This window comes from Mizuhopecten yessoensis, unplaced genomic scaffold, assembly GCF_002113885.1.
Source record: "Mizuhopecten yessoensis strain PY_sf001 unplaced genomic scaffold, ASM211388v2 scaffold179, whole genome shotgun sequence".
Classification (NCBI taxonomy): Eukaryota; Metazoa; Mollusca; class Bivalvia; order Pectinida; family Pectinidae; genus Mizuhopecten; species Mizuhopecten yessoensis.
In genome coordinates, this window is record NW_018403417.1 from 473,101 (window position 1) to 545,189 (window position 72,089).

The window sequence follows — 72,089 nt, forward strand, 5'->3', positions numbered from 1 at the left end:
TATCTATTATATAAAGAAAAATTCTTAACAACGAGTCTTTAGTACTTTCATCTCTTCTAGGAGATTTTTCAGACTGTTTATTTCTGGTAGCGCTACGATCAAGCCACCTTAAGTTAAAATATGGTATTATTGTTTATTTAAAAAATATGGTATTATTGTTTATATGAAAAATAAACAGTCTGAAGAATCTCCTAGAAGAGATGAAAGTACTAAAGACTCGTTGTTAAGAATTTTTCTTTATATAATATGTATTCGTCCGTAAGGATCATTTTTCTGATTTATTATATTTATATCTATATATATATATATAATATAAATATCTTCTATTCCTCACAAATTGTTGATATTCAGTAAAGTAGACATTATGTCTATATGTTATATTTAGCAGCATTAAAATATTACATGATATTATAAGTTATAAATTCCTTCATGATACTGTATATTTGTACCCAATATTAAAAGGTACATGCATAAGAATATTTTGGATATTATTTTGCCAGCAAAACATCGAAATATGGTTAAACTTTATATTTTGATATTAACAACAGGCTCCGACATCGATGTTTCTACCTCAGGTATGGAGAAAGACTATATCAGATTGAGTCAATACGGATATGTGTATCAACTGAAAACGGACTGTCTTGCTCATTTCACATTCCAGGTGAAAGCTTGTCGTGATGTGGATGTTGGACTTTTTAACGAAGATAGTGACGCACCATTTGTCTACCAACTTATTTTAGGGGGATGGGGAAACTCCCGATCAGTATTGAGAGCCGGACCAGCCAGTCATTATTATCAAAAGTACAATATATTGGATTGTAATTCTTACAGAAGGTTCTGGATATCATGGAGAAATGATGTCGTAGCCGTCGGGCGTGGTGTCTCATTCAACAACGACATGTTGTTGTCAATAACTGGTCAAAAACCTAACCAGGTGCGATACATTGGAATATCTTCAGGTCAGGTTCTGAGTGAATGGAAAATCCCACATAAACGTAAGTACCTTACACATGAAAACCTGTATGTTTAATTTATAATCTTATTTCAATTGGTGTAAAATTAACTTTACGATGATTAAGCCTGAGTTGTGAAATAACTCTTGCAGTGATCAATTTCAAATTTACAGAATTTATGCTGCTGTTAAAATATCAACCGTGTTCTTTAAGGTGCTCTTGTCGATATTAATTCCTTTTCGATTCGGTTTACACATTGCACTTATAGTTCGTTAAATAGGATTTGTTCGTAAATTTGTGCAATAAATTTTGCATAATGAAAACTAACTGTTCGATATGTTAAGGATGTACTCTTCTGAGGTTTCAGTCACGTACAAGTCTCGTTTTGATCTGGTGTAACGGGTTCTTGTAATATTTAACAAATTGTGATAGGTTTAATAGCAAACACATATCTGAAAAACATGTCAAAAAACTAGATGTCTGTTGTGTGTAGAACATTTTTTACAACAATTTGAAAAATAATGACCAATTTGGCGGCCATTTTGAAAAAGTGTATTTATATGAATTTCTTGCGCTTCACCAAGGGCAAAATTTCACCCTTTTTTTACACTAGATTGATCACTTAAATTGTCATTGTGTCACCATTTTTAAATGTAGCAGGTTCAATTTTGCTGTACAACTTTATAATGTTCAATATGATTAAAATAATATGCAAAAAATAGAAAGTAATATATTATTGGTATTTTTTTTGACACATTAGGGTAACTGAAGCACTTTTGTTTTGTGCCCGAAAAAGGTGAAAAATAAAACAAATAACAATGGGACAAAAAAAAAGAACACCGACCCCCCATTTTTGGGGCTGTCTCTGAAAGAGAAACACATTTTCTTTTGATTCATTGAATACTAAAAATAGGATAATACAGGATTTTTTTTATATCAAGCGTTTAATCTGCAAGAAATTTTACTTCCATAATTTAAAAGAAAATAATATTTTTATCATTTATACAAACTTTCATACTTATCTGATAACACAATTGTTTGAATTTGTTCTGCAAATGGTCAAAACCCGAAAATTCACCTAAAATCACCTATTGTGTTAAATTGGTATCTTTGACCGATCATAGCACAAAAACGAAAACACGGACATATATTTTTTATCGCATTTTCTACTATGCCATTATCTCTTTTTTCCAAAAATCAATATAAGAAAAAAAGTTTAATACAGGAAATTTTTGACTTCGCAGAGGTGTACATCCTTAAATCAAACTTTTTAGAGTTCCTGCAAGTCAAGGGTTATTCTGTGATTATTATCTTGCAGAGCCACCGTTACACTGCTTTCAACAATCAGGATGGAAATTGTCCTCAGGACTTCAGGACACAAACATGACGGTCAACATCACGTGGTCAGTGACCGCTGATAACCTCGGACAATGCGCCTTGACTTGCACACGGAGAAGTTCATGCATGTCGTTTGTCTATAACAACATGAAGAAGACGTGTCAAGGTCACGGTCTAAACTTTAGTGACATCGCAGAAGGTCAAGGCCACCGGCATAGCGGAAGTCACTATTACATTAAACCGTAATAATAAGTTTCCCTTGGAATTGATCATCAGAAAACGCAGCAGTTTTATCAGCCCTGTTTATGATAATGGTCGTCTAAATAATAAATATATTCAGATATCATGTGTACTACCGAACTGTCCTCCAGTTGTCAGACAACTGTGCAGTGCCTTGCGATTGTTTATCGAAGTCTATACGTTGGTTTAGGTGAATAAAACTCATAACCTACAAACACTACGATGTCTAGCTTTAAAGGCGGAACATCAGTCATTGGATGTTGTCATGGTAACACTTGAGATAAAAGAATCATAAAAAGGTTAAAAACACTCCGAAATAAAACAAAATTAAATAATGCATATGAACTGATTTGTTCTTAAAACCGGATTCTATCCGACTTATTTAAAATTATTATTTCAATTATACGTTTACAATGTGTTGGAGAGTCCTATACAGGAAGTATATACAGCACTGATTTATTTTTACAAAATATCGAAGCATGTGACTGTCTTTAAAATCAATTCATGTTGGACTGTTATTGTAACATTTATGTGAAGATCTGCTACAGATATCCATACGAAAGTTTTAGCTCACAACTCAAACTAGATGAGGGATTAGTCATTCTCCCTATGTTATTATTTATCTAGTACACTGTCTGAGGGTGTGACCTAAGTAAGAGTTGCAGCACCCTTGTAAGAAAAATGATAAAATTTTGATAAAAATGTGCAATTTTTACTTTTTTATTGCGTTTGTGAATCGTTTCTTTATTGAGTGACTAAGACCTTATTCATGCTAAATTATAATTTATTTCGATGTATTAACAAGTGTCATTGAAACAGTGTAGGGTTTAGGGGCAATCTATGTGACATATTTATCAGATTTGTCTTTGACAACAAAATTGCCTGTCTCTTTGTTTATGCATTTCGTTATCCTTACACTAGGTTAAACACATCGTCAAACATATGAAAAGGTAAGAATATCTTCAACCAATCATTATTTGGATGAGTATGTCTTTAACAGATTTTTAATTTGGTGCATAGATATTTTACCAATTATCATCTGGGTGTGAATATCTTTAACCAATTAATTATTTGGGTAAGAATATCTACATGTAACAAATAAATAATTTGGGTGAGGATATCTTAAACCAATTATTATTTGTCACTGCACATTCAGCTAATATGGACCCGTTTTTTTTATCGTTTAGAGATAATATAAGGTTTGATTATAAGTTCATCTCACTTACAACATGTCCCGTATCATAGAAACAACACGTTTCGTTTTGACTGTGTAAAATGCCCGTCCGATACTTTCTTCAAGATTGTATGCATAGTCACATTTTTTAAGATCAACTTTGAGATTACAAAACAATGTCATAGAGGCATCTGATGATCAGGTTCAGATCGTTTAAGGACCCTCTTCCTCATCAGAGCAAAACACTAAAGAATTCCACTGTCGTTTTGCAGTGTTAGAGTCACCTGCCCCTGATTACCATTTCGACAATGTTGTTATCTTCCCTTGAATATATTTTGTTTGAATAACGTTTCGACTACAGAATTTTGTCCCTTGTGTTGAAAACCTCCAATCGCGAAAGTGTGGGGAAAAAGCTGTCGTAACGATATAAACAACGTCGTCCTGGCAGTCATGGCCTACACGCAAGCCCGACGTAAATATGGCCGTTTTAAATATAAACTAAACGCATTAACTGACAATAATAACAACAACGATATCCAATATCAACTGCTAGACCACGACTATGCGACGAAACAAAGTGATACTCGTTCAGACGTTGGAGACGCTGACTACTGAGGTCCCCCCTACTACTGACAATTGGATTGATGAGCCGACACCGACTTCCGATGAGGATCCATCCAGTACTGGTGATCACGAATACACCAATAACTTTTTTACCTGGTCGCAGGGTAGACGAGTGGTTGAACTCGCGGTGTTATCTGAATACCTGGACCAGAAAGGTTGTAAGGAATGCGGTGCTAGGCTATGGTTGTGCAATACCCAACAGGAGGGACATTTTGGCCTGGGAAATATTTTATACATACAAGTAAGTATATCACACGACATCACAATAGTCAGGAATACTTTTTACATTTTTTATATGCCCAATAGGCCTACATTTCAAGTTCAATTTTTTATATTACATACAACATTGTTATTTTTACAATGTGATATTTTTATACCACAATGTCGTATGTTGTTATTGGTACATAATGTAAAAGCTTATTATTGTTGTATAGTGTGATATTTGTTATATCACAATATGGTACGCTGTACATAATGTGAAGAGTTATTCTTGTTTTGGTCAGAATGTAAAAGTTTATTATTGTTGTATAGTGTGTTTTTTTTATATCACAACATAGTATGTTATTTGTACAGTATGTAGAAATGTATTATTGCTGTGTAAATTATGTGGAACTTTGTTATTTTTGATCATTGTGACATTCTTGCTATGACACAGTAAAGTACATTGTTTGTTATAATGATATTCATACACAATGTGCAATTTGTTTTATATTGGTTATTGCATTTTAAGTAATTTTATTGGTTGGTAATGCCTACTGTATTATATTTGTATACAAAAAGTGTTCGATTGTGTGTTGTAAATTGTATATTATTGGTACAAATGTAAGAGTTGTCTCTTTTTTTTTTGTATCTTCATATTTTTTTCATAGAAAAAGTCCGCAAGAATTTTTTTTGTCACCTATATTTTTCTTTCCGTTGCCCTTAATGTTTTTCATTTTATTGATTCATGTAATGGGCATTATTGTTTGTTTTAGTATTATTATAAGAAAATTACTTAGTTTTGTTGTGTATTGTTCATCAATATTGACTTTATTATTATGATTTTATGTGTTATAATTCTAATAAACCATTGTTACATCAAATAATATATATTTTGTTTTATTTTTTCCAATTGGAAATAAAAATTCAAAAAAAATCGAAATTTCAAAAATTCGCAAATCTTAAGAAACTCCCGCAAGGTATGGGTTATTGTACAGAAATGATTTGCTTATGTAAAAGCAATGCTGTAGAAAAACAAGAGGCCCAGAGGGCCTGTATCTCTCACCTGAAATGTTAGCAAAGTTGAAGTTATAACAGCCAGATGTTACTGGAAGTGTACATGTATTACATGGTTAGTCAGGGGTTATATTTATATGCAATTGGACAAAATCCTGTCATTCCTAAATTAAATGGAGGACTTCGAAGAATTTGCTAGAGGGCCCCTCTGCCCCAGGAGGGACAGACCCATCGTTGATACAAAAGTATGTCACCTTCACTCAAGGATGCTTTAGACCAAATATGGACGTACTCCTGTCATTCTTACAAAAGAAGGGTATTAAAACGATTCATCTATATCCCAAGGGGAGTAAAGAAGGATTTTAAAGGTTATGCCCCTATTTCCCCTATTGGGCCCCGCCCCTCTAACCCCAGGCGGGCCACATCAACCATTTATACAATATGTAGTCCCCTTGGCCCAATGATGCTCCAGTCTAAATATAAAACATATCCCTTAATCCCTTCTGTAGAAGAAGGATTTTAAAGGTTTTACTTCTATTTCCCCTATTCGGCTCCATCCATCTGCCCCCTGGAGGGCCATACCCACCGTTTATGCAAAATCGAGTTTACTTGGCCAAAGGATGCTCCAGTCTGAATAAGAATAAAATCCCTTTATCCCTTCCGTAGAAGACGGAAATAAAAGATTTTACCTCTATTTCCCCTACTCGACTCCGCCCCTCTGCCCCCCAGAAGAGCCACACCCACCGTTTATGCAAAATCGAGTCTACTTGGCCAAAGGATGCTCCAGTCTAAATAGGAATAAAATCCCTGAATCCCTTTTGTAGAAGACGGGTTTAAAATATTTTACCTCTATTTCCCCTATTGGGCCCTGCCCCTCTGCCCCCAGGAAGGCCAAACCCACCGTTTTTACAAGATTGAGTCCGCCTGGCATAAGGATGCTTCAGTCTAAATTAGGATAAACTCCCTTTATCCCTACGGTAGAAGAAGGATTTTTAGGGTTCGCCTCTATTTCTCCTATTGTGCCCTGCCCCTCTGGCCCCAGGGGGGCCCCAGCCACAATTTCTTCAAAATTTAGTTCCCTCGGCCGAAGGATGCTCCAGTCTAAATTAGAATACAAGAGGCCCAGGAGCCTTTATGGCTCAACTGGTATTTTATTTTCAATCTAAAACCTGCCGAGTACCATACAGGTTTATCAAACGAGTACAAGAAACACAGTTGCAAGGAGAACTACATGTAAATCTGTTTTGGTGGTAAGACACCAGGGATATTTTTTCTCTATTTCCCCTATTGGGCCTCACATTTACATTTTTTTTACAAATTAAACAAATTTAGTTTTTCCCCTAAGCATGCTTCAGACGACATTTGGTTTAAATCCCTTCATTTGTACAGAAGGATTTTTTTCTCTATTTCCCCTATTGGGCCCCGCTCCTCTACATCCTCCATTGATAGATATTAAATTCCCTTTGCCCAAAGATGCTATAGCACAAGTTTGGTTAAAATCCCATTCATCGGTACAGAAGTAGAAGGATCTTTAATGTTTTCCTCTATTTCCCCTAATGGGCATCACCTATCATCCCCAAAGAGGGAGGCCCACACACCTCAGTTTATACAAAATTGATTATTTTGTCCTTTAGCATCCCTTCACTTGTTTAGTCGGAGAAAAAATATCCTCTATTTCTCCTACTAGGCACCGCCCCTCTGTTCCCAGAGGGGCCACACACTCCGTTTATAAAGACTTGAGTCTCATTTGCCCAAAGATGCTCTAGAACAAATTCTGTCAAAATCCTTCTTTTGGGTGCGAAGAAGAAGATTTTTAAAACTTTAAAACTATTTTCCCCCTATTTGGCCCACTCCCCTGCCTCCTTCGCGCCAGGTGAGCTAAACACCAAATGCCTCATTACATTTTTAGGCGAGGGAACGGGGATCCTTAACCGTTCTTTTTAGCTGTGATTTAAGCATATTGCTTGGGGGGGGGGGGNTGTTGTTGATGGGTTTTGTTTTTTGTTGTTTTTCCTATTAAAGGGAGGGGGGTGCATTTATTTCGCTGTGATGAAATTTGATGTGGAGAAAGCCATTATAAATTTACTAAAAATACGCTTCTATTTCGCCTTCGACACTGCTATCGGTGGGAAAGAGAGTTTCGAAAATGCTGTGTTCTTATGCAAGTAAGTTACATGTACTATAACTTTCAATGTATATACCTACCATCGTTGATGTTTCTGCTGTGTAAACAGACAAGAACTGTATTAATATTATACCCAAGGCTGTGTCTTGCTTCTGTGTCTGTGTCACGGAATGATCGGTCGATTGACATGGTAACATTATTGACATCAGCTGGTATATTTATTTATTTTTTATGATAACACATCGATGATATATCTGAAAATTACGTATCTTGAATTCAGCTTTATAACAAAAAGAAATCGGTCAAAAGAGGGGCACAGTTGGTTGATTTCCATAAAAATGCATATAGTATGCTAGGAAATATTGCCACCAAGTAAACAAAGATATTGTCAACATTTGAATTATTCATTTCATCATCAGTATATTTCATTTTCACATTGGTCGTGCTTTTCACAAAAATGTCGCCGTTTGTTTTTCTTACAAATTCGTTCCGCGTCTTCGTTTTAATAAAGTCTGATTCAGATCTCCTGTAGGTTTACGATAGCGTTGCTGTGACGTTTCGGCGTGTTCTCTTCTCATCCTGATACACACATGAGTTGAGTTTTCATCCATCGTTCACCTTTTTATCGTAGGAGCTTGGAGCTGGTATCGAACCCCACGTGGAGACAGTGCGAGTCACTACACACCTATATTGTATATTCTCAGCATTTCAATGCGGTTCTTGTATTACTGAATGCAGCTTTGTCTGAACCCTATATCTAAATAATCTTATTGATCAAGCGCAATTATTTTGTTTGCGTGAAGGTACGTTATTTTGATCAATATGTCGAAAAAGTTTCGATGCGCTCATAGATTGTACGAGTTATGTTCTGTATTTAAAACGATAGTGTTTCAATATTAACATAGATTACAAAGAGTGTGTTATTCAGAAATATACATCGATGTTTATGTCACCAGTGGAACTCTTCTGTGTTCTTAAACATGCGTCTATGAAAACGTCAACGGCAACGCGCAAAGCCAAACAATTATAATTGAGATCTTCAGCGATTTGTTTCTTAGTGCAAGAAAAAAAACACTATTTGACATACAAAGGATATACAAACATGTGATAAGAATGCATGAATTGAAGCATTCACTACGGAGATCTGTTATTTTAGATATATTCCTCCGTTGCCAACTCTGGAGGAACTCTCCAGATAGATTAATAACGGGAGAGTGCACGGGCTTAGTGTCAAGCTGCTCATTTAGGGACGAGACATCATCTGGGATAGCATTGTGGCGCTACATCGCATACTGGGGCCATATTGACGATAGACAACAACATCTCAGATAGCATTCTGACGCCACCTTGGTTATTGGAACCATATTGACGAGAGACGAGACATTGCCTGGGATAACATTCTGACGCCACCTTGGTTACTGTGGCCATATTGACGAGAGAGGAGACATCATCTGGGATAGCATTCTGACGGCACCTCAGTTACCGGGGCCATATTGACGATAGACGAGACATCATCAGGGATAACATTCTGACGGCACCTCAGTTACCGGGGCCATATTGACGAGAGAGGAGACATCATCTGTGATAGCATTCTGACGGCACCTCAGTTACTGGGGCCATATTGACGAGAGACGAGACATCATCTGGGATAGCATTCTAACGCCACCTTGGTTACTGGGGCCATATTGACGAAAGACGAGACATTGTATTTCCTTTGGAATAGCATTATGGCCTCACATCGGTTACTTGGACCAAGACCAGCTTATTGCATTTTATATCAAGTTTGTTTTGTTTATTCCGGCGAATAATTAGTGGTCGGGGTTTTCTTTATACCGGCTTAAAACACATGCATGCATGGCGTTGGGTTGATTTTCTGCTCTGTCTCGAGACAGATTTTTGGACGTTATCGGCTGTAACGTCACAAGTTCATCGACTGTAGCAGCCAGTATGGAAGGAATAGACGAGATCGAGAACAACCATGGCCAAATAGCGCTAGATTGGGAATTACTATGAGTTTTGAGAAATCAAACTATGCTGAAAATGACATTATGTATATAATATATATCTTCTGACAGTGATTTTAATTGAAACCAAACTGAGGACTCTGAAAAGGGTAACACAGACTGGTAGCAATGATTGTCAAGTTTGAGCAATGATGAGAAACTTGTGGAATACACGAATTATAGGGAAATTAAACAGCAATACTGATTACTTTATATGTAACTGATCAAAAAATATCTTTAATTTTAGCTGGAAAGCCAGTTTGTAATCATTTTCTTTGCCCTACAGTTAGAACTTATTTCATCATGTCGTCGTTGAATATCACTGTATTTATTCACCAGTTTCCGTGCCGAACGAATTATTCAAATTGCAAAGTGATATACTGTGGAACAGCTACAGTCCAAAAATACGGAAATTTATCAGTAATTTTGTTTTTCAAAATTGCTTCAAAGTTGGTGTCTGCTTTGTTTATAAATGGCAATAAAATGTTTGGCATATTTTATATATTACCGTATAATCACAATTAGGCGGCATTGTGACTTCCTTGTGTAAGGTCGACCATTCAAATCATCAGCAACATTCAGACAAACAGTTAAACTGTATACAATACTTAAGTATGCGATGCTGAGTTATGTTTATATCGAATATATATTATTTGAAATATGATATTCAAAATGAAAAATATTACTCCATATGTTAGTATACGCAATTTGTTCATCTCGATCCACTCCCTTAATCACTAAATAACACTTAACACATCTGTGTCCAGTGCTGACGGCAGGAGGCCCAAAACACACCTTTACACCTGTGTCCAGGTATGACATCAAAGGGATGTCAGTAGGTGGGCAAAGGGGTACCTAAAGTTAGTACGTAGATTGTGTCTTCCAATTTTCTATTTAACAACAATGTCCTTAGGCTATATAACGGGGAAATTAATATAGATGAATTTCAAGGAAAATATGCATCAATAAAATGCGTAAGCATTGTAAAAGTTATATGCAAACCTAAAAAGTACAACTGCATTCCCCCAGAAATAAAAGTCAGGAACACAGCAAATAATGCTGGACCAGGTTAGGCACTTTATTTATGATAAGGTGGTTCAATAAAAAAAATACTTTTATAAATTACAACATAAAATAAATTATAATTGTGAGACTTGAACGGATAGGTCCTCCCTCTGCAAGATTCTTAAAATCGGTGTGTATATTTATGTGTTACAAATAAAAGATGTGTACTTGTAAACGTTCTTTTATTGTCCGGATTGCATAAAGAATAAAAACATGGAAATTATCAGCTTTCCGATACCTCTATATTTAAGACAACTATATAAGAAAACTTATGTCAAAAACGGTACATAATCATTCACAATATTTCAAGTTCAAATGGGGTCAAAATATTCCAGTTGCTGCTCATTTTGAGTTGAAATTGTTGCTACTTTTTATGTCAATTTCAATCATTTTTATCACCGCATATTATAAAGAAAGGAGTGGGATGTGCTTACGTTAATTTGACTCACTGTTTAATCAATTCCTTTGTGTTGTATTTAGGAGTTCGTCATATTTTCAGAGATGAATTGAATAATAAAATGTATAATATTTATAGTCTCCAGATTTACGAAATGTGTACAAACACGGATTCATTAGATAGCATCCGCATGTGTGTTTAGACATCCGCATATAACACATCGTTTTCCTGATGAATTTTAATTGTAACAAAATCGCAATATGTATGTAGCTCTTTAAATAATACCTACACAAGAAAGTGACAACGAAAAAAATCCTATAAATAGCTAAAAAGCTCGCATGTCGAACTCACGATCGAACCCTCCCGGTTTATTCCTATAGGGCTGTTTTAACAGCGTTGAACTTGTTACGTCACTGATGTGGGCTACCCATATCGCGGCGATCGCCACTGAACCAAAAGTGTTTGTTTAGGTAAGTTGCATTATCTCGGAAACGGGGTCAACCAAGACGTTCGCACTTTCTTTGTCTTTTATTGTGTAATATGAAGTATTTTCATAGCTTGCTATAGCATAACGTTAAGGATACACTTTAAAAACAAATAAAGCGATGACGTTCTTGTGTTAAACAATACTATGCCATAGTCGTTAAAATGAAAACCATTAACATCTACAGTTTTCAACATTTCTGTAACATAATGTTGACGAGTCTGTGATAAGTCGTTGCGGAAAACCGACGCAAACACTTTAACTAGACCAAATTGCCATTTCGTCAATCAAGGTCTTATCATTGGTACTAAATGTCAAAAGAATAAATGTCCTTGTCTTAATTAACACGAAAGTTATACAGAAATACAGCTAAAACAACATTAAAAATTTATATATAAACTTTATTTATTTTACAACAATTATGAAACAAGTTATTTCAACTTATATTAGTCACTCTTGTTGGCCCGAATGTTAGCGCGCGGGGGGTCTTAGTGTGGGAGGAAACCGGAGTACCGAAAAAAAACACGTCGTCGGGCATTGACCCTAACATTTTTACGTCCGATCGGGAAAGGCAAGTGCGCTATCCACTGTACGACCCGACCACCCTTCACCGTAAATCATTTATGACGTAACAATTTACAGCTTAAGTCTGCAAGAGATTATTTTCACTTGAATATTTCATGCAAACTGTGCGAGAATTAAATACATCTACAGGATTAAGACTGATCTCTAGGAATGATAGTCCATCATTGCGGTAAGCTCCTTTTGGCGTTAAAAGAAATCGTTAGAAACGCAAGTTAATGAAGCGGCTATCTAAATAAAGACAATTAAAAATTATCAATCATGCTGTAGAAGCTAGGCTCATGGTAAAAAGGAACAGTTCCTTGTTATATTCAATAAACAAATTACTTAAGTATTTTAGTGATATATGTAGGATGCAACAGACTGTAGAACCAATGTAAGTGTTTTTTTAAAGATTTACTTACGCTGGCAATCTCATACATTAATGACATAATTTACACCATAAACTTAACTGGTATTCTATATATATTGATCACTGCTATTATACAGGAAATAGTAATTTTTAAAAAGGTTTCTAGATGCAGCAGCTGAAGAGTGAAATTTATTCCGTTATATTATTCACTGTTATTCTGCTAAATCATGTTTCAACTGGAGTACGAGAAACCAATCCTAAGATAGGGATTTAAGCACATTATCAATTAAAATCTGTATTTATATAAATATATACATGTCAAGTCCTAACCGTCTTTTACCTTATGATGATGCTTTCAGCACTCGGTGTATTTGCCGGAATGAAAAATGTCTTGTTCCTGGATGCAATGCGCTAAAAAGTCAAGAATGTGGTCGAGGTCAAATTCCGAAAAGGCTCTTTTCAAAACCTCAAGAGTACGATTTGTCAGTGCTTTACGCTGTGGAAAACGCATGTGATCATGATCAGGTTATCGGAAAATAAGTAATGCCCCAGAAAACAGGTAAAGCAGCCAGAATGATTAAGAAGAAAATAAATAAACAGTGATTGGATTACTAGCTTACATGTGGTTTGCTACTTTCTCCTTATAGTCTCATTATGACATATGACTTCAATCTTCATTGGTGGTATCGGATATTGAGGCAAATATTATAAACAATGCCCCAAATTTTGGGGGCAAAATTGTCCAAAAAAGTGGAAAGCAACCACCACCTTGGGAAGTCAAACTCTTGTAAATGGTTGTACCGGAGATTGACGGGGAGAAATACTAGACCTGCTGTATACCCTGCATGACGTAGGAGGTGACAAGTGTGAGCCCCTGATGAATCTTGGGTTTTCGTTTTATGTCTTTTTCTTTTTCTTAGGGGTCATTGAAGAAAGTAAAATGATCTGCTGACCTATTGTAACAGTTGGGATTTACATATTTTCCTTTCTCCCTTCTGTCCTTTCTTTCTATTCAGCTCCCCAGGCACATATCGTTTTATGACCCTAGCTGTTGCGAGGACGCTGAATCCAAAACAAACCAACTTCGGCATTTATAGAAGAGAGTTTATACACTGGAAAACAGATAAACCTAGGTTAACGTAGTTGCGGCGTCATCAAGTATATCAAGTGCAACAAAACACGCCGACGCTAAATGAACCGTAAGTAGTGTAGCTTCGGAAGCCGCTGTCATGTGGACACCGGTCAGCTGCGTTGGTATATCGGGTGTTGCTTTCTATTTTAAATTTATGAGCACGTGTTACAGGGGAGCTTTGATCATCCAGCCACCTTTGTTTCCATCAAAAGATTAATATATTTTCCCTTGGTAGGCAGAACATTGGATTTGTAGCTGCAAGATGAACGAGTAATTACTTATCATGTTATACTATTTTATTACATCCTTATCGGTATTTACAAAACGAAGTTTCTCTTATATCGAAGGTATCGCCATTTTTGGTACATAATTAAGTATTGCTAAAAAAGACTGAAGCATTTGGTCGTTAAGAATGATAGAAGACTCACCCTTTTGAACGATTTTACAAATCAATGAAACATTAGTATCAGTCTTGTAGCTACATCAAGATAGTGTGTTATCGTAAAATCTGGCAGCTTATCTTAATGTTTGATCTATACACCATATCAACACTCTCCACTAGTTTCGTTACATGCCATGTTCAATTTATTAATGTTTTATATCAGTTTTGATAAATAATATATTGCATGTCTCGTGTTAAGGATGTTTTATGACAGTATGGTAGGGGGTACTTCCGCAATCGTGCGTTAAGGTAACCATAGCTATATCTGAAGGACTATGATAAAAAAATTACACAACCAATCAAATTGTATTGACGTTTCGATGACTAGTACGATATGTACCCTGTCACCTTCATCAGACAAATGACCAATGAAGCGTATGCACACAAAGGTGTAAAATGTGTACGAGTTGTCTATAAAATCGATGTCGATTTCGGCTACGCTGGAAACATATGTACAAAAGTTGTTATATATGTACCGAAATGACTCAATTCAGCTACGCTTTGTTAACACTTGGTATAGATGTTCAAGAGTCTTTGAGCCCCCTCGTCTCGAGGGAATTTTCTTTTCGAAAAAAATATGTTTATTTATGATTTCAAAGTAAGATGTAAACAGTATAGTTTGTTTATATATCGAGACATTACAATGTGTTTTTTGCACTTTTAAATACTACTTTAAAGACGACAATGTATAAGCATCATGTCGATAAATGTGTCATTAAACAACAGAAGCAGATAAGACTTGATGAAAATACATCGTAGAAGCATTTCGCTGTTTCAGAAGAATGTCTTTATAAGCGGCAGGTAAAATACATTACGAAAGAATAGATGTATATAATTTATCATCCCAATGGAATTAGAATATCCAGGAAGTCACGTATTTGTCTCTCGACAAACGCACCGCTCTAATAAGACAAGCCATTCGGATTGATATGTATCGCCTGTGCCCCGCTTTGACCATCAATGCACATATCAGATTTACTAGGTTAAAAGCAAAAACTTAATGTTTATGAAAATGCTGACAAAGTCAATGGACCATGAAAGGTAGGCCGCATCCAGCATTTGATGCATGGGCTGAGAAGTACTACCTAAGATGCATGTATGGTGCAAGTTTGGATTTCTAGCACTAACACTTTCATTGTAATTAACTTAAACGCAAAAACTTAATGTTGATTGAGATGCTGATAACGTCAATGGACCATTGAAGGTAGGTCACATCCAGCATTTGATGCATAGGTTGAGATGTACTACCTGAGATGCATGTATGGGCCAAGGTTGGTTGGCGTAGCACTTATACTTTCAGAGAAACTAACTTGAACACAAAAACTTAATGTTGACGCCATTGTGTACATTAATGTTTTAAAATTATTAAAGATATCATTTAAAAAAGATGATACAAAACAATTTCGAGTTCTCTATCTAAAATAGGTGTAAAACGCAAATGCTAAACGGTCCTTCTTTTTTCTTATTAAAAAAAATCAATTTCAACGCGATATTCCCGAGGCTTTCATTAACCGATTCTTGCGCACGCGCAGTTGGTCTAATCTGAAAGCATTTGGTACATGTAGCACCGCCATTTTAAACAACGTAAACAACAAATATATTTTCAGTTTGAAAAACATTTTCTAATGCTATTTGTTCATCTCTAGACTTAAAAAGATGCATAACTATGTATTTTAAGGATACATTCTATCATTACAATTGATACAGTTATTGACTATAAGAATTTTGATGATTTGGTCCTGCCTCCTTACAGTATTTTAGAACACAACTTGTTCTCTAATATACACTACTAATTCAAATTAATCGTTTTTAATATTGTCAGAATAAATGTATGCACTATTTGTTGCATGTGGATAGTATTTTTAAATAATGGTGGTGTGCAACCATAAACGAAAGTAATGACCGAGTTGTCGCCCTTGGGAGGTGGACGAAGAAGGATAGAGGCCCGAAGGAAGAGGATAGCTTGGGGTGAAAAAGCACGGGCGCGAAGGAGAAAACGATGATCTGGACTGGTGGTAAGCGCGAAAAGAGACTAAGTGGACGTTGTCCGGGATGGACATCGACACGTGTATGGTCATGCCAAAGAATCGCGAGTGAACTGTTCGTGTTGGCCAATATTCACGTGAAATAATCCCCCCCCCCCCATCTTGTGGGGTGTGGAGACATGTGTCGCGTACGCGTGTGCAAGTGACATTTGGGAGGCAACACCGGTGCTGGGTTACATATCGTGTGATACGATACATTGTTGTATTTGAAACGATATACCGTTGTATATATAAATGTTTTACTTGTTTCAACGCCTCTGTTATATTTCACAGCTCCAACAAACAAATAATTTTAATTATACCTAACGAAAGATCCCAAACAAATTATCCAAAGATCCGTTCTTTTGACAAATATTTTTTCAACATTGAAAACGCGTATCACAAAAGTTATATTGTTTTCACATTGTGATCTCAAAACATTTTGTATAGTTTCCACAATGTTTGAGCTCCGCAATTTGTGTAGAACAAATCTACAGGATTGATCATAGACCTGATAAGGCTATGACCAATATTTACCTGTGTGCTAGGGTCGAATTGATTGTTCTGTTATAATGATATATCATGTATCATTGTGCATATAGTATATGTTATTGCCGTTCAAATGATCGTTCTCGAAATTTGTACTGTTTTATTTGGATACACTAATGGATCAAGAGCTTAACATGTTAGATTTTCCCAATTATGTATTACCAAATAAATGTGAACTTGTTACAAACAATCTCAGGGAAGTTTATGTGAATCACAGCGCGTGTCCCTTATTGTTGTTGGCAAAGAACACACAGGTAATTGTTTACATTTTGTATTGACCAATATAGAAAAGTGGGTCAATTATTTGTGCTTTATATATTGTACAACACCCAAATTTTCATTTATTCCACTTATGAACATACTTTGTCAACATAAATGAAGTCAAGTAAACACTCTCTTTTCTAGGTGTATACAAATTGACCCCTCTTTTTGCTTTTTTAATTCCAAATGTGGCTTAACTTATAGCAGAGCATATCATGACAAATATCACGCGCCTTCCATTTAGATTTCACCCAGTTGTACCTAGACACTACCAGTGAGAAAGGTATTTTCATCATCACAATTTATACATTTTGCTTCCAGATATTTCGAAACACAAGAGTAAAATAATTCTGTGAAAACAATTTTTCTTTTCAAAATACTATGATAAATATCTATGCAAAGTGTTCATATCGTACTATTAATACGATGGAGCTACATCTTGTTTACTGATCTGATCGTTGGTCTGATGGTTGTTGTGCCTACCCACAACGTCATATGGTTTTCTTTATGTGTGTAAGTAATATACATACATGTTTAAATCAGAAAGAGCTACCAGGTTTTTAATTAAACAACAAACCTAGAAGAGGGGCACCTATGGTGCACTTCACATTTATGGAATGAGAGAAATGTAATGCCAAAATATCAATAAGAAAAGTAACATATCATTTTTGCCATTTATTTACTATTATCAAAGTATCGATCAAACAATAGTACAAGGTTTGCATGTCACAACATCATTAATAAACGTATTTATGTAGGATTTCAACTCAAAGTAAAAGGAAATAAATAAGAAATACAAAAGATTACTTGACTACTGGAATTGTGTTCAGATTTTATTGTCAAATATCTCCTATTCTTTATCATGAACATTGAGATATTGCCAGAATCTAAAATGTGTATGTTATTAAGGCTTCACTGTGGAAGTGTCGGTACTGTCAATATCTTTTTACCCGAGCAGATATACTCGTTTTGTTACCTTTAGTAAGTTTCTGCACTTATTTGATTTTCGGAGCTTTACTGGAAAAGAATCTCAAAGTTACGGGTTATGGATGATAAACAGAAATAAGGAGTTCACGGGAATAACAATATATTTAATATATATTGCATTTTTAATAAGTGTGGCACGTGCAATTTCATATATTTACTTTTTGTTTTATAACTGTAAGATATGAATCTGACAATAAATAGAATAATATAAACATATTTTTGCAAGCATTATTATTCAAAATAGAGGGAAGAATGTTATGAAATATCGAACGTATATGGTCATCCTGGTGATGAGAAATAAAAGCATTTACAATGTAATCTTTGCAGTTAACTACAGCTGTTTTACTCCATTATTGAATAAGTGTACTTCTGTCAGAGGGCGAACGAAAAACACATTCTTACTCTTTCACCGTTCTCTCTAGCCGTTCACCAATTCGTGTTGAAAAGTTAGATGACAGTATTACAAATCACAAGATGCAGATTTTCTGATCACATGCTGATAAGGGACTTCAGAAAAAAAAATATGTTTTGGTACATTTTTGCTACATTCATCAATATGTTCAGTTATTTACACGATTTGATAACTACATGAAAGAAAGTAGTAAATACTAGGTATAAGCAAAACTAAGTAAAAAAGTCTTTTCAATATGGCGTCAGCTTGATGTCATTATAATATGACGCAGCATATGCCTATTACTTCTTCCACTTGTTTGACACGGTAACACGTTCTCTGTTGTAGTGTTCATCGTTTTCACTTTGTACACCATTTCCGTGTAACACGATGTACTGCCGTTCTTATTGGAGTATATACCGCCGCACTCGTAAAAGTCATTCGTACTTTGTCATTGTAGTGACATATTCAAACTGTATTCGTATGTCTGTGAAACTGGTGAAATATATATATATATAACATAAATTTACCTTTATTTCCCTTATACTAAGCACCAATACCTTTATAGAATACACGTGTAAGTGACGAATCGAATGAAACACTATTTTTAGATATCTAGATATCTTTACCAATCTATCAAAATAATGATAAGCGTGCAGCAAATCAATTACAAAACGTCAACCTGAACAGAACATATTGCATTGACAAAAGGATACACATGCTATAAACATGTGAAAGTATGTTCACGTGAAACAAATCATTATACCATGTATGTAAAATATATGCAAAGGTTTGTGATTTCCAATAAACACAAAGTATAATGTAGCCTATGTCTTCTGTCATTGATATACAAAGAGAAACAAGACGTCTACAACTGCAAAGCATATCTTAAAAGGGACGCAACCCTCATAACGTTCTTTATTTAAACACAGAACAAAAGTCTCGAAAAAAGTTAATATACTACATGTGTGTTAAATATGAACAAAGTTTGATGTACTCTAATATATACAATTCATAATGAAACCTATGTCTTCTATCCATTATTTACAAATAGACATTGGACGTTTACAACTGAAAAGGCACATCATTAAAAGGAAAGTAATTCTCTTATCAATCCTTTTTAAACAAGGGACATAATTCCTGTCGTCCTTTGATTTTCCGTTGTTTCACTTGTTCACGTGTCAATCTACTGGAAACATGGTCCGCTCACGTTTCCGTCTATTAGATGTCCTTGGCCTGACACTATCTATTACTTCAGCGTTTCTCTTCTCCAGTTCCTCGGTCAGTCCCTTTACCTGTAAACAGGTATATCAATATCAATACCATTCCATAAGGGTGAAAAACTATAGCACTTTTTCCATATTTAAATTTTAAGGGTGATGTTTTCATTGTTCAATTATTATTTCAATAAATTATTTTACTAATCACATCTCAATTGTCATAGATAGTAGAAATGCTATCAGCATCAGTTTAGATATTTAACCACAAGAAAACTAATGTCAGGATTATTATCACTTCACGAAAACCGTGATCGGCTGTGCAAACCACTTACCCACACATAGAAGGTGGCGCCACCTGCACTGACCATGCGAACCTGGTCCAGGGAGAAGTCTCGTATCAGATCACGTGCACCAAGCGCAACATCCAAGGCGATAGAGTCCACATTTAGTTCCTGTATCCTACGTTTAATGGCTTCCTTTCCAAGTTTACCCAGGGTTATTTGGACATTTTTCCATTCCTGTTGTTAGATAGTGTTCAATTTATACCATAAAGCTGCTTTGTAACGGTAATGATACTACAATTTTAACCATTCCAACAAAACTGGTATGTTTGTTTCGTTTAAACAAGTTTTGAAGGTTTTTCTAAAAAAGAATATGTATTTATTGTTTCTTTATTTAAATATCTAACAATTGATTTGATACAACAACCTCATTTTTTACTAGGGATTGTTCCGAGGTAGTCAATACATAATTTATTGGTACACTTTAGCGGTCCAGAACAATGAATATTTGTACCTCAGTCTCCTCCTCCCAATGGCCCAACAGAAGCAGGGTTGCCATCATCACCCTGTGAACTGCAGGAGGGGGGTTATTGTAACAGCGGATCTCTGCTATCGTCTTCTGGTCCAGAGTGAGAACAGCGTGCAAAAGTCTTAAAACAAATGAAATATTATTTTAACATGCAACGTTTATACCGACATACCGTCGGAGCATAAGGCTTACGATGTCGAACACGACAGCTGCACTTGTTTGTTCTATGATGCAACTTTCGGGAAGAATATAGGAGGATCAAACTTTGGATATGCTGAAATTCTAGCGTGGTATTATTGTATTTATTTTCAAAATTCTATCAGGTTGTTATTGTATTTATTTTCAATATTTCTTTTGGTAAAATAAAACACATGGGCAAAATACAAAAACAAAACGCTGATATGAACGATCAGCAACAACAAAACAAATCAAAGCAGGAGTTTGCCGATATGTTATATCATACGATGGAATAATTAATTATTACTGGAGCCATCTTCAAAGCAGTCGTATGTATATTTATATTGCTATAAGAAATAAAATATAAGAAGTTCTGCAATCTTTATGATGAGAAACAAATCAATATGATAGAAAAATGAAAATTAAATAAAAGTATATACAATAAATAAATGAATAAATAAGGAAATGCCGATCGTTGTTATTGGGTTCAAAAGCATGGTTTTCACATAGGTTATATTCTCAGTACTGAAATATAGCATTTCTAAACATTTTTTCTTATTGTCCTTTGTGATAAGTAACCGCGAAACAGCGGGTAATGTATTACTTGTTGATATTCCGAATCCTTTCAAGCATGCTGCGTGCATTCACGACCTCTCGTTCAAGTCTGACTTCCAGCTGCTTCTCCCGGACTTTTTTCAAAACTTCGCGTATAATATGCATGTCCTTCTCAGTTGTTGCCTCAACCAGTTCTAAAAATAAGATACAGTGTATTTGTATGGTCATGAAAACGTAATGGAATAAAATAGATTATGCACTATATGTGTTAATGAGTTTTACATTACAAGACATATTTGGTTTAACCTAAAAATTAAATAAATATAGCTGACCCCAGTGGTATGACTATCTTCAGGACGACCTCGTTAGAAACATTTCACCAGTACTTCTGGGCTTAAATCAATACTTACGGTTGTACGTCTACATGTTAACTTAAAAAACCTATTGATTGATATTTTGTTAAATTATTTAAGCCCGTTGGGTGTTATGTACGTTTGTCAGCAATATAAATGTGTGTATTAGACCATCACAATATTTGCTAAAAAAATCATTATTTTTATTTACTTTTGATAGAGTAGTTATGCTTTATTTAGTTATTTCAAACAGTTCCTTTGGAATTAAGTTTTGACAACAATAAAATGAATGACGTTACAAAAGAGATTGATGACGTTACATTAGCAAATGCTGTCATAGTCTCATAACAACATTTGCCTGCCCAATGCATTGAACTCGAACGATGCAGAGCAAATGTAAATATATTAATATGAAGGTTTTTAGGAAACTTTTATAAAATCGGATTTCTCACCTCGTCGACATCGGAAGACGTCCAATTCCTTTTCAGCTATATCTATGTCATTTTTTGTTGTAGGCAGACCTAGCGCTTTCAGCTCCTCCACTGCTGATTCTAGATCCTTATCGTTCTCCTCGTAAATGGCGTTCCTGATACGCTCACGGAGTTGATTTGGCAAATCTATAGAAGGTAGGAAGTTTATTATACCGTTTGTTTCTTGTCATACATGCTTCATTCTAAATTTCAATATATACAGATTCATCACATGATTCTTACTTAGCATATACAATCATAAATAAGAAAAGAAACACCCATTGTGACGTCACGAATTGAGTAACGTCATGAATTCATGGGAAAAGCCCAAAATCTGTATTTTGGTAATGCTAATTTCACTTGATTTTGTTACATTTGTGTGTGTGTTGAGTTTCCATTGTCAGTTAGATTGTTTGGTAAAACGAGTCTCTGTATCTTTGTTAGGAACCTCGCTGAAGCTTCTTTTGTTAGCAATTATGCAATTGAACTAAATTAGATTGATGCAGACATATTAGGTACCAGTATGATAGAACGATACGAACTGTGTCTGATTTGAAAATATCTGTAATGGATTTTATTTGTGTAACGTGCACCGTGACCTATTTGGTCCGTCCCAAGTGCCTCTCGGGATATGCTGTGCAGTTACGGTAGCTTCGCCTTAGCGCACTTGCTTAGTAGCGCAGAGACTTCCTATATAAATTGGACCCAAGCAAACTTAATCAGACTATATTTAGTATTATTTACAAAGGCTTTTAATACGGTAAATCTATGATACAGTTGCATACAATAAACAGGGTCGTGCTACTTGTCACGGGACTCACAATTACAATACACATTTAACGTTAATAGGGGGGGGGGGGGGGNTTCTGTTCTTACAGCGCACCGGCTTATTCAGCGCGGCGCACGGCACTAACAACTAGCACACGACTATTACAAGTGCTCCGGGCACTAGTACAGCGCAGTGACAACCTTGCGCCCCGGCTTATCCAGCGTAGAGCACCGGCTCACACTGTGTAATAGCTACACCGTGCACAGGCCTAACATCCGCTAGTCACCCTAACCTACTGCCTCACGACCACTGGTCACTTATTCAGCGACCAACAACTACCACGCTATGAAAGACTTATGCAGTCCTTCCACAAAGACTTATCCAGCCTTTGTATATACCTTATCGTTGTTGTATCTCGCCGTGTTCTTCTGTCAGCATCAGAATTCTCTCCCAGAATGAGATGAAGCCTCGCTTATATACTGCTAGCTCAAACCATTCTGGGGTAAATCAGGTTATCCCATTTTTTTATGACGTCACCAACTTTCTGGTCTTACGAGCGCTTACAGCCTATGCCAAAAACTATGTAAAAGCCACAAACGCAACCTAACACTGAATACACATGGTTTATTTACGCGATCACGTTAAGCTGACAATACTCCACACGTACACACGTACCTCTCGACAGGACACCGGAAATAAACGCCCCTGGTACGTAAACACACTCAATAACTTGCTTAACTATTCATTACATTTGTATTCTTGGTAGAATGAAATGTCTTATTGGGATAAAAATCACTTTCAATGTCATTATTTCAACAATAACGATAGTTTTGAGCATTCCATGTATAACAGTTTAAAATTATTTATGAATTTTAATATTGATAGATAAAAACGCATGACGTGGATTGCACTATTTTCATGTTTGCTTTAATTGTTTGATTCAGTCGTTACCAAAGTTAAAAGTGATTGGTGAGTGTAAAGAGCAACAACTCTGGATTCCATGAAACGAAATTCAGCAAGGTCATAATGCTACGTTTACATTATGTTCCCGGCGGCCACGGCAATCACGTTTAAGGCCACAGTGGACAAAACGAAATTGACGTGAGACAACACGGCAGTCACGGTGCGGATAATAAACCAAGTAGGCCGTAGTCGCAACAAAACGTCACAGCGCGTTTAAGGCCGTAACAAAACTTGGAGGCGGTCCGTTGTGGGAGCTTAATTCGAGTCTCAGGATATTATGATTACTATTGCTTGGGAGGTGTTCTTTTTATACCGTGGGCACAAACGTGCTCCAAAGCTACTCGGCGTCCACGTTTCATCCGTAGAACGTCATAACAGAACGTGAAAAACGTGAGGTACCCGTTTTCAGAACGTGACGCGCCGAGAGGAAACGTAATGGTAACTGTAGACCGCGGGCCGAACTGTAGTGCGCCTTGGAACCTCCGGGGCTCAGCAGCCCATTTCCCCTCACGGCCTGTCACAGATACCGTGATACACCATGATAAGACTTAGCAAGACCTAATGAAAAAAAAACTTGAACAAAGAGAAAAACATGCCAAATCCCTAGGCGCACTACGTTTCGTGCAAAGGGGGCTGCCGTGGCCGCCGGGAACATAATGTAATAGTTACGTATACCATAGAAATATAAACTAAATTTCATAAAACATGTATGTGGCAAGAGGATAAATACTGATAAATTTTATCAAATAAATTAATCAACACCATTAATTCCGCTTTGTATTTCAATGTCTTTGCATTATTCCCTATGTCGTTCTAATTGGTGTTATTACAAACGTAGCCAACATTTTTGTTTTTATTAGTTTAACAAAACGGTTTTATCATTATTTAACAATGTTTAAACACGTAACATATTGGAACAGGTACCTAACGATAAGTTCTTGCTTACTTGTGACGACGAATTTAGCCCTTTTTTTTAATCTATGCGCCTTTATTGATAAAAACGTTTTTTATTAAATAAAATTGTTATCCTCTGATCTTATATGGTCTTAAACAAATTCAAAATCACAACTTAAGCACTAAGGATACATGAAGATAATACTTTAAAAAGTTTATCTGATATTTAATAGATAAACGTGCATAACTGTGAAAAACGTAGGTAACATAGTAGTTACACAAATAAATATTAGGAAACTCACATTTCAAATTAATCCTCAATGGCAAGATCATAATCGAGTGAAGTTCGATGAACTGTTTTAGCACCTAATATAAAAATTTAAGGACCTTATTAAGTGATATAAATCCCGACTTCGTCTCGGTCAATATCACCTTCTAAGGTTCATATAACCACATATTCACCTTAACAAAAGTCCTTAATTAATAAAAAAATTTAAAGTGTAAATTGTCCAAATTGTTTTATTGCAAATGTGAATTATACATCAGTTAATTACAAACAAAAATGCTTTTGCTTTACCCTGATTTCTCTGGTATTTTTTTTTATAGATAGTTTTTATTTCGGAAGTTCAGAATATTTTTGATTTTAACATAATTATGATCATACTTCATATATCGAATGGGCAACTGTTTTTTCTCCAGAAGAGATCTTAATAAATCCTAGTGTAACACCAGCCGTTAATGAGTAGGAAAAAACTAATTTGTACAGGCATAGTGGTACTTATTAACTGTAACCATTAACGATTTGAGATATCCCGAAAAAGTTCTGTTTTGAAGTAAAAATCGTTGCGAAACAGTCGATTAAAACATATGAGACAACGAAATGCCTCATTGCCTCTGGATAATTTAATAATTGATGGACCGAACAATGTTAAGAAGTAAACTTACGAGATCCCAGGGACTTCTCTCTTACTCCCCCAGCTGGTGGTTGATCCGACGGTCGAGCTGACGTGGCTGTCTGGCTGCCAATCTGTGCTTGTGCTGCAGGAACTACCTGTGTCCTTTTTGTTCGGTTTTTCTTGTACTTTACTACATAGTCGTACATGTCTTCGAATCCCTTTCCTGTGTTGCCCTTCAGTCTGAGTCCATAGTTTCCGTTCTGGGGAAAACGGACAGTGAACCGACAAATATTGCCATCTTGTTCCTGGGTTATCAGTCTCTTGGCCACTTCGGGTCTAACCATCTTGCCTGATAAATTCAGAGAAAGGTCAATGTTGTTGTCGTTCTGGAATTCAAGCACAATTTCTTCGTCTTCAGTCTGGATAAATCCCGAAGGATGTGATATTGCCGTAATCCCCGCTGTCATCGCTCCTTTTTTAGGACCGAGTTTCTCATTAAAACCACGAGGGAAGGCAAAATTCTCACCTATTTGTCTAGAGGTTACGAGATAGTTGCAAAAGTTTTGGTCTACTTCCTCTCCGTTCTCTTTTGTATACAACTTCAGGGCGTACTCTCCCTGACGCGGCGTGTTCACATTGAATATGATGTCGCCATTTTCGTACCTTTGCACAACGTGATCTGATAAGTCCTCCGCGGTATTTCCACCTTTGACTAACTCCGCCCTCACTGACTTTGCGCTCCAGTCTTTCCCGTCCACCGGACTGAATTTCACCTCCAATGCACCGGTGTCCTTGGCCTCAATCTCACCGGCAAAGTGGCTCATGGGAGCAAGGCCGCATTCGATTGTGTCCCGACCTGGCCCCCAACCTATGACAGGACATTCTGGGAAAGGCTCACAGTTCTCTTTCTCGGTAGTAAATATGATTTTGAATATTGTCAACCAATCGTAATCGTAAGCTGGGTCATCCACTGTTACGTCCTTGCCGACTAATTCAAATCGGAACGTGTCGACGACAGGTGAACGAATCCGGATGACGAGAATAGTTTCATTGAGCCGATGGAGGAACACGTACCGGTCATATCTGAGGGCAAACAACGATATATAAATATATAGCATATACTACAGGTTAATATATTCTTTTATATTAATATATGAAAAAGAGAACTTGTTGAAAATGCGATTAAAAGCTACATGTCCTGACCCATTATAAGTCACTGTTATCACGTAAGTGTGCTTAACTAAATGTTAACGCTATATAAATCATATTATATACATTTTCCAGACAAAAGGATGCATTAATGCAAATAATTAGAATACAAACATTTGAATAAGTACTAGAAAGTTTGTTTCAAAGGTCTTTTAGAGCACGAGTGTATCCTGTGTAATTACCTGTGTAGAGAACCTTGTGAAGAGGTGCGCTTCAGTCTAAACATTAAATACTGAAAATCCATGTCCATGCACTTATCTTTTGGAAGTTCAAATTTGATCTCGACTTCCCCGGTAGCATGTACAACACATTGTTGTGGCGATATCAATTTTAGCTTCAAATTGTAAAATCTGTCTTTCAGGAATGCTCTTTCCTCGAAGTTCTCCTCAGATACAGGCTTATTCTTAAGCTGCCAAATCGGATCACTTGGGAGATGAGTGCTGGCCATTTGATCAGGATCTGTTAAAAAGTAGTTCTCGTCACAAGAATAGAAAAGCTGTTTGCTTATTTGTTCTCCTTTGACGTCCTCCCCGCCTCCTCTTTCAACCACTTCCCATTTGGTGTCCTCGACTCCACCCTCGGCACACGTGCCCCAATAGGCATTGATAAAGCGCCAGTCGCCGTTCACGAGGACGGCATTCCATTCCCCATAATGCTGTTCGTCATCCATCCGCTCACCGACCTCGTATGTGGAACCCTTTAACTTGCCGTGTATTATAACACAGGGAATTTGTGCAAATCTGAATGAAAAAGCAATTATGTAAAACAAAATTATTTTCATTTATCTTTGATAATGAGTTTGGGTATAAATAGATCAAACTTAACGTTGTAAACTGTCTTTTAATGGAAGTGGTTAAAATGGGCATGGCTTCATCAGCAGAATAATTTGCACAAATTTTGGCAACATCCATTATTTAAAAACGCATGCCTATATGGTTAATATAGCCTTATACATAAATATATTACCCAAACACGTTGCCTCAATATTATATAATAGAATGTTCTGTGCAAAAAGACGTTGAATTGCTCAAATCGAATGATAGCATAACAGACGTATTTGTGTATAAAATATAACCTAACTTACAGGATAAATGGATATCTTCGCATTTCTATTTAATGCTGGAAATAAATATTATCCCTTTTTCAACATTATAATGGTTAAGGTATAATTCTGTTTGTATTTATGAGTATTTATATTAGCGCAATTGTACGTATCCTGACTTATTTTGCAATGATTAAAAATATAAACCAAATGTTGTCCTACTTCCAAAAAATACCTCTTGTGATGAATAAGATAATGATATACTACACCTGCACAGCAGACTGACAAGCTGGGCATAATTTCCTTTTCGGTGTTTTATTCGCCAAAGCTGGAACTGTGTATGCGAATGGGGCGGTTCCTTCTTCTCAATACTTAGTTGATCGACAGGTTGAGCTGTCACCCATCGGTAGATGGCGCGCATCTTGGACATGTCGTCCTGATAACCTTCTGTCAAATACTCCACCAACGTAGATAATGGTTGCTTAAGCAATTTTGCAGGAGCCTGCAATGGGTTAGTTTTTATGATGAATGCATCAATCTGTGTATTATTTGCAGTAGATTGGTAAAACAAAATTATAGCTAGCTTGCTATTAACTTCATCAAATTGATTCACAGGAACCTGATAATTTGTTACATCTATATTTGAAGCTAAGATGTTTAGAGCAATTTTACACGTTTTATCAAACTGGTTTTTGAATTTTGTATCGGTATTTTAGGAGCCCCGATAAAGGGTGTTAAAATGGTAATTAAGAATGCACAATAGAAGTATAATATAATATATTAAATCTGAGAAGATTTATTTAAAAACGAAAGAAAATTTGGACAGGAAACATGGTTTTAAGTCGCATTATATGCAACATTTAAAACAGCACTGTAGAACATATTGAATACATATATTTCAGTATAATCACACAAATCCTGGCCAAAAAAGTTTTTGTATTATATTGACTTAAGAAATATGAGAGATAGTGTAAATATGCCATTTTTTATTCAAACAAGTAGTACATAACAATCTTTAGCTTCTAGAGAAAAGTATGAACCTCTCTTTATTATGTTAACTCGAACATCTTGATAACATTGCATATCAAGGCAAATGCAAGGTCAATAGGTTTCACAGTAACTGAAAAAACCCGAAGTAGGTTACCTCAAGGAGCTGCCTGAATTCAATGTAATAAATGGTTACTTTAGCAACATTGTTATTTTATCTTACCTGAACAGCTCTCATGTCCACAGCAGAATACTGTTTTGGATCAAATATGACGTCTTTGAGCACAGATGGAGGTCTTGGTTCCGGAAGTTCATCCACTCCATGGAGGGAATCAACATAACAGTGATGCTTCTCCGAGAGTTTAAAAGATGGAATCAACTGATAGGTGGCGAACAACCGTCCCAACTCAGGAGCAACCTGGCAACACGAAGCATTTTTTAAGTAAAGTACCTGGGTGTATATGTTGTGTACCTATCATTGTCAAATATATCGTCATTATAGAAAACAACGAAATACAAAACAACACTAGATTAGTTTCACACAGACATAATCTCAGCTTTAATCGATACAGATGAAAACACAAACAATGTAGACGGCTTCGAGTCATTTACAATTATACAGACGGTACTAGATTTTTTGGGAGGGTATTCATTATACCGTTATTTTCAATGTAAACTTTTAGAACTTCGTTATGTAGATAAAATAGCTATTTTATATAGAATTGAAAGTGCTGTAGAGTTAATAGTGAAGTTGACGAATCTGTCCTCTAGAATTAATAGTTCTTAATGTATTTCAGTGACATTCGTGTTCCTCTAGATTTGTACTCTTTACAAAATCCAAAAGCATAATATTAACACCAAAAGTATTCAATGCATGTTAAAATACTGAAGATTTCTTCAAATGAATATGTTTATTTTAAATTTCCTGAAAATCTGTCATAACCAATTATAATCAAGAAAATACAAAGGGTTGAATGAACGTATAAGTAATTTACAACTATAGCGTTATTTGTACATTATCACTTCTCCTTATTTATTATGCTGATATGCAAAAATTATAGCAAAAAGTCGTATACAAGCAAACACAATAAACAAATAAAAGTGCTGATTGTACGGTGCATTCATGGATATAAACAATTTAAGTCATGAACGTTTAATCTGTCTTAAATAAGTCAAGTGTGAGTTATATAGCTACGGCAAGTGGAATGAAATATCAGCATGAAAATAAAATATAATGAAATTAGGTGAGGTTTAAACGTAACTCGACAAAAAGGTGATTTCAGATTATTAAGATTGTAAGAACACAAAAGAATTGTTGTGAAATAATCGACAGATGTTAATATTTAGAAAACCACAATCTTATGTGATTGTGGAGAAAGACTCTGGTTGAAGCACATTTGGTCACTGGGTTATACAGAGAGAGAATTTAAGGCGGTTTACGCTGTGTATAGTTGGATAAAACAGCGATAACCTTACAGACAAGGTAGTAGAAAGATAGTATCTGCTGATCACTCATAGGAGAGTAAACGATCCTTTGTCACTCGTATCAAATATATGTCTCTCCGCACGAAAAGTGGTCATTTGTCGGACTGTAAAACCTAGCCAATATTTAAAACAAATTTTAGCAAGACCTTATATGAAACTTAATGTACTATGACCAACAGAAAAGGAACGATATAAAAATAAACTGTTATATACTTCTATTGTGTAGTTGTTTAATTTGTCGGGGTTAATATTTCGCGGTTGTCCTGATCAGAACCACTTCGCGGGCATTACACTTCGCGAAGCATGATCAGATTATAATATTACGCTCACAAAAAAACATTTTCCTTTGGGTTGATGGGATTTATTTTACAGGTGTCCTGTGAAAATAAAATAAAACGATATATGGAATTGTTGTTTCATCCTCATTATTTGGCAGGAAACAGGTAATTATTATTTGTTGGCTGTGAACGTTCCTAAGGAACGAGTTTTATTTTACTGCAGATCAAGTTTAAAATGAATGTTGTGTTTCCTAGAGAAAGGAAATTTGTTACGAATACAACATACGTGAATATTACGTTTTAGCAACCTTTTTGAGACATTTAATCATAGAAAAAAGCAGTAAGGTAAAGGTTAAGGTGCAAGATTATAAAAAAAATACCATATGTCTCTGTATTATATATATGTAAACAGTGTTTGTGGTTTATAAGACCACACATTCCTATATCCCTGTCATGCCATACAAAACAATGTATTGAAATACAATATTCTCTCCTAGTCTACTGTAAAACAGTCTTTTTACACACCATCAATTAGATAATTTTAGTACACTAAAATGTTAAGAGAAAAATGTAAGAAAATGTGTCAAATCTTGTCAGAATAATGGCATATATTTCCCCTGAATAAATCACAACTGAGCACAAAGCGAACAAGGCTGACTGAGGTCGGCAAAAAGCATGCAAAGCAAGTGAGATTTTACCTTCATACCATTCACTACAGGTTCTCCTTCAGGTAATATAGCTTAACTTGTATCAAAAGTCTTGTTAGCTTTATGAATTATTGTAAAATATCCAATCAAAATACATGTCATCATTCTCGAGATTTGAAACATTTTTTTTTACATTTTTCTCGACAAATGCATTTCCATGGTCACCACCCTTATTATTTTTACAAGTTTAAATGGATTTTTTTTCCTGAATTGTTACTTTTATTCAGCTTGGAAAATGAACATATACAAAGTGATTTTTTTCATCAGTTATTGAATATTTTTTTCTGAAATCTAGTGTGCATGTACCTCAATTATGTTTGAGAAATATTGGAGGATGACATTTTTGTGACAGGGATTGTTTAATGCTAACGGAATGCATTATTGAATTTGATATACAGTTTGGTGTGGCAGCCATATTGGAATGACCTAACATAGATAAAAGATAAGATTTTAAAAAAGATATGTATATTCACCGAAGCTTGAATGTATTGCAAACATGTAACGGAAACACATTATGAACAATAAGAGTACAACGAATATTAGATGTACATGATCATATAATCCTTATCTAGAATCTAAGATTTGAAGTACAACTTAAGTGATCATTATCTACGTCAACTTGCCTTAATTTATACAAACATGTGTACGGGGGCATACGTTACATGTCAACACAGCAACACGTTGGCGTTTTCATCGGTGTTTTGTTATAATTTAAATATATTTTAAAGATTGTTGTTAATTGATTTTCTTAACATATTTATAACTTTTTATATATTTACCCCTTTTGCATTTATTCTATATTTCATTGTTGATTTGATGTTATTCACTTCTGAATAAAACATATTTTACTATCTCTAAGCTTTTTAATACATATTTTAAAGTGATAGGATATTTAAACGGATAAAATCAACAATAATTTACAATATTTCATCTTCTACTACAGTAAATAACGTGATACTATCACTCTAATTCACCTTTTATATAGCAAGTATGCGAGAAAAATGTGCAATCAAAGTATTGATCTCTCACGGCAACGCATAAGTGATCTTAATTAAAAACATATAATAACGGCACGTCGTCCAGTACTGTAAGCGAGAAGATAATTATCTGTTTTTATAATTCATATAACAAGTTTCATGTTCAAATTTATACAGGTGTTAGTGAAAAGGCTTTATATTTGACTTAATGTATGCTTCATAATAGTTAATAAACCAACTCATATATACACAGGTGAATAGTTACAGAATCGGTAAAGCGTCAGGCAGAAAGCCGATTACCTGTGTAGTGATTTAAAACTAAAACGCTCTGTGTAAAACACAAATATTGACACGAGTGTTACTACTGGGATTGTGGTGTGCTCTGTGGTCTGTAAATACGCCTGATCAATTACCTCATAATGTAACCCTGACCCTGTTACGGCGGCGAGAGATCCATGCTTGTAGAATATACGTACATACAAATGGCGATATTATTTTGTTATGCTGTTTAATTTACTGTACCGGCAAGTGCTATGTTCCATTAAAGCTTATTATTTGATAGAACCTTAAAATGCTGTTTGACAAATCCTCGTAGATACCCATTGCTCAAATCATGTTTGAAATATAATGTATTTCTTTCCGGTTCAGATTTTACTCCCCTTTAAGTAGAATGCACCCAAGCTCCGTATGTTTATTCAACATAAACTATAAAGAACATTATTTTAACTTAATTGTCTGCCTAACTTTCTATTCTTCTATTTAAAAATACATTGCCATAGACCTGAAATTATTGAAAATCGAATTATAGCTCATGAATCCCTGTATCACTGTCATAACTACAAAAGCATTTGAAATTTGTTTCTGGCATAACGTTGGTATAATGAATCAATCATTGAAAATAATTAATAACTTACGATAAGTTCTGAAAACATAATTCAGATAAAATGAAAATAAAGGCAACAGTGGTGCTATAAGTGTTAAAATACAACAGGGTCATACCAGTATCGAACCATGGACATCTAATCAATATTACATGTACTAAACTGTCGCTATAACCATTTACCTACCTGGGCCCACTTGTATAAAACATCTCAAAGTTAAAGAAAATCTCAAGCAATGTATTTTCTATGGAAATTCTTAGACTTGAGGAAATCTCAAGAGTTGAGATGTTTTATACAAGTGGGCCCTGGTCCTGGCCCGATAAAACGAATACCAACTTCCTATTTTTTTCCTGTAGAACTGATATTCAGGAAATGAAAAAATGACCATCTTTTATTTTCTTTGTTAATCGGCAAACTAAAATGCAAACCAAAAAACTACTTTGGATATCAGAATAAATCAAAGCAATACAAATGACGAGATAACAACGTATAAGATTGATATGAATGTCGTAAATGTAAAAACCGTTAACTGATAAATCAAAACACGTTTATTACGTAAAAGTATAGAACTCACGAATAGTTATCTTATCAAACGGCATCCTGTATATAAACTTCGCAAACAAATGTGATAACATATAAGCACGCCTGCCTGTGTAAACATAAAATGATTAGCTAGTAATGGTTAACGGTCAACCTCATGGCTATTACATTCGTTAAGGGGACATTTCACTCTTGATGTCTGAATGCTACTGAATTTAACACAATGCTTCCAATGTAAATTTGATCTTCCAACAACGTTCATAGCTACTGTATTTCTATGGTGTCGTATTACCTGAAATGTTTTATTTATTGTTAAATGTACAAATAAGTCTTATATGTGTGACAAAGAATTCTGGCAAAGAGATTTGGTGAAATCACCAATATGTTTGATAAAGGATTCACCATTATAGTGTCACATTGTTTGCTTAATGTCAACTTTCATTTTATGTAGACAAAAGAGTTAGTACTTCACTCGAACAAAGTAAGATTCTTAAGAAATGCCAAATAAGAAAAGGTTTCGACAGGAAACAGTTATAAATATACACGGTCGATTTACTAGATACACGTCAAGCACAAATATAAACTATCATCGGTTAAACGATATAAATGGGACGTGACCCCAGGCTTATACATTTAATTATCAGAACGCATACAAAATGTAGTATTTTGTTGATAGTATACAGCTGATTGAGAAAGGAATTTATTTCATTTGCGCTGGATGGTGAGCATACGCCTGGTGTGTTTAGTAGAGCATGGAAACTTTATATCAAACACAACTGAATTATCAAGATGACCCACCATTGATAGGTACGCTACCAAGTTCTACTTTATGATCGCGATTCAGGAAGTATTTCGGAATGGGAATTTCAAGCCCGACGTAATGCTGGTCTATTTATAAAATAACACAGAGTCATGTTTCTGTGTTAATCAATAGCCATACCACCGTTACAACGAGTCCTATATGTATTACATACAGGAAGAAGTAAAAATAAACATGACAGTATGTGTCCCAGAAGGGCAAACGTTGCACCGTTTCTGACATCTGTAATAAAGGCTTCCTGTTTAAACAAGAAACAATTACCAGTTACAAGCTGACTATGATATACGTGTACAGATATTTGCACGTGATGCAGAAATATTGTTTGTTTTGTTTGTTTTGTATTGTTTTACGGCCCATCGATAATTTAAGTCATTAAGGGCCAAACAACAGTGTAAATATAGACATTCACAAAAACCATGAATACATAAAAACAAGAAACAAAACGTTAAAATGTGTGAAGATGTCACAATATAACAATAGCAAACGTATTGTTTATAAAATACTCTATATTACCTTAATACTGTAATTTTGAGAGGGAAACTCTTAGAAAAATACAACACCTTTTTGTTATTACTCCTGGTCCCTGTTGATGCCCGTCCTACATCCATTTTAGCAAACGTTAATAACACACCATGTTCAATTGAAGCAATGACAACTGTTAATTTGAAGACGTTGAAAATCAAACATCTGTTCCATAAATTCCGCTTAAGCAGTGTTGCTTCGGTATGTTAAATGAACAATGGTATATCTTTATCGAATTCACTTCCCCTCCTGTGTTGGCAGTCAATCAAAATATTTGTCCAGAATTTCAATCGGTTCCTGATAAACACAAAAACTCGTCACTTATCAGTAGTTGTGGCATTACCTATCCAATCCATTGGCTACTAAGTCCATTTGGAGTTGGGTGTAGTGTCCGTTGGTTATGTCCTTTGGAAATCCGGGACATGCAACATGCCAAACATTTTAACTATCAGGGCTAAATATTCGGGTCTCAGGGTACACCTCCTGGATAGATAAAGGGGACACGAGAGAAAGGCTATACCTGCACACAGCCTATAGAGAAGTGGTGTGGTCTCGACCAGATAGAATCTTGAGACATTTAAACCGATAAAACACTTAAACAAGTCCAACTACCTTCTGTTGTACTGGCATACACACAACGCTAGTTAACTCACCTCCGGATACGTTTTGTCGAAAAGAATGTGTATTGTTACCTGTGAAAAAGTGGTACACGGCTAAGGCGGCTTTAATAGTGACACAGCGACTGGGACCTTTAAACGACTGTAATGACACGAATCATGATGTTCACCATGACTAAGGAGGATGAATGGGGAGCTATCTTATTTTGTCTGTTCATGGATTAAGATTCCTGCTTGAAAAATATGACAACATGACAAAACAACATTATGAAGCTGTTAAAATGGAACTTGTCTATCACGCGTATTATATACAATGTATCTTAAATGTTTGTTAAGTTAAAATGATATGAATAAAAACATATTTCATCTCTATAAAGCATCCTTATTATCATTAAATAGTTGTTATAATCAACTGAATATAAGACAAAAGCCCTAAAATACCGCGATAAAAATTTACCCTTTTTTAGATATGTTAAAAAAAAATTAAAAAAAATAAGCAAAGCAGGGTAAACACTACTAAATCGTTCAATTTGATTACAATTCTGAGTGTTTTCTTAATAGTGGATTTCTATATTTTAGAACTCCTGCCTTAACCCGCCTGCCTCTCTTACTCTGTGAAAGACACAAGTTACACATAAATACAAAGAAAAGACAATTTATTGATAGTAGGGCTTAAACCGTGGTTAGTTTTTAACCTTTACAAAAATATAATGCCTTATAAGAACTCCATTTCACTGATTTTTGGCCTTTATATTTTTATTACTTTATAAATAAGTTCGTGCTGAGGTAATGTGACGTCATTAGCAAAACATGGGGATAAGTAAGTCTGATAAAGCATAATTGATTATTCACGTATCTGTAGTGTTTTTTCATTTAAAGAAATAAAACGTTTGCTTTAAACAATTAAGATTTTTTCTAGCTTACGGGCAAATTATCTGCTTTAGAGCTATTGTTACTTACGCTTGTTAAATATCGATGTTGTTTACGATAAAGTGTAGTTGTCACGCCAAAGACCAAACAAAGGGAAACTCAATCTTTGTTAATTGAAAACAAGACAATGAAGTTATTCGACATGTAAGACGTATATCATTTGTGAAATGAAAAATAGAATATGGATGACAAAATTTGTATTTGAATTAAATATGAATATAAGAGTTCAAGTAGTCTAAACGGAGATATTTTTGTTGATTGTTATTTTTCAGTTAATTTGATCTTAAACTTAAATTTCGATCCTTGTCGATTTATAAATTTTCTAAAATAACCCATTATCATAAAGTAACCATACGCCGTTAACCTGATTGGAAAAAATAGGACTTAAAGCTGCAAGAGGGAAAGCTTGCGGTAATTACTTTAACTGCACTGACATTACCTTTGAAGTGGTGTCAACCTAAACGTTAGCTAATTAACTAGTTTCAACCCTTATATATATGTTTTCAACCTGATTAGATTTCCCTTATACATTAATAGAAAGTAGTAATATGAGGAAAGTGCCAAGGACACAACAAGTCTTCCCACCTCTGTATACTATGAACTTCATGCGTCTCAAATAAACACGCTTCGACGGCTTTTTTAAAATGAAGATATACCAAACTGAAGCTAATATCTCGGAACTACTATGAACATTCTGTTTAGAATATTAAGGTTTAGAATCTTAAACATAATGTCTTTTTTGAAAAGTGGTTTGAGATCTGTTCTTAATTGTTATTATCATAAAAAATATTTTGTTGGCTGAATGTCAATGCAGTCTAATAACAAGTGTTTCACTGTAAATGGTTCGTGACATGCAATGCATTGAGGCTGGTCTTTGCTTTTTAATAAATAAGAATCGGTTATGCAGGAATGACCAATCCGGAGACGGGCAAGAACAACCTCGTCGCGGCGGATTTCTCTATAGCTTGGATACCATTCACCGATTTTCTGTTATACATAAATGTGATACACAGCACATGTATTCGGTATAACACAGCATAAATACTTAAAAGGGAAAAAAAGAAATAAATGTAATATAATCACTATGTAAGATAAGAAACATAATTAAGCGACATAATTATGAAATACATGAGAAGTATTCTATGTGAGGTAGCATACATCAAAAAGGGATATAACTATGAAATAAATAAAAGGTATACCGAGTAATACAATATACATTTTTAAGGAATAATCCTAAATAAATCAAAGAATACTGTGAAAGTTGGCATACATTTTTTAGAAAAATAAGTTGGAATGTATATTATGTAACGTGTAATAAATTCTTAAGGAAGTTAACAATGAAATATATCAAATGTTTATATAATGTAAGGCACCATACGTCCTTAAAGGAGATAACTTTAAAATAAATAAAAAATATACCAAATCAGGCACCATTTACGTATTTAGCTATGACACAGGTCAACGGTGCACTTTGTAAGATACAATTTAGCAAATACGGTAAGAAATCCGTAAATGTCTTTTTTTATTATATCATATTCAATTGTAAGGTAACAGAAAACAGGAAATACGTATAACAGCATATAAAGAAGTGCTTGTTAACATAGAAATCAATGACGTTGTCCTTCCCTAATATTTAGTCATAAAGGACTATAGAAGCATATTTGAAATCTATTCCATTAATTACATAACACTTAATGTATCTGAATTTACAGTTTAACAAATGTCAAATGAAACACATCTCAATGTTTGGCATGTTTGTTCTGTACGTATTATACATTTTTTTGTATCTTCTCGTACGTTTTATATAGCTGTTAATGATATTTCATTACATTAACAAGATTAAAGATTTGTATTTCCACTAAGCCACACTACTGAATGGGAGGTCTAAATGGTAACAATAGAAACCATTTACAAATGAAATTTATCTGACAATAGCTTACATAATTGAAAAATCCATAACGCTGGGTTACGTCAGGATTATTTACAGAAAAAGAGTGTAACACGCCACAGATATAATAGACTAAACTTGTTCAAATAGGAAGTGAGAAAATGGCTTTAATATCATCGTTGTTTTATTGAAAATATAACTTATCTCAACGGGCAGGTGATTGCTTTAGCAAAACATTAAACGGTGATAAAAGTATGCAAACATACCGACATGACATAAAATTAAAATTCTTAACTTCTTTTTGTCGTACATGTACAGATATTATGGATGTTTAATTTTGCTCTTGTGCTTTTAATCATTATGTACAAGTCTATATAATAGGTTTTGTGTACAGTGTGTGCAATTGTATATTATCATATTGTATATGTCTTTTTGGATCATTTTTGATATCTAAAAAAACTTGGATGGAATTTCCAAATCCTACACCCCTGGACATGAATGAGTCTTATAATGTTGATATGCAGTGTGTTTTAATATCTACATTTAAGTGCAGTATAGGTCTTTATTGATATTGATCATATATTTATATAAATGTACAATGTTTTTTTAAGGTTTATATAAATGTTGATGTACAGTGTATTCCGAGGTCTAGATTCAAATCGATGTACAGCGTAGGTCCTGTTAAGTGTAATAAAAGGTATCGAAGAAAGTTTTTTTTGCAAAAACTGTTTTATACATGAAGCTGTGTCATTGGGACCAAACTGATTTAAAGTTTGATGCGTCATTGTGTGCCGATTTGTTTGTTTAATTCTACCCAGAAATTGAATGTATCAGCTAAAAAGTGCAGCAAATCAAGGTGTGTATTGGAAACCATCATTGTCGGAAATTGCCACGTTGTAAAGGATCGAAAGACACTTTGGTTCTTTATTATAAATAGGTGTAGATATACAATGACACACAATGTTGTGCTTCTTTCAGTTCTGTTGCCAGATTATATAATGCTGTCGTTAAGATATGATAAAGAATATTTACCATTTTAGACCTGACAGATACCTCTTTTGTCGACCCGGACGACACAGTAATGCTTCATAATGTAAATCGACTTCGTTACATTTTCCTTACATGTCGTCACAAAAGAAATTCAAGAGCCCAGTTCTCAAAACTTGATTCGGTTAATTAAGATTTGAACCGTGGTACATGTACAAAAATGTATTTCATTTTTTTAATTCTGAAATTCATTCCTAAAATTGTAGTATTAAATTCATTATAATCATTTGACATATTGGAATTACAAACGAATTCGAGAATCTGTGGATAATTCGCAAACCGAAATGTGCTTGAGAACTTAAATTGCGTATACGGTAAGCTGGTAATTTTTGCCCTTTTTGACAAATAGAAAAGCTTAATCAAAATATTATAAAAAAGGCCGATAATCGTTAGGTTTAGTAGGTGATGTGTTCTCTTAAATAGTGTCAAAAATCACTGCACGGACACTTGATATGGTATAAATACAGTATACATAAACAACACAACATCATCGTCATTCATCAAACTTAAACTGTAAGAAAACAAAATCATCCAAGGAGATATCGATGCAAATCGGATAATTACATAAAATATCTGTTAACGGTGAATGTAAAAACAAGGTGAGGAACAAGGGTAAATACCTCCTGCCGAAGACCTCTGTCCGTTTATATGTATATCTAATCACAAATTTCACATTTAACCTTAAACATGACATTAGTAAGATATGGCATAATCCCCTGAAAACTGATATACTTTGTAGTTCTCAAGGTTTCCAAGGTAACATGGTGGTTATGGTAACAATAATAACTGTCTTGTGAAAACATAACCCCGATTGACGTGTAATCGATATGTGACGTACTTGATAAGGTGAGGGTGCATTGTGCATTTTGTTAATACTGTGGTATAATGTGCAAAGAAATGCCAATCAAACTGTCCGTGGAGGAAAACAGTGAACCAAGGAACGCACGCAACGAGTATCAGAGGATACATGAATGTCACGTGAAGCAGTGCGTCTACATAGCTCCCAAGGCCGTGTATTGTACTTACTGACTTAATAGTACAGTATATAGCAGCAACATTCATAAGCATTATAGCTATAGTATTTCCTTGAAATCAATTAATTTCTATGTATACCTATTTGTGATAAAATAGATTTATGTACGTTTCCAGGCGAGTGCTGGATGGTTTTCATGTTTATCTCAAGACGCAATATGTAGTTATCTCATTCACCCCTGAAATTTCATAATGAAGTATTCCAACCTTTGAATTGGAAGAGTTCATATGTGTCATCAGGGGAGTTAATGTTTAAAATATATAAATACAGTCTTTTCACAATTAGAAAAATAACTTACTCTTGTAAGCAAATGTTCCAAATATAGCCTAACATAAATAACTACTAGTTCAGATTGATAGTGTGAATAACTAGCATTGATTGCTGGTAGTGATAACTACCATAACTTCCTACTTGTGAGTATCATTATTATAAATATTCACTAGTTTAAATAACAAGTAAAAGAAATATTATAAAATTACAACAGTATTTTTTTGTAATATAAATTACAACAGGTACACTGTATATGGATTATTACATTTCGCTAAACCAGCTTATATTCAATTATGGTGAAAAGTTGATTCAGTTTGTCAAATCTGATATATGACGCTGTACGCTGTAAACGATATCCTTGTCCTTTATTGCGCGTAATAACTCCAATACTGATGACCCTGAGAGCTATGTGACCTTTCATTTGTGTAAACCTGTACCTTGAGTCGCTGCCCAGTAGGGCGACTGCCTCCATTTTCTATCTGAAAAAAATGAATTCACATCTTCTGCTATTGAGTGGTGTCACGCAAAGTGGTTGTTATTCATACGTTTTTGACATGTATAATGAGTCATAATACTTGTACCCATTATATTTTATTAACTTTTTATTTTATATTATCTTGTGATATGTCATAAATATAGGTCGGCAGTTCATGTGATGAGAAAAATCGTAAAAACGTTCTCTTTTCATATGGTTATAATGACGGTGGGGGTGGCACAGTGGATAGCGATTTCGCCTTTCACCACGACGGTTCGATAACCTGATCGGACCTGAAATGGTATGGGGTTCTTTGCTTCTTCGCACATTCACGCCATTTTCCATCCGAGCCAACCAAAGTAATTCATTTAAGTTGATAACTTATTTCACATTGTTGTAGAATAATACATGTTCATATCTTAGTAAAGATATATTTATGATAAATAGGTGAGAACTTGGAATCAATTTACAAGTATATGTTAATATCCCTACTACATGTTCATAATGTATATATTGAGTATATGGACATATTTAACCTAATGCGAAAACAAACATTTCTCTAATCATAGAAAACAAATTGTGTTCAGATAGATTATTGAGTATTTTAATTGGCATAGTGGTGAAGCGTGACGTTATCTATCAAACTGTCTGTGGATCCATTTGGACTAATGTAATATTATTATTAAAGTTGATATCTTTTGCCAGAAACGTTTTATATAGTTATACTACAATGTATCTCACATTGAAACGCATTAGTATATTTACATCCAAATCCCATTCCTCTGAAGGCGTCTCTACTTATCCACCAGACGGGCAGATATAAATATATAAAAGAATGCAGTACCACTACAATGTATACAATTATAACCTTTTAAGTAAAAATTAATTCCAATTTACATCGATTCTTCTGAGTTCATAGATGGAGCACAGCTCCTTATAAAGTCTATAGCGAACCCTTATCTTACAAGCCTCTTAGATGTAAAATATGAGATATTTATTATAGTGTGAAAGTGTGAGTTTGTTTACAGGTGCGAGTATTGTAGCATTGACAATAAAACGTGATTAATTTTATAACGTCGCTTCTAAAGGGGCTCATGTGTTAGGTAATGGTAAACTTGGTAAAGTGTTCGGTATCGAGTTTGATGGATATCAGTCGTACAAGTGAAATACAGCGACACCTTATCAAGGGTACAAACAACAATAATCGTGTATTGGATAGAGGAGTTATCGTTCTTGAATATCGAACAACTACATGTATTTATAGTATTGAATACATGTACTTGACTACCAATAAAGTGTTCACAATCGTAAAAAGTGACCTTATACGGTTGAACAGCAATGATTTGCTTTCTTATCTTATTACTTATTTTTTCTTTCTTTACCTTTTTCTTCCATTATAACCGAAGCTCGTCGCCGGTGATACACACTTGAAGTGCGATAGATTACCTTGGATTTTTAATGCATAATTTACTAAGAGGAAACAAATTATATGATGTTTTACATAAGCTGTACAATAAAACGCTTTACTATCAGATGTAATTAGCAGTTATCCTGAAACACGCTTGGAAAACTTAAATACACGTACATGTATGGTTTACAATATGGTACAGTGTGTATATATATTGTCATATATTTGATACAATGTATTAAAATATACACTGAATATAATGTAAATGTTTAGCAAAGATGTATAATATACGATGTAAATGTATAACCATAACATATACATGGTCATACACCTAATACATTGTAATTTTACTTTATAACATGACTTTTGATTTCACGCGTTCAAAATGACGGTTACTATTTGTCATCAAATAACACAACAGTCCTCCCGAAAACAAAAACAACAACTAAATCACTCATCCAGTATGACTGTTAATATGTGTTGTCCAGTAAAACAAAAGGTCAGAAAACAACTTAACTATTTATTCAGCAAGACACTGAATAAGAACAGTTCAGTAAAACAAACATACGACGAGACAGTGAATTGTTATAACTCAGCAAAACAACCGGTCTCACAACCACTGAATAAAAATGACATTAAATACCGAGTAACGGGACATTTTCGCTGCAGTTTCGCCTTTTTCGCCCTCAGCAATGAAAGCAAATTTATCATTACACCGAATTTAAGTCAACTTAAATGTGAAGTGCGAAAAAAACACTGGGCGAACATGTATTTTGTGGTCGAAGGGACAAAGTTTGACACGGCGAAAATGTCTAGGTATACAGTAGTAGTTCAGTAAAACAACCAGTCCGACAACCACTAAACCACTTACTCAACAAGATAGTTAATTAGTATAGCTCAGTAAAACAACCGGTCCGACAACCCCCAACCGGTCCGACAACCACTAAACCACTAACTCAACAAGACAGTTGATTAATATAGTTCAGTAAAACAACCAGTCTGACAACCACTAAACCACTTACTCAAGAAGACAGTTGATTACTATAGTTCAGTAAAACAACCGGTCCGACAACCACTAAACCACTTACTCAACAAGATAGTTAATTAGTATAGCTCAGTAAAACAACCGGTCCGACAACCACTAAACCGCTTACTCAACAAGACAGTTGATTAATATAGTTCAGTAAAACAACCAGTCTGACAACCACTAAACCACTTACTCAACAAGACAGTTAATTAGTTAAGTTCAGTAAAACAACCAGTCTGACTACCACTGAACTATTTACTCAACAAGACAGTCAATTAGTATAGTTCAGTAAAACAACCGGTCCGACAACCACTAAAGCACTTACTCAACAAGACAGTTAATTAATATAGTTCAGTAAAACAACCGGTCTGACAACCACTAAACTATTTACTCAACAAGACAGTCAATCAGTAAAGTTCAGTAAAACAACCGGTCCGACAACCACTAAAGCACTTACTCAACAAGACAGTTAATTAGTATAGTTCAGTAAAACAACCAGTTTGACAACCACTCACTCAACAAGACAGTTAATTATTTTAGTTCAGTAAAACAACCAGTCCGAAAACAACTAAACCATTAACTCAGCAAGACATTTGATTAATATAGTTCAGTAAAACAACCGGTCTGACAACCACTAAACCACTTACTCAACAAGACAGTTAATTAGTTAAGTTCAGTAAAACAACCTGTCTGACTACCACTTAACTATTTACTCAACAAGACAGTCAATTAGTATAGTTCAGTAGAACAACCGGTCTGACAACCACTAAACCACTAACTCAACAAGACAGTCAATCAGTATAGTACAGTAGAACCAGCGGTCTGACAACCACTTAACCACTAACTCAACAAGACAGTTAATTAGTATAGTTCAGAAAAACAACAAGTCTGACAACCAATAAACTACTTACTCAACAAGACAGTCAATTAGGATAGTTCTGTAGAACAACCGGTCTGACAACCACAAGACCCGTAATACCGCAATGAATAATCTAGTCAAGGAGCTTATATGTTGGAAATCACAAAACAACGTATTCGACATGGAAGAGAATAATTCTTATATCGTAAAAACCTTTTCTGATTATCACAAAACTCACGAACAACTTACTGTAGGCTTTAACACATATCCATATTACGCTTTCATCACTACAATGGATAGTTACAGTCCAGTAACTTTATAGATTTGATCATCGATAAACCACAAAGTCAGCACGACTTAAATTGGCTATAAGCAACATGAAAAAGGATTTTTTCTTATAACAGTATTTAAATAAAATAATGGGTTAGCAGGTGTAAAGTGGTACATTATATGTATTGGATACGTTTTAGCCTGTCGGGTTTGAAATGCGATAAACTTCCTGGTTGTGTTACACTAAAACACCTTTCTTGTGTCTCTCCGGTGTATTGTTTGGGGTGGTTAATTTTATAATACATAAACTATAAATTAAGTTCTTCTGATATTACGTCTTTTCATCTTGTATTTTATATATACTATTTAACAAGTGTAATATGATTGTAATTTAAACAACAGCAGTATCATATTAATTTTTTATATACCATTGATAGTCTGCAATAAATGCAACTGCTTTACTGGAAGAGTTCTCTCTTACAAATGTTCTATAAATTGAAGTATAAACTCGATCTATTCTTCATAACAAATATCTCATTATGTGAGCTATATATAATATTAATATGTTTTTATAACACATGCTTTATTATGAGAGTTATAAACTCGATCCATCGTGTATGAGGAATGCTTCTATCAAGTGAATTATTAACTCGATCAGTTTTTCATCTAAAACGATATATGAAAAAAATCAAATGTTTGATTAAACGAGTTCCTGTAACGAATTGACTTACTAGGAAATCATTATGTATTTTTATAATTTGTTTTGTTTTTGTTTGTTTGCTGATTATTGTTGTTCCGTTAGGTTTTCTTACTTTAATAATTGATTCCTGCTTTTGTCCTCGTGTGTATTGTCCCCACTTTTATATTCTACATGAGACATAAGACTGCAGTGTAGTAATCACTGTAATAGTAGATAAATATTATCAACTTATAAACTTAATTTTGTTAAATGACGAAAAAGACAGTTATAAACCTCTAAAACATGTTTATGATTATAAGTTGACTATTATTTTGGAATCTGTTACAAGAGTGTATGATCACTATACTGCAGGTAAGAGTATACCCAAAGACTGATCAATAAATAAGGTCAGGTTAAAGCTGGGGTCATTCTAATCAGTATGACCTATTCAATGTGAGCTGAAGTTCTATAGCCGAAACCAATAAACTTAAAAGATTACAATAACTAGAAACCGGATATTTTCTAAGTCACTCATTGATAACAGAGGGATTCGAGGGGAATCACCAAGTAGTCTTTAATATATATAACCAAACCAAGGACCTTAAGCCATGTTGTTCTTGTGAATAGTCTCTAAATTATGTTATCTATATTAAATTAGTTTTTTCCAGGAGGTCAGGTGATTACAGATTACGGAATGACCCCTGTTACCTTATAAGCCCCGTGTAAGGCGTTTAAATACTCTCCTGTAAGGGCTAGTACTGTTAACAATGTCTGCTGTTGCACGTAGGTTACTAATGGCTATATTGACCGTTTCATTTGAAACAAAATCATATTCCAATCCACTAACAGTGTCGTCAATTATTGTTAATAAATAGCATAATTGTTTTAAGACCGTGAAAAAAATATTAGAATATTTGTATTCGTTTCATATCAATGATATAAACTTGCGAACTATTACAAATTATTCTATTTGTTCAGTCACTACAGAACTGTTATTATTTTGTAAATGTATCTCGATCTGCAAGATCTGCAGATAGGGCTGTCGTCTGCTATTGCAGGACTATTTAAAATTACTTGTTATGAAATGTCGGTTATAATAGGTGCAATAATCATTACCCTTCCCTTTTATTAAAAGACTGCAGGTCAATAAAGGTTTACATAATCATGTATGACAATTATTTGTCTTTTGTTCTTTGTTTTGACATAACCTCAACGAATTCTCGAACGTCTTTTAATTTCTTAAATGTTATTTATGATACACTGCGACCTATTTTATAACAGTACATTAGTTTAATGTTCTAGAGGAGAACAATTAATCGTATCTACTTGACGTGGTTTATTTATGTCGAACAACATTATACTGCAGTGTTAATTTCTATATATACATATGAGTCAGATCATCAGATAATCATATATTCCCTTAAAATTATTTGTAACTTCAGATGGATGTTTTCTTATAACAACATGAATTCTGATCATTAAAAATTATCGTTTACCTGCCAACAAAATCTTTTTTTTCTTTTTTTTTAAGTATTTATAGTTTTTCTCCTATCAGTTTACAGCTATGAAATTGGTCTGGTTATAACTAATACAAATGTTACCTGAGATGTTTTCTTTGATGATGGTCCACACCCCATTCCAAACATCACAAGTAACTGGTATACGAGAAAAGCCGATCACTTGGTGTAAGTATGTGCACCTCTGTGCATTCTGAACGCTATATGAATCTGTGTCCGGTGGTCTATGGTCCTCTATTCCATACAGTTACAGGTGAGAGGCTAAAGCTAGGTAGACGTGGTGTAGATACGGTGTAGTTTACAGTTCGATATCAGCCAAAGTAGATTTAACGATTTAGAGGTAAACCAGCACCACAGTAGCAAATGTTTAAACGTCCCTAAATCTAACATACAAATACACGTGGCAATCTCTTGTCACTAACACACATATATGCATATACATTCATTATTATTTCAGGGCGTAATCCATTAAGCCGCCGTGATCTACCCAGTCAATTCGTAAAGTTAATAAAAGAGAGGCAGAGAAAAATAGCGTTTAAAACGTAGGATTAAATATGTGATAATGTATCAGAAGCGTGTGTATTGGATAACACTGCGTGGGGTGTTGGGACGCCTGTTTGATGGTATCTGGCTATCTGTGGGGATTCTAAGTGTTACAACACCTTCGTAATTAGCTACACGAATAGCATTTGAAAGCCTCTAACAACGAATTCTTCGCCCTTATCTTATACATGAATGCGGAAAACTAAATAACAGTAGCTCTGTTCAGTTATTAGCACAATAACCTGAAATGCCATCTGATCAATTTCTGTTAGATAAACAAAGAGTTAACATAATGACAATATTTCTGGTGATAATTGTTTGTTGATTTTGTTTAATTTTTTTAAGAATTTCGCATCTATTTGAGTATAAATACGTATACGTGACAACCTTTCACAATCAATATAAGGTAAATCGACTTGTTACCTCTTAGATGACTAACTCTCTCACTACAAAATTTACTATAAATGCGTGTTCACATCGAAATCATACACTCATCTGATTTGATATTGTGCAAAAAAAAAAGCTTATATTTTTGGACAGCAAAATACTATCAAGCGATCTCGTAGTGTTTTGATTTCTTCAACAAATCATAACGGAGACTGTAAACTCTCGAGCATCAACAGTCTGAGGGATACACTTACTGACATTATCTTCACCACTGCAGAATATGTCATGGCAAAATTGAAGGCATTAAGTTTGCTGTTAGTTTCATATTTTTAACAATTGACCAATTGAAGGTATGCTGCCGCGCGATTCTTTTGATGCTTGTCAAATTATCAGACACGTCTATTTGCATCCTCTACAAGTTGGTGCACACAAAACCTTCAATGTTGTCATGATTTGTTCCAGTGGTGCACAAAGCGGAAGTGCATGTAATTCCTTGAATTTCGATGATGCATGTCGAAATTTTATTCAAGGGTTTTCACGTCTTGGTTTGCCTCAGCTGTCTTGTGCAGTCATTATCCCCATAGACATCTTTATTTACCAGTTCATTAATCGCATTACATAGTTAATATCATAACGTGTAATAAGGTTTAAAACTTATATTAGAATTGATTATTTACTTTTATTCTAGCACACATATCAGTTGAAGACTGTTGTTCACTTTTGGTATTCACGAATTATTCGGAATCTTTTTGAAATAAGAGAAAAAAAAAAGGAAGTTGTTGCTTCTCCAAGTTGTTTCTTTTTAACGTTTCCTCTGTTGAAACTAATTTTCAAATTAAAAACACTCACGGTAATAAGTTCAATGTTATCTGTCAGAACGTTGGGTTAAACACTGTAATACAAATGTAACACTTGGCGGAAGTAAATTGTTCTGAGTAAACAAAGATATCGACCAGCTAGCACTCTCCCGTCAAATCGTATACATGTAGTTAGATAGGGGGTTAAAATCCTGTTTCTTGGCACGATTTCAAATACCAGTTAATGCTGTCCAAAACACATTATGCTAGAATCCTTTCACTTTTGTATACGGATCTTTTGCACACAGTACCCATTTCTTATCACGACCTACATGTATCAGAAGATATCCCGATACTTTACAAAACGCTAGATCAATATATGTTATGGTTACTATCGCCCTTGGTGTCCGTTGCTAGGGATGAAATAAATCCGTTTTTTTATAAAACAAAAACAAATGGCGAAGCCTATATGTTTATTTATTTTGTATTGTTTACGGCCCATCGACAATTTGAGTAATTTAGGGCCAAACAACAGTGTAAAAATAGACATTCACAAAAAAACTGAACACATTTAAACAAGAAACAAAAGGTTAAAATGTGTAAAGATGTCAACATATAGCAATAGCAAACGAACTGTTTATCAAATTTATCATATACTATTATAGAGAGTAATTGAATGTAAATAATCGTAGATTGATTGCAGAAAAACTTTATCGAATATATGTGTCATAGAGAGTACATTATAAAATATATCACGTATCTGCTCTACCTTTTGCACATGAATCTACATTAGGTTAAACTGAAAATAACTTATTGTTTCTGTCTTCAGACCATTTTTGTGCCAATTCGTTTTCATAAAATTAGCTAGTGATATTTAAAATCAGAATTAGGCAGTTTTATATCTTTCTTATTGAGGTTAAGTTCTGCCTTTGCAGCTCTATCTACTTTTTCATTCCCATTTATTCCGACATGGCCGGGAATCAAAGTCAAGATCAGTTGACAGAAAATTAAAATCAAGTTAATACGGATGGCAATTTTTTGTACGATATTGTTGTTAAAATTCCGGTTTTGAATACTTTGTAGTAGTGACACAGAGTCGGAGCAGATACTAGCTTTACTCATTTTATTCTTTTCAATTTCATCTAAAGCTAGACCAAGTGCAGTTGCTTCAGCTGTAAAAACAGAGGCATTATTAGGTAAAAGGCAGGAAGAAGACACAATATTCATCAGAATAACACAAATATTGTATAGAGAAACTGAGCCCTTTGGAAGCTGCATAGAGTGTCATGTGGTGTAGCACGGTACACAGATACCATAACATCAACACAAGGTTAAAATACACAACAACGGAAACGCATAGGAGTAAAATTAGCATCTGCATCAAAACAATGATAATCACTCCATGTTCGGGGAAATAATAGGCCTGTTGTATCCCATTGCATGTCGCCAAAACCGCGTAATATTACACACCCTGCAGAATCGATGGTTTCCGTCCTTGTCTTCTGCCTAGGGACATTGCCCCTATTACCTACTTTGTCATGTTGGTGGTATCTCCCTAGACACCCGTCTGTATATGACCTAAGCAGTTGCAAGGGCCTTAGTCCTTATCTTGGTATCACCATATCGGATAATCTGAAATGGAAAATCGTCAAGAAAGCGAATTGCTCGCTCGGTTTTATCACCAGAAACATCAAACGCTGCCTAACTTAATGTCGTAGAACAACCTACTTGTGCCTTGTTAGGTCCATCCTTGAGTACGGATCAGTTGTATGGGACCCCTATGTTCATCAAGACATAAACAGACTCGAGCAAGTGTAACGGAGGTCAGCAAGGTTCATCTCCGGAGACTTTCGTTCACGAGAGGAAGGATGTGTGACCAAAATGTTAAGAAACGCGGACCTGTCCCCACTAGCAGAACGACGTCATATGCTTCGCCTGGTCATGTTCTATAAAGTGGTTGAGGATGTGGTGCCAGCCTTACCCTCGCATGAGTTCCTAACACCAGTTGCCGAAAATAAAAGTAAAATTCCTCCGCGGGATTTTAGTGACTATTATTATAAAAAATACTGTTGAAACTCTAAGTGTTTCAAAGCCCAGAATTGTAAAACAGAACAATTTAAAACCTCTCTCTTCAAAAAGACTACGATTGACTGGAACCATCTGACCGACATCTCAACGCATAGTACCACGGTGGAGAGTGTCAAAGGAACCCTCACCCTTCAGAACTACTAGACTACCTAGCACTCCTCCCCCGACGCGATACGTGTCCTGAGGGACCATGCGCCTCATACCCACAGATATAGATACAGATATTGGTAAATAACAGTCTGACTAATTAACAGTAATCAGTTATTCGTCTTTCTATCAGTACCATTATATCGTATGACAGTCTTGAGAATCAACAATGGGATATGAAAGAATTAATCGTAAATACTACGATTTTATTATATCACTATTCAACGTTCCGAGGATTCTGAGTAACAGAGGTATGACTATAATGAGTCGAATACTGTTGATCAAGGGATAAGTCCTGTCTCAAACAATAATTAATAAAGCAAGTTTTCAATGTTAACTAGTGGAAATTCTGGGACAGTTAATATAAGTCTACTATCAGAAAAACAATACTGATATTCGTGTCTATAGTAATGAGAGTACACACCTCGGTGAGTATCGTTAACATATTACAAAAGCTGACAAGGCGTGTTAAACAGTTTGTTAGGAGGAAATCCGTTAAGTAAACCACTTAACAGTGTGTCGCCTCCCCATAAGGCAGAAGGCGGGGCCAGATATTTTATATAGAGTTTACTCTTTCGAATCTATATCTTTAGTATCGACGAAGGGATACTAACCAAACTTGATCTGGATCATTCTTGTGACAAGAGGACTTCATATTAATGTGACGTTTTTGGGGTTTTTTTTGGCAGTAATGTCTATGGGTTCGATTCGCCTTTGAGAGAGCTCATCAGTGAATTTGGATTACTATAGATACGCACATGCTTACAGTAAAAAAGTCACACTTTATTAATACATTTCTGATAAATGGATTACCTTTCTTACCTAATGACTCTATATTGATGTTTTGTAACTCGACTGCCTATAATGCCTCGATAATATTATATGTACAGGCCTCAATAACTTAACGTGGTTTAGCTACTGTAAAGGTCTTATACATTGTGTTATATTATTGGAGTATGCGCCTACTACCGTACTAACCACTTACATTGATGTAATATATCTTATGACAGCTGTACTAAATAGAGATTTAATTTCTTTCTATCATTGGTTTGGTTATGCGTGTAGTGTATGCGTGTACGTTTTGGGAGGCTGCGATATGTTCGTGTTTGTCTCCTTGTGATAGCGCAGAACTGATGCCGGCTATATAATGCTACATCACTGAAACATACTGCCGAAGACAACCAGCAGGACACCCCACTCGGTCACATTACACTGACAACGGGCGAACCAGTCGTCCCATTCCTAAATTGCCGAGCGCTAAGCAGGAGTAGAAACTACCATTTTTACAGACTTTGGTATGTCTCGGCCAGGGGACAGAACCCAAAGCCTTCCTCACAGGGGCGAACGCTCAACTAAAGGCCAAAAGTGAGGCATTGTCAAGGGAGACATAAGGGAGAAGACATTTGCTCAGAAAGAAGAGAAAAGATAAGAGCCCAAATTTAGTCGCCTCTAGATCTTACGACCATACAATATGGGCAGCAGGGACTCTTTCTATGAACTATGAATTACCTGCACTTAAGTAGGATCTAGTCTATGATATGACTAAATGTACATTGAGTCCGGGGTTTCATAAAAGAAACAACGCACAATATATATATAAATATTGTTTTAAAGAAAGAACACAGATGGACGAGGAAAGCATATATATTGATAAAACAAACTGCATCACCCCAGAAATCCCATTGGTAAGCACTCATACGTGCTATAAATGTACGTGTACTCCGTAATTAAGTATGTTTAGGAGGCGCGGTAGCCTAGTGGTAGGACGCCGAATTCTTGACCGAAGGGTTGCGGCTTCGAGTCACGGCACGGCACTGCGTTGTATATTAAGGAATATATTTTACTCTGTGTATTCCAGTTTCGGCAGCTTTAAATAAGTACGTGGTTGGGCAGTGCCAGAACTGTTGAATAGCTGTGAGCGCCGAAAAGGCAGCACTAGATGTATGCTCCCCAGGGAGTTGCAAACGATATCGGCTGGTTGCAAAGGCCCTATAACTACGGATGATAATTCGTGAACCGCTTTGAGACGACCTACGAACTAGGTTGTGATAAAACGGTATATAAGAATTTCGAATTTTTATTATAATCATTACTATGCCTTCCTGGAATTGATCATGATAAAACTGAAGGTTCTGAATGGGCTACCATGCTGATGGTACAACTAGACAAGTTTGATCATCTAATGAACCACAATATATCGTGCGACAATATATCGGTAAAATTGACTGACTTTAAACTCGGGTGTCGCTCCTTTGTAATCTTTAAAAGACAGGTATCAGCCTAGCGATTCGTGAATGTTTTATACCTGAAACCAATCAAATCGCTAACTTCTTATCGTCCAATTTGTCATGACGTATTCCGGGTTACAGAGAACTTAAGTGAGCATCAACCTTGGAATATCGACGATGAGACATGTACTACTACAGTGACGCTGTACTTGGAGCGGACAGCAAGCAAAGCATGGCTTTGCTCAGGGCAACACACAGCACAAATACACTAATCTACAAATTAAAGCTTCACAGACTGATCTTCGGAACATGACAAACAAAGACAGAAAAGAAAACAGGAAGCTGTTCCAAGCCGAGGCTTCCAATACAACTCGAGAGTTGTACTTTGTACTTTTTTCCGAATGTTTCGAGAGTGGGAATTAAAAAAGCAGTGAGTGGAAATAATTTATTGTATAACCTTAATCTATATATTACTTTTATCCACATACACATTATCATTTATAAGCACTTTCATCATTCCTAATTACACTACTCATATTCATTCATAATTGTTCATGCACGTGTAAGCAACATGCCTGTTGCTGACATACTCACCGCTTTCACACAAATAGCATTCAACAGTCCATTCATATGTTATGGTAGCAGTATACAGTAGAAATGGCCCGACTCTGATAAACAAGGCACATGTCGAGGAAATGTAAAGACAGCGGATTTACCCTACACAACACATGTATACATGTATATATATTTGTAAACTGCATTACATTTACAATACATATAAAGTACTCAGAAGTGTATAAACCTCCTTTTTTTCTATGTATGTCACTTGTGTGAAAACCATGGTTACCACATCAAAAATTAACAAAAAATGCAAAAAATTGCTATTTTTGACCCAAAATTTGACCCCCGCAACTATTCTGTCTGAAATTAAAGATTACCTACCTGGTTGCAGAATTATCTGGGTCCAAGTAAAGTTGTAATTCTTGATTTTTTTGCAATTTTGCGTCGCGTGCTGTTGTCAAAATTTTACCTCCTGTAAAGCTAGCTTTTCATGTGTAGGCACCCTTTCGGATTATGGCCAACATTTTATTCTCGAACCAAAAAAATATTTTTTATTTTTATATATTTTTTATATATCATTATACAGGGGTTATCCATTTAACAAAAATAGCACACATGGCCACAACCCTCTACTGTATACTGCTACCTATCATATGTTGCTACTACTGTGCAATTAATTTCAATTGACATAATATTTACGTAACTCATTTTAATAGCTATATATCTTTTAACATTTTGGAAATATACCTGCTGTTACCAGGTAGCTCAAATAAGATAAGGAAAAGAAACTTGTTTGCATATGCCAAGTGAATATAAGGTATTTCATATTTGTTTATGGGCGACTGTATAAATGCTGATACTTTTCAAGATCTTCTTGATATATACGCCTTGTTGATATATGAAGGGATCAACTTGTGGTGTAAGAGCACCTCTCCAGTCATGATAGCTTTGTTACCTTTGGTTCATCGGTAACATATGGTGTGTTTTTTTCTTTTTCTTTTTATCTTAAAACATCGTAATGACAGATCATAGCACATCAGTTGAATGTTTCTGAAATTTTATTCTGTTTTCCTGTTTCAACTCTCCAGTCTTCATTAATTTTTACCCTTATCGTTTTCGTTGGTTCTCCTCCAAATTGCTTTGTCTCACATTTTCCATTTGCTTGACCCTATGGCGTTCCTGTACGTTTTACTATTCCGAATCTAAATTTTCTACATTCGCTTAGATATAACTATTTCAAATCTAAATTGCTCATGTGGTTGTTTACGTATTATCACTGTCCCCGAGATAAGACACAAGAGCAGTGTTGATAATGGCTGTTATTATCTCAATACAATATCACCGATTCACAAACCATTGACAAAGAGAGTTGGTTGTTGAATTTTAAACATGTACGGTCAGTGGAATGATTTAGATCGACTAGAGATGGATTCAGTGGTGGATAAGTAGAATAGTTCGACAATTTGACACCGTTACAGAAGAAAGGCTCCATTAATGGGAGCAATGCCACGTGTCGCTAAGCACTATGACTACGACCTTGTATGTATACTCTGACAGTGTAACAAGGTTTATATATCATTCTCCTGTCATCAGAAGCGTTAAAACAGATAACTAGAAACAGATACAGGTGTAACGAATACCAAATAACTGAATTTGAAAAAAGACCCATTAAAATTACATGTTTAAACGTTGTCCGAAAGTGTTACAACAGTCAGTCTTATTTAACCATCGGACTCTGTTATACATGTATGTATACGCTCACTTTTTTTCCATGAAAATCTCTTCTATTCATATTTTGCTAGCATCAATAAATTATCAATTTTGTGTTTGAATTCGTATTCTGTTTACAGTTCGTCATAATCTTGTTGTCTTCTTAATATTATTATACCCAACCGAATACAATGTTATCTTTTGAGACTTCGTATGGACTTTTGATACACCATTAGACGCCTACCACGTTCAAACTACATTACATTCACTCTTAAGCTCTGTTTTACGGACGTTACATGCGGCTATCACTATAACTGTTCATAGTTACCCTTAACAACTTTCAATATTAACGATGTGTTGCATCAGTAACACCCTATTTTACAAGTCCGTCGAAGATAACGTGTCCCCTTTTCACTAACGTTACAAGCGTACCTTCTTAAACTACCTTGGTTTTTTTTTTTTTAAACTGAATAATCTTTAAATAAATTTGTTTAAATACTAATGATGTGGCGCATGAATAATAGTTTGCATGCGCTTTTCTCTAAGGTGTCCTCTTTTCACCACTTAAAATGTTAATATGTTCTTATCTGAGGTGCTCCTGTTTTCATCTCAAGTTTTTATGTGTATACCAGTAAAGACCAAACGGCATACCTTCCTTTCTCCGTTTTTTTCCCCCAAATGAGTCTAAATTAAACTTCAAATTTCAATATCGGAGGAAACTGGAGGCATCGGAGAAAATCCATGCCGTCGGGTTGGTGACCGAAACCTAAATTTACACGTCTGATAATGTGATCAAACCCGGACATTCTGGTTAAAATGCAAAATGTGCAATCAACTATCTGTATTTATAATAAAGCTTATACGTACAGGTAAGACATGTGTATTGAAGTTTAATGTGTTGCTTTTGAATGACAGCGCATATATTAACAACATAAATCATACAGGTATGTACAAACTGCATTTAACTTTGAACAGGGACAACTGAGTCTCCTTTACGTAAGTCGTTAACTTCAATGTTTATTTGCATCACGAACCATAGGGCCCGCCTTCTTTCCTCCTGTATTTTTTTAAAATTCATTTAAGGAAGGGGCTGTATTATATTTTAAAAGTAGTTTAGACCAAATGGAATTTCCAACCTTTGCCTTGTCATCAATGTTGAGTACTTAAAAGATAAAACCGTTGTATAGTGCAGTGTAATTTATTTTAGGACGATGTGTCTATTTCAAAACCTTACAGGCAGAATTACATCTGTGTGTTTAGTTCAAATATCACGAGTCGTCTGCTGCTGGGGGAACAATGTCGGCATTCTCCGAATTTTCAATTTCCTCAAGAGTTAATATCAGTTCTTTATCCGTAGAAACAATGTCGGATAGAACATCAAACCTGTTTATCTCTTCAATGAATACCCCTAACATATCCTCTCCGCTTTTTGCATGTTTATCACCTGCCCTCTTGATCAGCGAATCCTCCATCACGTCCCGTGTTATTGTTTGTGTTGACACGGGACGATACGTCAAAAAGAATCGATAACCACGAGAAATTCCGAATGAAGTGCACGCTCGATTTGGCGCATTTTTCATATTAGCCGAGTTGAAAGTGGGCCAAGATAATAGTGGCTGAGTTGTGGTAATTTTATCATTAGAGGCCCAGTTTGGTTGTCATATTGTTGTGCCGGAAAAGACATACGAATGTAATATAATAGATAGCTAATTAATAATAGCCATTACTGTTCTTGTAGTCTCAACCAAGGACTGGTTTTCGATTGTTCTTGAGTATCGTGTACACCCCTTTCTTGACACTTCATTTTCCCCTTAAAAAGTGCGCACTATACGCAAATATTAACGGTAGTCGTTGGTCAGACAAAAAATATCTAAATCAGTCAATATAGCAATTTATAATACGGCATTTAACCCTTCGGAAACCTAAAAGGTCCCCGATTCATACTCGGAACATCTTTAGGTTATATGTAGTTCTGTGGGAAATTTGGAACGCCTTTAGGTTTTAAGCTATTCCTGTTTAAAAAGGAAATCGATATCTGAGTTATCTTAGAGCTTTTAATTAGCGCCTGGTATATATTCCGACAGAGGCAAGACACTTAACAGCCCAAGAAAACAGAGGTAATCTGGGACTGAAACCAAAATTAATAGTCCTCATTGCAATTAATTTACAAAAGGTGTTGTATTTTTTTTTATTGTAGTTCACCGTAACGTTAATATACGAATTTAATGATTTTTTTGTCATGTCAATTGCGGCAATGAATAGCAGTAGCTGATCATCTACATATATCTTCTGAGGAGCGCTATTGCGCTCCACATGATGTCGCAATGTACATGAAACAAAAATCCATTCAATCCCTATTTGTAGCATGCACAATAACGGATTAGACAATGTTGAAAGTATCTCTCGATTCCCACAGACGTTTCTTAGAAATAGCTGTTACGAACATAATCTAAAACGGAAGACAGCTGGTGGCAACTACTTGGTTTCATACAGGAGCAGGTATAACTATGTACCAAAGGGACCATACATAACAATTATCATATTTTCCTCAAGTTCTTTTCGAGAAATCGCGATAATACCTCTCTGTACAATATCAATTATATCAAAGTTGGCCTCCTGGTCATTTTGCTTTTCCGAATCGACCATATATGCGGCGAGGCCAACCATTGGTGTCAGGAAAACCATTTTTTTGTCATAATCTTTCAGTAGTTATGAAAATAAGATGTCACACATTTCCACACGAAAAATCAAATATGTTTGCATGGTGGTAATTTTACGCTATAAGATGCCTTTCAAACTGAAGCACGCCCTACTAAGGAAAATGGAGATTTTTTTGAATCCAGGGGTTTCGATCTCATACGCATATATCCTCTTGGAATATCTGTCATGACAAAATTGAAGGCTCCCTAGCTACATGTATAAGCCATGTGATTGGTTTTTAGGTTTAAAGACGAGACCTATCCCTAGACTGAGGCCTGTCCCACAGGGACCTGAGAATTTTACAGCTATATTTGGACCTAAACTAAGGTGTTTAGAGTGATTTTACATGTGTTAGGGGCTAAGATTATACGATCATTGGGGGTGTCATTTTTACCGACAAGTCTATCAAATTATCAGGTCCCTGTGGCCTGTCCTTGTACTACATCCAACTTGAAAACCTGATGATTTTTCCGTTCGCTGCTAAATGATCTTCAGGACATAACGTTAACTAGGCCACTTGTATCATTTGTGAAGCGACGCAAAAAAGGGCCTTTGAATTTGTCATGACATACAGACTGACTGAAGGATACCGTACCAAATAGCTGATGATGGCAGGGAAAAAATATTGAGCCATTCCAAATTTATTATTAATAATAATAATTTGAGGTTATTGTATACCCCTTTTTACAACCTAGTTTGCAGGTCGTCTCAAAGCGGTTCACAAATTATTATCCGTGGTTATAGGGCTTTACAACCAGCTAACATGTTTCTTAACACCCTGGGGAGCATACAGCTGGTGCTGCCATATGGCACTCACAGCTAGAATTCAACAATTCTACAACTGCCCAACCAGGTACTCATTTACAGCTGAATAGACTGGATCAAACAGAGTAAAGTATCTTGCTCAAAAATACAACACAGTGCCGTGACATGACTCAAACCTGCAACCATGCGGTCACAAGCGCAGCATCCTACCACTAGACTACTGTACCTCCTATATTACTGCCTGGACAGGATTAGAATTATATTTCATAATTGACAGTGTTCTTGACATTGACCTTTGGGTATGGGGTACTAATCTGAGATGTTTACCTCATCCAGTCATGATCATGCTACATTCATTTAAATATATGCAGAGCCCAGGACAAATAAAAGGAGACAGACACGGGAAGGAATATAAGACAGAGGCTAGGGTCGCAGTGTAGTCATATATAAGTAGAAATATTTATTATCACAAGTATTACCAATTGTCTAAATAATCAATATATTATATACTACAGTAGAAAGCTCCTGATTAACACACATGTACATATCTCACACACCTAACTTCAGATATCTAATACTTTTCAAGCAATAGATGCATTTAAATGTTGAAACTACGAACAAGAAATGAAAGCTCTTGGAAATTGTCATGTACAGTTGTACACAGATCTCAACACAAGTTCACTCTCTCATGGAGGAGGTCCATTGTACCAATAAGTAATGTACATGTACCTGAGCACAGCTTAGTATCATAAAGTACAGAAAGATAGTACCACCATATCAAAATATCTTCCAAATTCTAGCCAAAACAAATAGACTTGAGAACAATGAACAGCTGATATCTAAACTATTTCTATCAACAGCTGAAAGCTTTACAGAATTGAATTATCCTCCTTTTTTATATATGTTTAAATCAGTCTGGTTCAAAATGTGGTATGCTATTCAATTGAAATTAAAATCAGATAATTATGCAGGTCAATGAAGTGATTTTTCTTATTGTTTTTAACAAAATTTATGTTATTCCTTTTTCTTCTCTTTTTCATATCTTTTCATCTTTATTTCAATTTGTTGGACCATAGTCTTTTTATCCACTCGCTTTGGGTAATAGTCTGCAAATGATCCATCTGGTCGCACCAGGTAGCTTATGATGGCGTGGTCAATCTGTAGGGAGAAACAAACTAGGTACAGTACTGCATATTAAACACTTCACACATATCATATACTTGTAATTTGTATGAGTAACAGTTTGTACAAAACATTTGTTAAAGTTATAACTTGTATGAGTCCCATGTGCAAGTTATTCAATATGTACATTTTACAACATACAAGTAATAACTTATACAACATTATGAAATTATAACTGTATCCATAAATTTAAAGGTACATTGTAAATGGTATTGAGCAGACTTCATACACAGTAATAAGTGGAGGTTTTGCACAGTTAACGAGTAACAAAATAAGATTTCTCCCGAAGCCACTATAAGTTTCCTCACTTACGACTCATTAACCTGCTATGAGTTGGTTAACATTTTTGGTTATACACGGGTGGGTAGCGTCCTGGACATTATTTAGCTGTTCAATCATTAAATTATGACGTCGCATAACAATGCTCTTTGACATCATTTTCCATTAGGACGTCATGATTCATGACATTTTTATCCCCACCAAAAAGAGACATGTATTTCAAAGTTTTTTCTGCATGAAATATGAACGTGATTATCACGTTTATCAAACTCTCATTAGTTCAGATGTAAAAGACACTCAGTAAACCTTGTATCTTTATACAATTTGAAAATTTAATCGAGTTAGATAAACATGATGGCCAATTATTACTCATTAAAAACCTCTATTTATAGACCACTGAAACATCATTTCCTGAGAGAAACTAATAAAACGATATAGTAATCACTGTAAAAATCCTTAAACCAATATTTGTTACCTAACCAACACTAAACAAATGGCCCAGAGAGCCTAATGGATCACCTGTATACTTAAGCAATCATTGCAAAATATTCTCATTAAAAGTGGCATTGCCAGTTTTTCCCCATTTCAATCTCTGTAAACCTCTGACCTAATCCAGTATGTCTCAAACTTGCCCTTTGGCCTAAACACAGTATATTTGCAAAATACTTGCACTGTTGGTCAACACATGATACCCAAGTATCATAGGTCTAAACCTTGAGGTCCTAGTATCATAGGTCTAAATCTTGAGGTCCTAAGACAATGTAGCTTTAATTCTTAACATATTAGACCCCTGCATCCTCAAACAAAGGTCAAGGTCACTGATATGACAAAACTTTACAGCTCCATACAGGCTTATATTAGTAGTCAAATATCAGAACCCTGAGCATTATGGAACTTCGAAAGAAGTTTTAAAAATGTTCATACCCATTCTACACCATGTTCAATATTGACCCCAGCCAATGATTAAATCAGACCTCTAAGCACAATATTTCAGAAAGAAAAAAACCAAATTGCACTGCTGCTGGTAAATGTAGAGTAATGGAGTATCGATCATATCACTTAAGGCCTCATGAGATGTTCTTGTTCATATCTAATTGACGACATGTTTCTATTACGGTAACATACATCTTGACAAATAAAGTTCTATGATATCTTACTAGATAATCTCCACTGTCATCTACTGGTCCGGTAGAAAAGAAGATTCTGTAGATTTTCCTCATACTTTCAAGCTGTTCTGCAGTTCCAGTTAAACCAAGCAATGTCGGCGAAAACTCTGCAAAAGTGGACAAAGATCACAAAACCCATCAGTGTATATTACGACATATCTATGTCTACTTGAAAACTATTTATGATAGGAGAACCAGTTTTGAGTCTTGATATTAGGCCTTCTGATGAGGTTACAGGGTATTTACCACTGTAGGATTGCACAATGCTTAAGATATATTATTGAATGTCATTTAAACCATCATCTCAAGATACATGTTATAATGTTACAGTCAAACTTCCATAAATCGAACGAGGAAGATTCCAATTTCTTGATGCGTCAGATTTTCCCCTTATATAACACTACATGTACTGATATTCACATCTCATATGCTTACAGGGGGTCGAGCGCCGGAGGTATGGGAGGTATCATAGCTGGAATAAAAATCTACTAGGCCCTAGAAGTCATATCTCGTGTTCTAGGAGCTCATTTCATTAACAAGTAAAACCCAACTTTTTGTATGAATGATAATAAATTTTGTACTTCACTAAGTAGTGCTTGATTTATCAGACAACAATTTTCATGAAGTTTATTTTTGTTTCTTTCCTTTAAAAAAAAAAGAAATTAATAAAAATCTATGATTAAAGAAAAAAATAGAAAATGTTAGTGTATCCTTAAGTATACAAGTATACATGTATGCTACCCCTCTGTATATTATCTCAAAGATGTTCAAAGTTCAAAATTTGAGAGTCAAAGTCTAGATGTTTCGCTCTTTTCCCAATAGCCCTACAAGGTTTGAAAACATCAATGTTTGATTGGTATATATACAAGTGTCCTGAAATTAGTCAATTATGGAAGCAATGCATCCTTTTGAAAAGCATAATAGTACCAGGGGGCACAGTATCACATTGAGGGGTTGCTCGAGAGATAACAGGACAATGAATAGACATTTGTTGTCATTTCTACTGACTTGCATGGGTGGGACTATTATCAGGCAAGGGCTTATTGCCAGCTAAGAATATTATATTTACATTTATCTTACCTTTACAATATTTCTTAATAGCTTTTGGTGTGTCCCGCTCAGGGTCAAGGGTCACAAACAGTAGCTGTATGCTCGGGAGGTCGTTCCTTTGACCTGAAAAATCAATAAAAATGTACAAAACATGGTTCAATTAATTTTTGGCAATATTTCACTATAGGAGGTACAAAATCTACAAAAAAAACCAGAGTCAGTTTATTTTTGGCAATAATTCACTATAGGAGGTACAAAACGTACAAAAAACATGGTTCAATTAATTTTTGGCAGTATTTCAAAAAACATGTATATGGTTCAATTAATGTTTGGCAATATTTCACTATAGCAGATACATAGAAGTGTTATGATTACTTTTCCACCATTAAAAAAAGTGATGAACTTTCCACAACTACTACAATGCGTCAGTGAAATCCAATTTAAATAACAGTTTATGTAGCAGAAAATGAACAAAACAGTTTTGCCTGTGACTGATCTATTATCTTTGATAGTTAAACACTTATCACTGGTCAGGCTATTTATGCAACCAATTCTATTTACTAGAAGGTAATATGTTTATCTGTTTACTATTTACTAAAATACCTTAATGAACAAGCGAATACTATTCCGCATTTGGTGAAAATGCCTTGATGACCTGTTTATGCTATTGTAACATTCAGCAACTGACCACACTCGACGTTGCTGAGCTAGTGAACCTGAGCATGTACATGTCCTCTGGTTTTCTTTATGGCTCGAAAAGCTAGCTTGGCAGTACTTCAGTATTTCCCCCTCCAATTCCTTAGCTATTACACTATGATGATCCAATCTCTTATCACTAGTATAAACATGTACTCACGGAACACCGCCTCTACTTTGGCCAACTTGTCCAGCTCCTCTGGGCACACATCTGGACAGTGTGTAAAACCAAAGTAGAACAACACCCACTGACCCTCAAAGTCCTTGTCCGTCCTGGTCACACCGTTGTGGTCAGTGAGTGTCCAGGGCTTCCCTCCTATTTCTATTTTCCCGACAACCTGAGTCTCTTGCTTAATTTTAACTACAAAAACAATATTGGAACAAGGCATCACATCACAAGTGATACAAATCCTCTCGCATTCACACATTGAATTGAAAATTCAATGATGTAATATAAACTGCTCTAGTGACTGCATCTGTTGAAGGTATTGTCATGGCAAACAAGTGTATCAAATCTGTTGAGGAATGAATTCAATAGTAACAGTGACCTTGACCTTCAACGCAGTTACCCAAAACGCAAACTTGTTCAAGGTTATTTGCCATACCAAAACCTTGTATCAAGTTTCATGCAATTCTGTTGAGGAATGCAGTCGCTAGAGCGATGACAAAGTATTTTTCTAAAAATACTAACAGTGACCTTGTTCAAGGCATTGCCATACCAAACACTTGTTTAAGTTAAATGAAACTCTGTTGAGTAATGAAGTCGCTAGAGCAATGACAGAGTTTTTCTAAAATAGTAACAGTGGCCTTGACCTTCAACGCAGTAAACAAAAAAGTGAAATTGTTCAAGGAATTGTCATACTAAACATTTGTATGAAGTTTCATGAAATTACGTTGAGAAATGAAGTCGCTAGAGTGATGATAACGAGTTTAACATGCGTACACACAGAATCCTATATATCCCCTCAAACTTTTGTTAATAATCTTACGGTTACCTTATTGCAACACAAATCTTTTATCAAAGAGATCCACATTACAAGGAGCCTCTAAAATCACCTGTTACTTATCAGTGCAGTTATTTTACCTTCATAGGTGTCAACCTCTGAAACTTTCAATGAAGGTGATCTCACTCATTCCACATTTCCAATGAGGGAGAAGTGCATCAAACGCAGCTGAAACTGCTTTGCTTAAGTTATCTTCCCCTTTTCATGTATCAAAATAAACCCGAAAGGCATTTATTTGATTCAGACACACATGCTATACTCATTACACACACCCTGCAGTAACTAGGGGATCATTTAACCACTGGATGTAGATTTTGAGTTTGTGTAAGTTTGGACTTGAATGAGGGATTTTTGAGGGAGATTGGTAAATTTTGGTCAAAATGAGGGAGTATTGACAGCTATGTACTTGATCAAAATTACTTTTTTATACACCTGTCAAATTTGAAGGGAGTATTATGGCATGGCATTGTCCATCCGTCCGTCCGGCTTAAATTTTTGTTTGTCTGGCAATCTCCTGCTACATTTTTAGACCGATCTCTTTGAACCTTGGTATACATTATAATCATGATATGAAGTTGTGTCTCCCTTAAAAGAATTTTGATTCAACAATTTTTCCAAAAGTTATTGCCCTTTGTTTATTTCAGTATTTGATTTTTGTCTGGCAATCTCCTCCTACATTTTACAAAGGATCTCTTTAAAACTTGGTATACATCATAATCATGATATGAAGTTGTGCTTCCTTGAAGAGAATTTTGATTCGACAATTTTTTCCAAAAGTTATTGCCCTTTGTTCATTTCAGTATTTGAATTTTTGTACGGAGATCTCCTCCTACATTTTTTGACAGATTTCTTTGAAACTTAGTAGATTAAATAATCATGATATGTTGTGTTTCCTTGAACAGAATTTTGATTCGACGATTTTTCCAAAAGTAATTGCCCTTTGTTCATTTCAGTATTTGATTTTTTTATCCGGAGATTTTCTCCTACATTTTTATAGCATGTCAGCTACCCACTCTTTGAATGATGCAGATCTTATTTCAATGTAAGAAAGTATATAACACTATATGGCATTTGACGGGCGTATATTGTTCCGCCCTGAGGTACTCTTGTTCAATCTCTGTAAAGGTCAAACTGCATGATGTTATCAAATATTTTGTCATTGTAACTGCAAAAAGAAAAACAACAACTAACAGTGCATCATTTGAGAAGGTTTCTTTCAATTACCCTTATACATGAAAACTCCTATATGAAAATGTGGAATTCTCCAACATCCTTTGGTATCGGGGAGTGACTAATCAACAAAAAAAATGTGGTCCCAAAATCTTCTAAACAATAATAATACATTCTGTTTTCAGTCCGGTTTGTTGATTAGTCACCCCATGACCTACAAAAATGATGTTTGCTCTGGTGGGAAAGTTTGAACGTTTGAAAATGGAAGACTCTACTGACGAAATTTAGCAGCTGTTGGTGATAAAAGAGCTGATTTGGATCAATAAATAATCCATTTATCAATATATGTCAGGTATGTGTTGTGTCATAGTTGATTCTTGTTGCCATCACCTCATAACTCTCCGATACCAAATGGTGTTGGATAATTCCACGTTTTCATATAGCAGTGCGCTCTGGCCCCACGCCAGACATCTATCTGTCAAAATGTCAAAGTCTGGTGTCGGGGCCAGGGGAAACTCCAGCAACAGACATCTATCTGTCAAAATGTCTAAGTCTGGTGTCGGGGCCAGGGGAAACTCTGGCTATATTAAAATGGGTGACACTTAATTTGAGGCTATAGGTCTGCCTCTGGAATGACATCATCTCTCGATCCTCCTAATAGTCTCAGGAATAATTAATCTCCTACCTTTTTTGCTTTTCTGAGCCATGTTATCTATCACATAGTAAGCGATGCCACCCACACCAGTCAACGCCAGCGTCACTGCCCAGGCAACATTTTTCTGTTGGTAAAAAACAGCAATAATTTAAAAACCTGTTTACCTTAAGATGAATGAAAACTTGGTTTATACTTTCTTGATTTGACATTTGTCTGAAATATGACATATCTTAAAGCACCATTTCAATATATCATATTTTACAGAAGATATATTTTATAGTTATAGACTGAAAAAAGAGGGTATTGATATAAACCTCTTTCTAGGGGTGAAGTTTTCCAAAAGAGATATGTAATTCATTTTCTTCAGTAAGCTTCATCAGTTTGGAAATATGTAATATCTATCTTCGTTATTAAGTGTAATTAATGGTTGATTACTATAATATTGGACAGAATAACTTCCCTTTTCATGTATTTAATGGGTACATTTGACCAGGATGCTGCAGACTTATCTAAGTTATAGGTAGCCTGGTATCAACAGATATTCATTAATTTAGATTGTCGACATATCACTAAAAAGTTACTTTTTCCATCATATGTTTTTCAAAATTTTATTTTTTATATATTTTAGAGCTTTTATATAATGCAATAAAAGTACAAGCAATTCATGTTACATTTCCTGCTGGCCGAGTGGCTGCCCCCCGTATCTCGTTCTGGGATGGTTTCAGTTGTGTTCTCTTTAAAAGGCTTGTGTTTCTTGTGTATAAAGTCCGTTGCACTGGCATTCTTGACTATGAATAAAACCAAAGACAAGAAATTATTTTCACACCGGACAGTTGAAAACGAGTAATAAGGGTTCCTTGTGAATGTGAACATGTATCACTTTGTATACAGTGGCAAAGTGAATAGCCACCAAACATCTGGTTATTCTTTGTTACTCAGCTTACCCAAAACTTCAAGAGAATCCAATTGAAATGAAATTATGTTACTTAACTGCCACCTATAAAAATATCTAAACGTCAATCATTCAGATATATTGTAAGAGGGGAAGAAAAATGCACTACCAGATCAGGGTTCGAACCCGGGACCATCCTAACTCTAGACGCTCTACCAATTGAGCTACCTGGTCGCTGACGATCAACTCAGGCCGGCCAGTTCCGCTACATTCCTCCCTCCTTTTTTAAGTCTTCGCCCACGAAGACAAAGCTATTTACAAACCAGTTTCAGGCATCCCCTTGCCAAGCATACACCCTATGCTTGAAACAATCAAGGGTTGGTCACAGGCATTACTGTAACAGGAGATGAAAAATGCACAGCCAGACCAGGGTTCGAACCCGGGGCCCTCTGAACTCTAGACGGATGCACTACCAATTATGTACCTGGTTGCTGACGATCGACCCAGACCAGTTCCGCTACAATATATCCCAAAAATTATTTAATTTACTATGCTTAAATAAGGAATTGTGATTTGATTAATTTGTACATTTGTTTCATGGCTATTTGGGGAACAGTCACAACTATCATCCCGAGGCAGGGGGAATCCCTGCGGAACTGTTTGCCCGAAGCCGCTATAGGCCAAGGGCAAACAGTTCCGCAGGGCTTCCCCCTACCGAGGGATGATTGTTTTGACTGTTCCCCAAATAGCATTGAAACAATTGTTTTATTACCAAATAAATATTAGTATCAATGCAGCATGCAATGATACCATTGCTTCAACACTGAGTCGCGGTCACCGAAACGCTTGAACAAGCCTAGGGCTCTCAAAGGGGTAACAGTTTGCTATGACCGGCAAAACAGTTTTGACTGTTTCACCCCTACAGCCATCGTCGGATACCCACGGTTGATTTCGCTTCGGTACTCACTGAGTACCGAAGCGAAATCAACCGTGGGTATCCGACGATGCCCTACAGCCAAAATTGGACAAAAGGCCAGAAACAGTCAAAAATGACTAACTCTAATTCATATAGACTATTGGGTAATAACATTATCTATCTGTTGCAATTTTTTGCATCGTTTTGTGGTGGGACTCAGTCCCACATAATTTGGGCTGTATGGTGCGGTTACCGTCATACAGCCCAAATTGTTTACAGCGCCCAACTGGAATCCTGAGGTGCCATGTTAATTGTAGTCCATGCAGGGCCTTTGCCTGTCTATTGCACTATACTCGTTGTTGTTGAACGTCGATAGGAACCTTGAGCTTGTGAAGAGGTCTAAATATCCTCTTTACTGGTACATGTTAAACAGTTTGAAGTTAAACCCAATTATTTAATAATTAGTCTAAATATAATACACAATGGCTTTTTAATTGATAACAGAATGTTTGAACAAATATTAAATACGTGAGTCATAACAGAGGGTTAGTAGAAGGTCACTGAAAAAGCTTACGCAATAGTGTAATCTGGAAAAATTTCGAGTGGAATTAAACAAACGGTGCATATATTTCGAGCACAATCTTTGGGCTAAAACACCTTCCATGATGCCACTTGATCTTCAAATCTCAGGGTTGAAATATGTAAAAGAGTTGTTTGACTGTTTGCACGAACTCAGTTAGCTATCACGTTCTCGTGTACCTGGGCGCCGCCATATTGTTTGTATAACGAATCACAGCTCGGTAACGCGTTGTAACGTCCGGAAGAGCCTCGTAATGAACAACCGCTTTGTCCGTTTTTAAATGTAACATTCGGGCATTCATTTTGGCGGACCTGCAAATATTTATGCAGGCTTTGTCAAAGCTCGTCGGAAAGCAGCATCAGATTAATTAGGTCCGACATTATTTAATAAACGAACAACAGTTGTCCGACCAGTTGAACGAAAACGGCTGGTCGTTCTCGTTCCGACCTTAGTAGTTCCGGTCCGGCCCCGCAATAATATTATATATATGATTCATGTTTAAAATGTAATTCCTATTGATTTTATTTATCTAATGCATATTATTTTACCAATTCAAAAAAATGAAATTAAAATGAAAACATATATATCACATTGTAAAAATCCTGTGACAACATTAAATCCTTTTCTATTGGAGACCAGGTAATTGATTGTAAAAATAGTGTTACTCTGCTAGGTGTGGAGATTGACTATTTATTGAAATTTGATGACCATGTATCTAGGATCTTTAGAAAGGCCTCCAAACAACTAGCTATTTTAAAAAGAATTGGAAATAATCTTACCAACAAGGGAAAGATCACCATTTTTAAATCTTTTATTTCATCTAATTTCAATTACCCTAGCCTGGCATTTTTGTAGCCTCAGAAACACTCGTAAGATGGAAAAGATACAGGAAAGAGCTCTGCGTTTTATTGAAAACGATTTTACCTCACCTGTGTTAGATATTTTACGCAGAAACAACCTCACATTTTTACACGTTGTTAGAATGAATAAGACTATGGCTACAGTTCGAAGTCTTTACAATTTTAAATGGGTTAGCTCCAGAATTTTTAAATGATTTGATTGTTAAAAATAATGTTAAATATAATTTCAGGCAAGAGAACACCATTCAGGTACCCAGAGTTAACACAACAAGGTACGGAAAAAAGTCTTTTCGCTTTGAGGCTGCCCAAGTGTGGATCATTTTGCCGAATGAATTGAGGTAAGTAGAAAATGTCCAGAGCTTTCCCAGACTACTGCACACTTGGTACAGCCAGTTGTGTTACTGTGCCATATGTAACTAGTCGTGTTTGTTTGTTCCAACCTTTTTCATCATTTCTATACTTAGTTTTTACCATGTCTTGCATTTGTGATACCATGTCTTGTGATACCATGCTTCTATGCTTTTACTTCCTTTCATTTTTTTATTAGTGCTCTTATTTACGCATTGTATGACTTACTCAATGCTTGTCAAATCATCTTTTAGTTTATGCTATATTAGCATAAATTATATTAGGTCATTTTTTTAACTCATGCCATATTGGCATTTATGTATACACTGAACCATGGTTTCTTAGTTTGTGAGCATGTGTCACGAATCTTTTGTGCAGCATCAATTTTAATATAGATTTTTATGTATACTTTGTTCTGTACGTGCCAAGTTTTTAATTACTGCATGCTGTGATTTAAAAAAATCTTGTCAGTGTGTGTATAAACCTTGCTATATGCCTGTTTGTTTTCTGCATGTTGTCTTATATATCCTGTTTATATACCTTTTTTTGTCGTAATAATAGCTCTACAGAGCTAATGTTCCCACTACAACATATACGACTCTATAAATAAAAATTCTGTATTATACGTCTCTGGTATCTTGTACAACAATCACCGTATTTTGTTTATCTTATTACCCCGTGCGTTAATTGAGCTGTATGGCTTTTATTAAACGTCCAGGAAGCCTAAGAAGAAGAAAATGATACTATCAGCAGTCAAATATAAATCACAGATTATGTATGATGAATGATATCTCTTTGGTGGTGCAATCTCTTCAGAGTTGTCGTTCCTTACGTATATATATACACTCACTGGCTTTATACGTCTCTGGGTTCACCAAATATATCTGTAGTCGATTCAAAATAGGCGTATCGAATCAGGGTATCTGACGGGAAAATACTAGGACGCATCAGAGGAAACTGATGTCGACGCGACACTAATTTTGATATTTGCTCCCAGTGTAGACCAGAGACGTGTATAATACATGTACATATACATGTCTACGTCTCTGTGAAGAAAAAAAATCTGACAAAATATGACGCATAGTGTTATATTATACGTCTCTGCGAGGGCCAGTCCCTTCATTATCAAACTGGAGCTAAAAACCTGTACATTGTAATTTGTGGGCGGGAAATGGTATAAAAGTACATTTGTATATTTGGAAGGTGTTGATGATCCTGTATAAAATTCACCTTGAGAGGACATAATACACGAAGCATCAAATCAAATGGAATCTTAGTTTCGGTCCATATGGTTCGTGTCAGGGATAATAGATACAAAGGCCTCAATGATGAATGTGTTACGCTAATATGTAATTACAGGAGACGTATTAAGATCAATTAAAAGTCCATCTGAGGAACTTTTTACTTACACACTTACACGTGTATATTGAGTTCACGGATGATATACAGATGACTTCACATTTTGCTTCTAAACAGGGGAAGGGGGGGGGGGGGGGGGCGTTTAAGTACTTACAGTAGTACCGTAATTAAGCCAGACAACCATTATAACAACACTTTAATATTTTTGATAGGAATGCGAGTTTTAACTGTTCTTTACAGGATTCCGAGGAGCAGCATAGAGTAAGCTTCCTGAACACAACCTGCAGGCGGTAAATTAAAGTGACATACCTGTTTTTTTAAACATCTTCCTCAGGTTGGTAACGTTAGGTTTATGAAATGGTCTTTTTACACAACCAATAAGAGTTTCTATGTGACGTTTCAATGATTGTACGGTATGTACACTGTCACCGTCATCAGACAAATGACCAGTGAAGCATTTGCACAGAAAGGTGTAAAATGTGTACGAGTTGTCCACAACAAAGTTACATACCGTTTGGCATTTGTTCTCCACATGTCTACCACATAGAGAGAATTCGAAGGAGCGCGTAGAAATACATCCGGGTACCACCGAGAAGTAGTTCCAGAAGATGGTACTAATATTTACGAACGACGAAGAGACGATGAGGAGTTGCAATTCCAGGATCCAGTTTCAAACTATATTTGTATAGATGAATGCTTTGACGGGAAATAAAAGATCGCAACGTCCGAGATTACTCCAGACATTTGACCATACAATGATGTAACAGAAAGCTATGCTTCAATATCTGTATTTTTGTTACTGTGTGTTTAAGAACCATGGAAGGCAACACCCTAACTGCATATAACATTTGATTTATATTTCCTCAATGATGCTTCTTAGAAATTCGGCAAAAAAACACGAAGGAAAAATATCAAGTGTTCCAACAAAATATGTTTTCACTTTAATTTTCGGGCATTGCACTTCAGTCCCTTACACAACAACCGTTAATTCCCAGGTTCAGAGGACCAAGCAAGCTTTAAAAGTAGGTTGACATCATATATATATGCGTATATGGCTGCTTATGAAATTTGGAACTACATGTACGTATCCAGA

The 72,089-nt window shown here is 35.4% G+C and overlaps 2 protein-coding genes across 4 annotated transcripts; both read right to left on the reverse strand.

Annotated features, from left to right (window-relative positions):
* Positions 1 to 17,628: 17,628 nt before the first annotated feature.
* LOC110457720 lies at positions 17,629 to 47,308 on the reverse strand. Of its 3 annotated transcripts, XM_021509134.1 has the most exons (11): positions 46,998 to 47,308; positions 41,116 to 41,157; positions 28,907 to 29,101; positions 27,966 to 28,198; positions 26,837 to 27,394; positions 25,495 to 26,528; positions 21,906 to 22,070; positions 21,150 to 21,294; positions 20,354 to 20,489; positions 19,891 to 20,076; positions 17,629 to 19,633 (listed from the first exon to the last, which is right to left on the reverse strand). In XM_021509134.1, the coding sequence occupies exons 1-11, from the start codon at positions 47,040 to 47,042 to the stop codon at positions 19,520 to 19,522; spliced, it is 2,853 nt and encodes a 950-aa protein (XP_021364809.1). In that variant the 5' UTR covers positions 47,043 to 47,308; the 3' UTR covers positions 17,629 to 19,519. The 3 variants fall into 3 exon arrangements, with proteins under 3 accessions (XP_021364809.1, XP_021364971.1, XP_021364892.1); XM_021509296.1 differs by lacking the exon at positions 41,116 to 41,157 and having other exon boundaries at positions 46,998 to 47,307; XM_021509217.1 differs by lacking the exons at positions 41,116 to 41,157; positions 46,998 to 47,308 and adding an exon at positions 34,932 to 35,586.
* Positions 47,309 to 59,271: 11,963 nt separating this feature from the next.
* Positions 59,272 to 68,656, reverse strand: LOC110457911 (protein SCO1 homolog, mitochondrial-like). The gene is made up of 7 exons (XM_021509414.1): positions 68,424 to 68,656; positions 66,713 to 66,829; positions 66,072 to 66,165; positions 63,373 to 63,573; positions 62,547 to 62,639; positions 61,458 to 61,573; positions 59,272 to 59,997 (listed from the first exon to the last, which is right to left on the reverse strand). The coding sequence occupies exons 1-7, from the start codon at positions 68,511 to 68,513 to the stop codon at positions 59,854 to 59,856; spliced, it is 855 nt and encodes a 284-aa protein (XP_021365089.1). The 5' UTR covers positions 68,514 to 68,656; the 3' UTR covers positions 59,272 to 59,853.
* Positions 68,657 to 72,089: the final 3,433 nt, after the last annotated feature.

Bases quoted from the DNA above. Each gene is read 5' to 3' on its own strand.
- LOC110457911 (XM_021509414.1), bottom strand. From the start codon at position 68,513: ATGGAAGGTGTTTTAGCCCAAAGATTGTGCTCGAAATATATGCACCGT. The intron at 63,574-66,071 runs GTAGGAGATTAA...TTGTTTTTGTAG, and splicing joins GGCTCAGAAAAGCAAAAAAG to TTAAAATTAAGCAAGAGACT. The intron at 62,640-63,372 runs GTGAGTACATGT...TTGATTTTTCAG, and splicing joins CAAAGTAGAGGCGGTGTTCC to GTCAAAGGAACGACCTCCCG.
- LOC110457720 (XM_021509134.1), bottom strand. From the start codon at position 47,042: ATGTTTGGAATGGGGTGTGGACCATCATCAAAGAAAACATCTCAG. The intron at 41,158-46,997 runs GTAACATTTGTA...CATTTTTTTCAG, and splicing joins CATCAAAGAAAACATCTCAG to ATAGAAAATGGAGGCAGTCG. The intron at 28,199-28,906 runs GTAAGATAAAAT...AACCCATTGCAG, and splicing joins TGGACATGAGAGCTGTTCAG to GCTCCTGCAAAATTGCTTAA.